Below are 72,089 nucleotides of genomic sequence, written 5' to 3'. Positions count from 1 at the left end.
CATGTACCGTAAGTCCAAAACATTTGTACTAAGTATGGTATGCCTCCAATCATCAAACAGAAAATTAAACAGTAAATACATTTTACCACTCGCGCACACGTTTCCTGCCGACTTTAAACAAACTTGCGGCAATGTGTTTACCCTTTTCTTCGGCAGTTTTAAGAACTTTTAATTTAAAAGCAGGCACAGCAGCGTGTCAAACAACTGACATTGTGTATTGCGCTATTAGCTACCCGCATGTACTAAGGAAAATGGTATTGGAGTAAACAGCTGTTTGGGTCATGACGTAATGTGTAATGTCGCGAGCGTGTCAAAAAGCCAGACATGGAATACACGAGGTACCGTATTTAAATTCATAACAGACACACTGCATTAAATTGGATGCCAAATAATTACGTTTTGGGGGGATTAAACAACACAGAAACACTTTACAGCTAGTTTGAACGATGTTTTTAAGTTTTGTAAAAATTTTCATTTTTTATTCTTTGGAAAATGTAACGCCCCTGGGGGCGTTAATACGGGAAAATACGGTAAGTACTACCAAACTGCTGCTGATATATGTGTATAATTTTAAGGATTGCAGCAAAACGTTGTTTTAATCACTAGCCATTATTAAATGACACTGTTTTAATTGATAAGAAATTGATGTTCATCTTAAAGGAGTTCATCACAATATTTTGTGCGCAGCTCAATCGCGCAGCAAGCGATAACCACTGTAAAGTTCAGGATTCGACCCGAAAGTGCATAATTGTCGGATATGCAGTGCACTCGCGCAAAAAAATATCGTATGTACTGACAATATAGGTCGTGCATCCATATTTTACCTTTAAAAGTAATGGTGTTTTATTGGAGGAGTAGTCGTAGAAAGTGCTCGAATCAAATATATTGTGGACAGCTAATTTGAAAGTAAGCTATTTAATCCAGTAATGATACAGCGGACTCGAAGTCAAATAAAATTCCAGAAAATCTTAACGTAGATCTATCTCCTTCAAGTTCAAATATGACTTCCTAAAAATGTTGTTATTCTTTTTGTGCCCCATCCCGCATTTTACGTAGTAAGACCAGAGTTATGGCCCTTGACAGTCAAATTGTACATAAAGGGTCTAAACATTTGTGTCTCATGTACCTCAAAAGTATATGCGCCAAGAGTCATGAAACCACACAAGAATTAAATTCAGCATGCGAAGTTGTGCACCAGTGTTTTTATTTGAGGTTTCACTCAGTAAAAAACAGATTTATGTCCCTTGACGTGGTCAAATATGTACGTAAATGGCATGTGAAAGCTTGTGTAGCACGTATCTCAAAAAGTATTTGACCTAGAGGCATGCAATCTTAAAGGAGCATTATTTCGCATGTGAGTAATAAAATTGGTTAAGGAACTGATAATAACATTGTGCAATTTGTTTTGTAAGAAAACAAATTGTTCATAATTTTTAGGTGGGTGGGGTAATGAAAAAATACTTTTGTGGGTGGAGTATATTTTTAAAACAAGCACGGGTTGATATTATTTTTTTTTGGTTTAAATTTTTTTGCTTTAGTTCTAGCTTACATAATATAAAATTTGGAAAAATTCTGTCCGCTAGATTTTTCATATCATTAAGAAATACTTCGTGTTTTTCTCAGTTTCAGATACTTTCGACATCTGTCAAGAGTAATGTTTCTGAGTTAATAAATCTATATGTTGACATTTTATGCATAGTTATAGTGGTTTCATTAAATGTGATGCATAAACAGTAACATCAGAGTGAAACTTTGAATAAATAGTTGTTTGCAGTAGTTTTATTATGACATGTATTGTATTGTTTCTTCAGACAAAAATACCGATTTGGTGTTCATAATAAACTTTGAATATTGAAAAAAGAAGCATGCCGGTACCTATCATTTTTATTTTTTATTTTTTCTTGACATACATCAATCTATGAATATGCAAAGTTACAAAAAATTCTGTCCGCTAGAAATGATTGTGAAAAACACCTTTAAGAAAAAAAAAATGTTTTGCAAAAACTCTTTCAAATGATCTTTCAAGGATTTATTTACACAATCTGTCATTTCGGCTGTCAGTTTTGCAAAATGGGGCAACACAGAGCCTTGAACATGTTCTTCTGGTGTTTTAACGTACAATTATGATAAAAAGTATTAAATTTTAGGAATTACTGTCGCTTCACATTGATAATAATGCCCCTTAACAGTGAAAAACGCCTGCTCTGAAATTTTGAAATCGGTCTGCAAAAACTGAAGCGAGCGGAAGCTGATTTTCAAAAAAAAAATTCTTTTTGATTTGGGAAAAAAATGGAGTGGGAAATCCGTTGACCAAGTAATCAATTTGGTGTGGCTTTACATTGTTGTATATATGTACATGTATATATATAGATTTATCATTACATTATAACAAGATTGTCTGGATCATGTGGCGCATAAATCGCTCAATCTTTTGCATGTTCTAGCAAAATATTAAATCTGATAATTACATATCCCAGTCGGGGTACATTACCTCGATCTGAGTATATCGGGGTAATATAAGAAAAAAGGTTTGGATAAATTTTTTACTAACTTTGACAAATTAAATTTGTAAGATATTACAAATCAACATTCATATAGAGTAAGATTATTTTGAAATTGGTTATTAAAAATTCAGATTTTTTTTTTGACAAAAAGCAAAGTAGATAAAATTGTTCACTGGTGATAAATAAATATATCAAAATATCAACTATATTCAAATGCTGATATAAGCACTTTTCTAGAGATACTAAAGCCTTTGAAAACTCACAAAATACTGAAGGTTTATTGTTGTAGTCCAGAATATGACTGAGTAAGTATTCAAGGGATTCAGTTAACATTTCTTTCAATTATAGAGGACATTTAGATGAAATGCAATGTTTCATTCTGTCCTTTTTTAAATTTTGGTCTGACATGGCTATTAATGACTATGAACTTTGAACAAGCTATATTTTTTTTGCCTCCAGCATTAAAAATGGTGATGGAGAGGAGAACAGGGCATATAGTGTTACTTACTGGCTTTAGTCTGTGTGTAGGCAAACACCTTGTCTGGTCGGATTCTGAAATAACATGGCAAAATAATTGTCATGCAAAATAAGAGGACAAGTCAGAGGTAAAATCCAGACCCCTAGATCAGAGATCAAAATCACACTTGGAAGGACAAGTCAGAGGTAAAATCCAGACCCCTAGATCAGAGATCAAAATCACACTTGGAAGGACAAGTCAGAGGTAAAATCCAGACCCCTAGATCAGAGATCAAAATCACACTTGGAAGTCATTAGATGTTTCTGTGTGTGCACAAAATCTTTTCTGGCGGACAAGTTCCTTTTGCCCCTTGTAAGATCTTGGAATTATATGGCATAACCACCATTATAACATGAAAAGCAAATAAATACCACATAGTACTTTCAAGTCCATTACCCACAGGACTCACACTTCTGTGGCCAAACATCACATAGTAGGGACAATACTAGCTAATAATTCAACTGCCGTTATAGGCTGGTATGAGACGTTACACGGGTTTATATTTTTTGGGAGCGGTTTCCTGCATTACATGGAATATTACGTGATGTAAGTAATTATGTGTACAAATTTACTAGTCACGTGTATCTAACATGTTACGCAAGTACCGTAGATACCCGTGTATAATGCGCACCCGTGTATAATGCGCACCCCCGATCTTAGTCCAAAATCCTGGGAAAAAAAAAAAAAAAAAAAAAAAATTTTGGTCAATTTTGACGTGGATGGAAAACAAAAGTAGAGTTTACATCGACACCGGTAATAAATTTTATCTCCACGGCGGAGAGCAGCATCGGTCTCACGGTACTATCGATTTTTGTTTTCTCGAAAATAAAACCAGTAAATTATTGTTATATTTGTTCTTTTACCTTTTTTAATTCACTATTTTGAATAAATAAATAGCAGCTGATTCAATATTTCGGAATGGTATCTTTCAAAATGACATGAGCTTCTCAATTTAAACTGATAACAAGAGGTGTGATAGTCTTTTTGTCACGATCATAAAGCCAGTAATTACCGGCAATCAACGTGTCACCTCGTGTCAATTATGTTGTTCACAGTTTGATCTCGGTTAAAGATAATTCACGATCTTTATTTAGTAACATAATTTTTGTGATTTATAAACATTTCTTACGTCAAAATACTTTTAAATTTATATGAAATTAATTTTGTTTGAAAGAAAAATAAACAATTCGATCTTTTACGGAACATAACGGCAATCTTACATTTTAGCGGAGACAGTAAGCGCGGAGAGTAGTTTCCCTTTACCAAAATGGCGAACATCGGTAACAAACTTGTTTTGAAGTTGGAAAATTGTCTATACCTGTGTATTATGCGCACCCACGATTCGGGGGTGGTCCCGGGGGTCAAAAAACTGCGCATTATATATGGGTATCTACGGTAATTATATTACACAAAGGTATATTTATCAAGTTACATAAGCAATTATTTATTCAATAATTACAACAAAAAGAGAGAAAATTGAGTTTAATGATTCGGGGAAAGTTCCATCTTAACTTGGACATAATACGTGTACTTTCTTATTTGAAAAGAAAAACGATCCCAGTGTTACAGTGTAATAACAAGCTTTTGTCATGCAATACATTTTGTAATTGGCTGATATTTTTGTACAAGTATTCGAAGTATTTGAGAGGGATGAGCTGAATTTGCACAATATTTTTGGAATATAATAGTGTAACCATGTCCACCTGTCTAATTTATTTGTACTGTTGTTTTCTCCTAATTTGTATTCAAAACATGTTCAGCAAATTAATCACACTAATGTTACACATTAAGGTGTTAGTTAAAAGTAAGGATAAACTAGAAATTGCTTTTGTAAAAAAGCACATGTCTCCCCCAGGGTTGGCGACAGGGTGGGTAAACCCGCCCAGGAAAACCCAGGTTTTCCCGGGTTGGGCAATACTCCAAAAAATGAATGAAGTGGGCAATAAGAAGTTTTTCTAATTTTTTTTACAAAAACAATTGAGTTTCTATGTTATAAAATGTGAGCTAATTCTTACATTAAGTTTTACTACATTTTGTACTTTGAAAAATTGGTGAAGTGATTACTAAGGTAGCTGACAGAACAGCTTCATTAACAAAATTATGGCTTATTTACACAACAAAATATTTTTTATGGGAACGTAAACACCTTTCAACATTTATAGTTAGATCTCTCTAGGTCCCAACTAGATTTTGCTTAACACAGGAATAGTCTACCAGTCTAGTTCTTCTTTATAAAGAAGCATTCTGTAACTGAACGCAAGTTTTGCGTTTTTTTCGACCGCAAGCCTGTTTCTGAGTTTCTTCTGAATAATATCAAAATTTGAAACACCCTTTCAATAAACTAACACAGTGCAAAGAGCTATAAAAATAAATTTATAGTTCTTTGTACAGTGTAACATTTCAGGCTATGATCTTTCAGACTCCCAATTTTGGCACTAACCAAAGTGCCACAGTCTTTACATTCTGCAATCTTTTTAATCATCCACAGTAACATTAAAACAATTCCACATGGGGTCCTTAGGTTTTATGGTTATATGATAGAAATGACAATGTGATCTAAACTGATTTTCATGAGCAAAATGGCCAGATTTAAGTTGTTCACACTTCTAACTTTAATCCCCTAATCTTGCTCAATAATTGCTCAATCATCATCATAATAATGTCTATTCAATAGATTTTTATAGATATTATAGCACAAGGCATGCAGGTGTCACTGCTATCACTAGATTGGTTGTTAGTCAACTAAAGTGTTAAACTATGTACTGAAGTTTGAATTGAAATATTATATTGCCCAGAATTGACCACTATTGCCCAGTAAAACCCGGGTTTTCCCAGTATTACCTGCCGGGCTGGGCAATATGCTTAAAACCCGGGTTTTTGCCAACCTGGTCTCCCCTAATGCAAAGTCCTATAGGCAAGAAATCAATAGTGGTCAGGAGCAAAAGTCAAAGAGACACTGATGGTTGGCTGCAATAGGGATCATCTACTTGGCATGTCCAGTCATCCCGCTAAATTTCAACTTTTGGCCTAGTGGTTCTCAAGTCACTGTTCAGGCTCCTGTGACCTTGACCTTTGATCAAGTGACCTCAAAATAAATAGGGGTCATCTACTCTGCATGTCCAATCATCCTATTAAGTTTCAACATTCTAGGTCAAGTGGTTCTCAAGTTATTTTCCAGAAATGATTTTACATGACCAGGCCCCTGTGACCTTGACCTTTAATAGACTGACCCCAAAATCAATAGGGGTCATCTACTCTGCATATTCAATCATCCTTTAAAGTTTCAACATTCTGGATCAAGAGGTTCTGAAGTTATTGATCGGAAATGGTTATCAATGTTCAGGCCCCTGTGACCTTGACCTTTAACGGAGTGACTCCAAAATCAATAGGGGTCATCTACTTTGCATTTACAATCATCCTTTGAAGTTTCAACATTCTGGGTCAAGTGGTACTCAAGTTATTGATCGGAAATGGTTTTCAATGTTCAGGCCCCTGTGACCTTGATCTTTGACGGAGTGACCCCAAAAACTATAAGGGTCATCTACTCCAAATGACCAATCATCCTATGAAGTTTCAACATTCTGGGTCAAATGGTTCTCTAGTTATTGATCGGAAATGGTTTTCAATGTTCAGGCCCCTGTGACCTTGACCTTTGACGGAGTGACCCCAAAATCAATAGGGGTCATCTATTCTTCATGACCAATCATCCTATTAAATTTCAACATTCTGGGTCAAGTGGTTCTCTAGATATTGATCGGAAATGGTTTTCAATGTTCAGGCCCCTGTGACCTTGACCTTTGATAGAGTGAACCCAAAATGAATAGGGGTCATCTACTCTTCATGACCAATCATCCTATTCAGTTTCAACATTCTGGGTCAAGTGGTTCTCTAGTTATTGATCGGAAATGGTTTTCAATGTTCAGACTCCTGTGACCTTGGACTTTGACAGAGTGACCCCAAAAACAATAGGGGTCGTCTACTCCAGCAGCCCTACAACCCTATGAAGTTTGAAGGTTCTAGGTCAAATGGTTCTCCAGTTATTGCTCGGAAATGAAGTGTGACGTACGGATGGGTGGGCGGACGGACGGACGGACGGACTGGGCAAAAACAATATGTCTCCCCCAGAGTGGGGAGACATAATGAATTCCGTCACAAGTTTGGGCATGTTCATAGGCGTAAAGTAGAAGCAGAGGTTGGGGGGGGGGGGGGGGGCAACCTGCCCCCAATTTTGAGGGTGGGGGACCAGCATACGGTTTGAGCTATTGGACTCACCAGTGCGTCGGCATCCCTATTACGTTAAGTTTTTGGTATGTATGTCAGTAACCATTTCTGGGAATAGATTGAAACTTGACACACTTTTTCACTGTGATAAACTGACTTACACTGCACAGGTTTCATAACTCTATTTTGCTTTTTTTACAAAACTAGATGTGTGTCCAGAGGACACAGGTGCCCCCCTCCTGCCACTGTAACATAGTTTTATGACTCAGGTTAAATAATCTTTAAGATGTTTGCAACACAATCTTAAGAACCTTATGTGTATTTTTCACTTAGTTAGCCCTAACTCTGGCCTAGCTGAGTAAAATTCTAAAGAGAACACTTCACAGGCTTTAAAACAATCCTCTAATGTTTTATAATTCTAGGTAAAGTACATTTTAACATACATGTTTCACAAACTTTTTTTGATTTGAGTAAGTCTGGACAAGAAGTCTGGTCTTGTGTAATGAAAAAACTTAAAAAACAAAATAAGTCAGATGCGAAACCCCAGGTGCACAACTGCACATGCTGACCAACATTCCTGTTAACTTTGGTGACTCTAGGTCAAATACTTTTGGAGCTATGCGCAACTTTAAAATGACCATTTTTTTACTAAGTCAGAGGCCATAACTCCTACACAACTGTATAAATCTGGACACGAAACCCCAGGTGCACAACTACACATGCTGACCAACATTCCTGTAACTTGTTTCGTGTCATACTTTGCTAGGACTTAAATGACCATTTTTACTATCAGGCATACTCTACACACGTAACTGGACACGAACCCCAGGGGCACACACACATGACCACATTCTGTAATTAATTAGGTAACACTTTGACTAGCGGACAAACATAAATACAATTTTACAAAGTCAGGGGCCATAACTCCTACAATACTGAATGAATCTGGACGTAAAACCCCAGGCACAACTACACATGCTGACCAACATTCCTGTAAAGTTTTGTGACTCTACATCAAATACTTTTGGAGCTAGGCATGACACAACACTAACATGACCAATTTTTACAAAGTCAGGGGCCATAACTCCTACAATACTGAATGAATCCGGATGCGAAAACCCAGGTGCACAACTGCACATGCTGACCAACATTCCTGTAAACTTTGGTGACTCTAGGTTAAATACTTTTGGAGCTACGTGCAACTTTAAAATGACCATTTTTTTACTAAGTCAGATACCATAACTCCTACATAACTGAATAAATCTGGACACGAAACCCCAGGTGCACAACTACACATGCTGACCAACATTCCTGTTAAGTTTTGTGACTTTAGGTCAAATACTTTTGGAGCTAGACGCGACACAACACTAAAATGACCAATTTTTACAAAGTCAGGGGCCATAACTCATACATGACTGAATGAATCCGGACGCGAAACCCCATGTGCACAACTGCACATGCTGACCAATATTCCTGTAAACTTTGGTGACTCTAGGTCAAATACTTTTGGATCTAGACGCAACACTACATTCTCAGAAGGATGAATGGAAGAACGGACAGACGCCCATATGATTTGTGTATTAGGTGGTCATTCCTTTGTTTGAAAACAATAGAATGACCACTTAAGGAACAATAGAATTAAGTGGTTACGTAATAAATACAAAGGATTTCTACTGTCCTAAGCCACACCTACCACCTAAGGTACCAATTGTGTGCTCGGAAGGACGGACGGACAAGAGCAAATCTATATGCCCCCACTACTTATGGGCGGGCACAGAAACATTTCCTTGAAAAAGTAACACTCGTATGCACTATTTTGGCATTTCTTTGATTTGAAAATAAATATTTTATAGCAATTTAGGCTGCATACGAAACAAAAATTTTGCACCAAAAATGTTCACTCATTTTCTTCCAAAGCACTGTGGAGATAGGGTTCAGCGTATCATTTATGCTCGCAAGTTTACCTACAGATATATCTTTTCAACTTTTATCATACATTTTTTGTGTCCTTGCATTTCGAAAGCTGTTTCGAGAATTATGATTTTTCACATGAATTTCTATTAATTTCAAATTGCGGAAGTACCTTAAATGGTTTCAAAATATAATGCGTTGAATGCAAATTTACTGGGCAGGATTTTGAGTTTTAGACTACACAGCATTGAAATTAGTCCAAATAATAGGATGTTTGGGGACAGTGTGATAACTTATGACTGTCCCATAATACGTCCAAATTTATACTGCATATTTCTGTTAATGTCTCAGTAAAATGCAGATACGGGTAAGGCTTAGAGGAATGACAACTAAAAAATATCAGATCATAAAATAAGTCTTCCCGATAAGCCGAATGAGTAAGGCTACGTTGAAATGCACTGCCCTGACCAACTTGTTAACGGATGGATTGTATATTTGCTAATTTGGCAGTAACCGCCGCCCATATTTGACTGGGGGGTGGAGGCACCAGTCTAGAACAAAGATGTCACCGCCGAGGCGCATAGCACCAAGAGCGGGTAGGTATGGGAGTGGGGAGGATGGACTTCTGCCCATGCTGGGGGGGGGGGGTAGGAAGGTCTTACGCTAGAAAGTTTTGAAAAACAGTATGAAATGGTGGCCTCTGGGGCATTTACTGGGTACTCCCCCACCCCTCATTTTAGGGGGGTCAGGGGGCTCTCTAGTCGAACTAATCCGATGTATACAGTTTGTTATATATTGTGATGGTCAAAGTGTAACTAAAAAACAGCCACTCAGCAGCAGTAAGCTTGTATAGGGGCTCTCCCCCTGGAAATTTTTTAATTTCAGGTATGAAATGGTAACCTCTGGTGCGTTTCTGGGTCTAAATATTTACAGAATACTGTGAAATCATTTAAATTCGCTGGCATGAAATTTCGCGCAAACTTGAGGAAGGACTGTTTCTCGCGGGCTTTAAATTAATTCACGCATTTTCAGTTTTAAACAATGAAAAATATAATAAAAAATAATAATAGCGCGGTCTTAAATTGGCGCATTGGTCCTAGCGCGAAATACGTGAAAATTCGTCCTACGCGAATAAAAATGATTTCACACTATTATTTTTTGCCGAAACTGTTGGGTGCATCTTGGATAAAGTATACTATATCCGGGCCTGAAATAAAGACCCGGCATAACATATCTTTACATTTTGATGTCAGTAGACATATGTATCTTTTGTAGGGGGCTCATATTTCATTACATATTTTTCATTTTGAACTCATTTAGGATGAAAAACAAGGCCATATTCTTTGTCCCAGGTCCGATACTGGTGCCTGCATGTGGACAGAACTGGGAAGGTAATTTGAAAATTGTAAATTCAAATTTGATGATATAAGATGCGCAAATGCTTCAGATGATTCATAGATATATAATTTCAGTAGAATACATTACAACTATTTCAGAAATAATTTTCTGTCATTGGGCAGTGTTGCCTGATAAATTTTTGGCTATTTATCAGTTTTTATGGATATAAATGCCAAGCTTGGGAAGAAAGGAAACACCGGCAAAGTAAGTCTTGAGAAAATTTACAAACCTGGCGTCAGAAGTATTCAGCATATCTACAGCTCAATCTTCTATATTGCTCTCTTTTGCAGCACAACTTTGTCTTGACTCCTAATTTAAAATGGCGCCTACACACAAACGTCAATGTCACGTGATTGCACGGCGATTTAGTTTCTTTTCATACTTGTCAGGTTTGCATTGAACTACGTTAATCCGTTTCTCACTCATAGGCCCACCTAACGGTTTCCTTATGATATAGCATTATATAGTAAGAAAAGAACTATAAATGCTATACCATAAGGATATCGTTAGATGGGGCCTGTGTTCACACTTACTGATTGTCCCATACAAAGTTATACAGGAAACCACTAGTTTTGTCTCCAGCCCGGTTAATTATTTTACCGCGTTTTCTTCTAGCAATTCACGATTTTCCCATGTTTTCAGTGTACTATTTAATAGTGGTTGAATATTTGACAGCATATATTTGTTTATTCCCTCCCAGCCACTCTTACAGGCATATATGTAATAGTTATAGTATGTGTGAGAGTGTGTTACCAGGATATATCAGAGCTAGGGGTACATCGAGGGTATTTTTCTCTGCACATATCGTCGAGGCCGGTAGGCCGAGACAGATATGTGAAGAGAAAAATAACGAGATGTACCCCTAGCTCTGATATATCCTGGTAACACACGAGCACTACATATTATAACTGTTTTATCGCATAGTTTATCATTAAAATTTATATATCATTTTCATTTAAATTTGTTTATTATTATTTTTACTATTTTGATTCCCTTTCTGCGCCTCGCTGACTGAAACACTAAAACTTCTGTTTTAGAAAATGTGTTCCCCAGATAAAAGTACCCAACAAATTTCTGCATTGGTTTTTAATCTTTGCATTTCATTGGCCAGACATATTGTAAAACTTGTTGTTTTGTTTGTAAAAAAATCAAAGAAAAAGAAACATTTGAGAAATCTCAGAATTTCATATATTTCATGTATTTCTGAATTTGGCAATAACTATCAAGTTTTTGAAATATTCTAGTTTATTAATTCTTTTACTTTATAAATGTAGGTGCTTTATAAATGTAGGTGTTTGTGACAATTCTTTCTCTGTGAACTGTAAATTGGAGCTAAAATCATCTTTTCTTTGAAAGGAAAAAATTATACTCCCTTGATAGGACCTCAATAGAGAAAAAGTGTTCCGATATATATCGGAACAGTTTTACTGTGCTGATATATATCGGAACACTTTTTTTCTTATGAAACTCCATAGAGATTTCCGTGTTGATATATATCGCAACAGTTTTGTAAGATATCAGCACAGTTTTGTAGTAATAATGTGTGTTACTATGTATAACATGCTGCAAAGATCAAAGGAAAATTGCCGCACTATGCGATAAATGGGGTTTCTTGCACCCATTATAAGCATGTCGAGTTGCTGATGGCTTGTACATAGCAGTATTCGAATAATAAAAAGAGTTCATTTAGTTCGAGAGAGATTTATTATTCAGGCCAGACACTACATCCTTATAGAAAAATAAGGTTCACACTTACCTATCTAAATGTATATCCATATATGATTTTTTAGACATGGGCAGTTTCTTGATAATTATTACTGCTGGGTGTATAAGTAGTCGTACATTATTAGAACATTAAAGACAGATATACTTTTAACATTTGGCTTTGCTGTATTTAATATAAGAATATTTGGATTCTTCATGTCAGACCCGGTATCTTTAAAAAAGTAACGTTCACAATTAATTTTATACCCATATATTTTGTGCTGTTGTTATTCTTTCGTTATCAAATGGAAATTGTCGTTATCTTTTTTACAGCTGGTAGATCTACTCATTTTATTTTGATTCTAACTGAAAAGAATGTTATGTTTTATACGCTTAATAATCTTTTATTTTTTATGTTGTTGTTCAAAGAAGCTGAGAGAGACCTGAGTGGCCATCTTATATGTTGTTTAACTATTCTCAGATTCTAGATTAGCTGAATTCAAGTTATTATATATTTTTGTTTCATTCGGGACATAATAGAAACCCCATTTTTACTGTTTAGATTTTCATGAACATCTGATTGTATGTTTGCCTTAAATTTTGATAGTATGGTTTCAGACTGAGGTGTACAAAGATAAAATGACCGCATTTACCCCATTTCTACAGGTCGAGCATTACCACATTGCACAACATCGTACCAAATAGCATTTACAAGACAAATATATTCGTATTTTTGTGCATTGAAATGCTGTCAAATACTAAGACCTGTATCTTATATTTCTTGTTTCACGGTTGTTTTTGTAGTTATGAACAAGCAATTAGTGAATAATTGATTTAATCACGACAAGAGTGGGAAAACATATTTAGTAGAACAATGATTCTACATAAAGTTGAAGTCGATTGGAGCACATCGTAACGTTTTCACCAATTTTTCAATTCAATTCAATATTTTTATTTGGCATAAACAAATAAATGTTCATCGCCAATACAGCGGCGTACAACACGATAAAACATAATGTTTACAAAATTAAATATAATGTATAAACATATACCAATACACAATACCGTCAAGCACATTTATGTGATGTAGCATCTTGTTCATTTTTCCTCAAAATCTAGAGTATTTACTGGTGACCGTGAAAGCACTCGCACAGATGGACATCGCGCATTGATACATCGTTGGTAGTTATATATATAGTGGCTGTACAGTTTCAACATCCTGCTATTGTCAGATTCTTTTTGCATGTCTCCTTTCGGAGTGTATGCCGTCAAAATTGTATTTTCATCATATCACCAGTTCGATTTCTAAATTTCATAGAAAATCTGCGATGCTATTTATAAACTAGGGACTACGAAGAATTCTGTTGCCTTTGCTTTTAAAGGCAGTACGACAAAAAAAGAAAATTCTTAAGTATCAAGAAATTAATGCTATATTTCTTAAGAAAGCTTTGAAACTTCATTACCGACAAACTAAATGTTACGAAAACACATGAGACATAGTTTTTTTACTAATTTTTTCTTTGAAAATGTTTGTAACGCTTTATTCGAGGTAAACTGCCTTTATTTGTAAAATAGTTTTTTATTGCCGCGGCGGCCTGTGTTCGATTCCCGACTCGGGTTCTTGATTTGGCATTTTAAGATAGCTTATATTCTAATGTTTATAATATGACCAGACTTCAATTTTAAATAAAGATCATTTTAAGCCAGTGTCTTTAGAAAATGTTGCAACCTCTTCAGGGTGCATGTACTGCAGAGAACTGGATGACTTTCCGGTTTGCGGCGGCATCTTTTGACGTCGCCATATTTACAGAATCATTTTGATAACTCGTAGCATGTTTTGTTAACTAACTGCTACTTTTTGCTTGAAATGGCTGTATGATGTTAGAATGAACGCAGACTCTAGTTTTTCACTCTATTGTATTTCATTAGTGTTTCGGCCTCAAGGACTTTATCTTTTTTAAAAAGATAAAATTTAAAGTATATCTACATCGTGGCGTTCTTTAAATTCAACATGAAAGTTTAGCTATGCATTGTTATAACATATAGTGGCTGATTTCTATCATCGTCGTCTTCTTGTTCTGTCGTCTTCTCGCCCGCGAAATGACGACGTTTTCCTCATTTCGTTCTGGCGTAATGTTTTTCGCCCGCGAAAACATGAAAAAAAAACAACAACAAAAACATGGATTCAGAGCCACAGAATGAAATAACGGCATATATGCTAGTAAAGAAATTTTGCATACACTTATTCCATTCATGATCAACAATTAGGTAAAATTTGTCGTCTTATCGGTAAAATTATCCCCCTTGAAATCACCTGGCAGTGCGATATCGATTTTTATCTGGTTGATATTTTCCAATAGAAACAAAGAAGGAAAAAAAGTTTGAACAAATATTGTTTTAATTAGAATGAACACACAATATTTATTATCCTATTGAAGTGTTCGTCATTCTTTTCTCTTTACAAAGATATAAAAATTATTTATCTAAAATGAAGAATTAATGCTTCCCTTGGCGATTAAAAAACATCACTATCAGTCTCTGTTTACGGCATATAGTTACTGAATAAAATAAGCAAAAACCTGTGATACGTATCTTATTCTTTTCCCTGTAGCCACTTTATTCATATATTGAGAATATTTATTATCCTATTGAAGTATTTTTACAGACAAAAAAACTTTTTACATATGTTTTTATTTTGAAATTATTTAAATGTCTTCTTGCTTCCCTAGACGTTTAAAAGTTGGTGATTTTTGTATTATTTCTTTATTTGCCGTGTCCGTGGTATTTCCGGACGCGTGCGGAAACGCACGAACCTGCCCGAAGTTTAGCTGCCGATGATACAGAAAATATTATTGTTACAACATAGTATTAAGTGATAATAATAGTGCGGGAATAATTTCAGTTATATTAAGGCGAACCATAGTTTTTGGGAATTACAAGCTTACCGCAAAAGAAATGTTACAGGGAAACATGCTGACGTATCATGTTAATAAATAAAAAAATATAAGACATGATGCACGTTGCAACTATATATATTTCTTTCTAAACCACCGTCTCGTATTTTAAAGATTCGCTTAATTATACTTATACCCCTTAGTTTAAGTTTTAACCATAAATATGTTATAAAGAATTTATATAATGCAAAAATTTGAGTAAATTGTTTTCGGAGCCTCTGAAACAGCCATATTAAAGCGCTTTTCGATAGTTCTTTATTACCTATTAACAGCTTTTTGCAAGTTTATTGCTTATCAACACCTTTTTATTAGGGGATTAGGGACGATCAGGTCTTTTTATTACACAGATAATAATCTTCTCGGTGACTACGTAAGAGCATTTTGAAAATTGTAACATGTTTAATGAACGAGACTTAAATACACAATAAATATTTTGTTTCATTTTCAAGTACAAATGTTGTTAGATACATAAGATAATGGGACAGTTATTGAGTATTTACTTGTATTTGATTAACAGTATTTTTTATGAATACGGGTTTTAATTGTTCGATATTAAAGTATAGATATATAAACAGTGTTAAAAGTTCGCCTAAGATTTGAAAATATTATAGTATAGAAGTTTTGTGACAACATTGTGAAAAATAGTGTTTATTAATTTATTAGTTTATTAAAAAGAAGTATAAAATACATTTTTAATTTTTTATAGCTCTTTGGTTTATTGTCTCTCCTGAAAATTATTATGTACTTTCTCTGCTCCATATTATATAATGCTTTCACTTGCTATAGGCATTGTATTTATGCAATAAATCGAAACCGAATTGAACTGAATGTACGCACAGCTAATCTCAAGATTAGCACGCGCTAAAAGATATGAAAAATCTGTAATCCCCTGTTCATATAGTAAAAATATTCGTGATAGTTATTATAAATAACCTTTACACTACATTAGTGTCACTTTATCCTAAATCTTTTCTAAAAGACTTTTTTCTATGGCGTGCTTGTTTAATTCTTAGGTTTTCCACTTTTTATTTTAAAAATCTGACATTTATTAAATCAGTCAGTCAGTCCCTTTTGAGAAACCTTGAGAAGTCATAATTCGCACATACTTTATTACACAATGACTGGCTCGGGGGCAAATAGGTCACACTTCCAATTAACAGGCTCTGGTGTCATAAAAAGATACCTTTTACATTGTCAAGTATGTTTGCTAGTTTGTTTTTCTGTTCATTTTTCATCAGTGTGTGACAATATGTTTTTCAAATGTTCATTACATACCAAAATTAATTTTAACAAGTTAAATATGATTAATAATAATAATAAAAAAAACGCATTTCACATCCATTTATAATAACTGAAAATGAAATTGTCAAGTTTGTAAGCACTTTTAAGTATTTTTTTTTCCTGCTTTCTATTTTTTAAGATAATAGTTTTGTTTGTTTGTTTTGGGTTTAACGCCGTTTTTCAACAGTATTTCAGTCATGTAACGGCGGGCAGTTAACCTAACCAGTGTTCCTGGATTCTGTACCAGTACAAACCTGTTCTCCGCAAGTAACTGCCAACTTCCCCACATGAATCAGAGGTGGAGGACTAATGATTTCAGACACAATGTCGTTTATCAAATAGTCACGGAGAACATACGCCCCGCCCGAGGATCGAACTCACGACCCCGCCTCGCGATCCGTATGACGACGCTCTTCCTATGAGCTAACGGGCGGGCTTTAAGATAATAGTAGTTTCATGTACATGTATGTTATGCTCGCCTAATATACATGATTTTGTGTATTTACATTTTTTTTTTATGTCTCAGTTTCTTTAATGTAAAATATAAAGAAGATAATAGTGTTGATCATATTTTCATATACTATGCCAAAGAAGTATAAAACACCTTTTTATAGCTCTTTGACTATGCAAAATAAAAGAATAAATAACGTAGTGTCTTCTTTTTTCCGTTCCGTATTTTACATTATTGGAAAACAGAATTAAACCAAGTTGATGACTATATTTGCTGTTGTTGTTTTACCGGTACTTAAAATTGGTGTAAAATAAATCACCCTTCCCACTACGTTTTTATAGGAGATCTCTAATCTATAATCCTTGTTTTTTATGATCGGCACCTCCCGTGATACGATAAGCGGAGACAGCCGAACCATAACGATCTAAAAAATATTCGACAGTGATCGATATTTAGCTAGACGGTCGAAGGGAGACAACAAGGTATAGCGTTGGTCTCAATAAACAAGGAAAGATAATTGAATCGATTTTTTTCCAAATTCTTCAGTATGATTGTCAACTCAGTTGTGATACATATGTGATAAAACCTGAAGCAAAGATCCCGCGGAAACCACTGATCTTACAACTGTAGATTCTTCTTTCGGGAATGTAGACATCTTTTTATTTTCTGAACAAGAAACTAGACCTAACTGTCCTCAGGGTTCAGAGATACACGAAGGCTGAGATAACGTTTATTTTCTTTGATTGTTACTTATTCGTTTGTATTCCACGTTAAGTTAAAATGGTACCGGAAACGTCAAAATTTTTCCATACACCGACGCCTGAATTTCATATCGGATGCGTGACGTAATTTAATGTGCGTTGTTGCATCATTCAGTGTTGTAAATCTTTTCAGGCTATCGAACAAATTTATAATATCTACATTACATTTATACGTATAGATATGTATTTTATACAAGAGGGCTATGAAGGCTCTGTTCACCTGACATTGACCAAGTTTCATAAAGATATGGTCATAAATGTGATCTCTAAGGTGTTAACTAGCTTTTCCTTTGATTTGACCTGGTGCCCTAGTTTTTGACCCCACATGACCCAGATTCAAACTTGACCTAAAGATCATCAAAATTAACATTCTGACCAAGTTGCATGAAGATATAAGCATAAATGTGGCCTCTAAAGTGTTAACAAGCTTTTCCTTTGATTTGATTTTGTGACCTAGTTTTTGACCCCACCTGGCCCAGTTTGAACTTGACCTATAGATCATCAAGATCAATATTCTGACCAAATTTCATTAAGATATAGTCATAAATGTGGCCTCTACAGTGTTAACTAACTTTTCCTTTGATTTGACCTGGTGACCTAGTTTTTGATCCTACATGGCCCAGATTCAAACTGGACCTTGAGACCATCAAGATTAACATTCTGACTAATATTCATGAAGATACAGTCATAAATGTGGCCTCTACAGTGTTTTTGACCCCAGATGACCCAATATCGAACTCGTCCAAGATTTAACTGAGGATAACATTCTGACCAAGTTTCAATAAGATTGGGCCAAAATTGTGACCTCTAGAGTGTTAACAAGCTTTTCCTTTGATTTGACCTGGTGACCTAGTTTTTGACCCGCAGACGACCCAATATCGAACTCGTCCAAGATTTTATTGATGGTAATATTCTGACCAAGTTTCATTAAGATTGGGCCGAAATTATGATCTCTAGAGTGTTAACAAGCTTTTCCTTTGATTTGACCTGGTGACCTAGTTTTTGACCCTAGATGACCCGATATTAAACTCGTCCAAGATTTTATTGAGAGTAATATTCTGACCAAGTTTCATTAAGATTGGGCCGAAATTATGATCTCTAGAGTGTTAACAAGCTTTTCCTTTGATATGACCTGGTGACCTAGTTTTTGACCCTAGATGACCCGATATTAAACTCGTCCAAGATTTTATTGATGGTAATATTCTGGCCAAGTTTCATTAAGATTGGGCCAAAATTGTGACCTTTAGTGTTAATAAGCTTTTCCATTGATTTGATCTGGTGACCTAGTTTTTGACCCCAGATGAACCAATATCGAACCTGTCCAATATTTTATTGAGAGTAATACTCTGACCAAGTTTCATTAAGATTGGACCAAAATTGTGACCTCTAGAGTGTTTACAAGCTTTTCCTTTGATTTGACCTGGTGACCTAGTTTTTGACCCCAGATGACCCAATATCGAACTCGTCCAAGATTTTATTGAGAGCCAAAATTGTGACCTCTAGAGTGTTAACAGTCAAATTGTTGATGAAGGACGGACGGATGGACAACGAACACAGGGTGATCACAAAAGCTCACCTTTGAGCAATTCATGCTCAGGTGAGCTAAAAAAGGTTATTTGCATCGGGAAATATGCCCTCGTTCTTTAGCGAACGTATATTGCACTCCTAACGTTGCGTAGTATTTTCACTGCAGAACTCGTGCATATTTCCTGATACAAAGGTAACTAGAGCTATCACTAAAGGTGATGAATGTACCCCCCGCATGCACTGACACAGTACATTGCAATTTGACGCACACAAGATTGCATAATTATGTGGACTGTATGTATATAGACTGTATGTATACAGTATAGTAACAAAAAACAAAGTCCCATAACTATGCAGAATATTTATCTAAAAGAATATAACATGCACCATGCACAACTAGGGTTGGTACTGATCACTTGTGTGAAGTTTCATTAAATTGTGTGTAAGGGTTTGGTAGATAAGGCATGCACAAGATTGTATATGCAGACTGTATGTACATAGTATGTTAACAAGAAACAAAGTCCCATAACTCTGCAATTTTTGTCGCTGAAAGAACCTAACATGCCCCATGCACAACTACTGTTGTTACTGATCACTTGTGTGAAGTTTCATTGAATAGTGTCAAGGGGATGAGGAGAGATGGTGCGCACAAGATTGTGTCTATGTATATAGTATAGTAACAAAAAAACAAAGTCCCATAACTCTGCAAAAAAATTTTCTGAAAGAACCTAACATGCCCCATGCACAACTACTGTTGTTACTGATCACTTGTGTTAAGTTTCATTAAAATGTGTCAAGGGGATGAGGAGAGATGGTGCGCACAAGATTGTGTCTATGTATATAGTATAGTAACAAAAAAAACAAAGTCCCATAACTCTGCAAAATTTTTTTCTGAAAGAACCTAACATGCCCCATGCACAACTACTGTTGGTACTGATCACTTGTGTGAAGTTTCATTAAATTGTGTCAAGGGGATGAGGAGAGATGGTGCGCACAAGATTGTGTCTATGTATATAGTATAGTAACAAAAAAAACAAAGTCCCATAACTCTGCAAATTTTTTTTCTAAAAGAACCTAACATGCCCCATGCACAACTACTGTTGGTACTGATCACTTGTGTGAAGTTTCATTAAATTCTGTCAAGGGGATAAGGAGAGATGGTGCGCACAAGATTGCGTCTACGGACAGACGGACAGACAGACAGACAGACAACCTGAAACCAGTATACCCCCTCTTACAACTTTGTTGTCAGGGGTACAATAATCTATAATTATTACAAACTTAATTATAAACTCCGTTAACTGAAATATCAATATTTTTCCATATTGATGTTCAAAGTTCATAGCTGGTGCGTGGCGTCTTTTGCAATGTCAGTTTCACATGTATCGTTGCGTTTAAAGTTCTTTACATGGGTGTTGGGGGGCCGGGGGGTTAAGGTTAGGTATCCCCGGTGCATTATTCATGACAAAGCCTCAAAGCCTTGTACAGGGACCAAATGGGCCAGAGGCCCCCTCAAGCCTCTATGTTTTAGCAATCACTGATAGCAACCTTTTCTGATAATACACATACGACTAGGCACTGAACTGTCTTAATCAGTCATATTGTGTATTATTCTAATTAAGTGTGCCATTTTTTTACATTCTTCTGTTGAAGCCCTGGACATACAATCAATTAGCACTACATTTCCCTTTAATGGACAATGAAAAACAAAAAAATACATAACGTTTACATGCGTAAACAGGTTTAATAGTTACATAGATTTTGCAGACGCTCAAACCGGAACTATAGTGATTGCGCTCAATGATATATTATTTTTATAAAATGTAATCGAACAATGCTTGGCGTGGCGCATACAGATTTCAGTACTAACACTACGAAAAGAGACAAGTCAGAATACAAGGGAAGGCCAAATGCAAATCAGAAATCAGGTTGAAAAGAACTATATGATGCTAAGTAAATGTTATATTAGACTGCAAGTTATATCTATTCTCCAAAATATTGGGGGGGGGGGGGGGGGGGCAATCTATAGTTTGCCCCCCCCCCCTCCCCCCATCCTAGCTTTGGTGGGGCCTGGCCCCCACTGGTCCCCCTGCTCCTACGCCTATGCTTTAACAACGATATTGTCAATTTTACTCGGGCTAAAGAACAAATTTGTATCATTTGTATAATACTGCCGTGTATGTAGTAAAAAAAGATTTGCATCGAGAAACATGCACTCGTTCTTTCGCGGAAAAATATTGCAGATATAAAGTAGCGCAATATTTCAGCTGCAGTATTTGTGCAAAGTTTTGGTCAATAATCATTTGCACTTGCTGCTTAATACAACTTTTAATTTCACATGTACTGTTCTGTAAAATCTGAATTTACTATCCTGGTTTCTGAACCAAGAAAATGTTAAATTAGCGCAAGTATAAATTTGATAAAAAAAGAAAATGGAAACTCCACCTTTTGCCCAACACGATGTTGCAGGCTTGATCTGATTGAGCTGTTAACAAACGTATTTTGCCTACGGAATTTTACAAATATCAGACCTTTTGTATTACATTAATTTTGTTAAGAGATTTGCATTTAAGGTACTTCTGCACTTTCGATCAAAATTTTATCTACAATGTATAATTTGATTAAACCCACGATTGTTCAAAACTTCAGAATGAACTTAGATAATTCAACAAATTAAAAAGATAGGGTCTTGTGTTTTTAGCTCGACTATACGAAGTATAAGGTGAGCTATCCTACTCGCCCCGGAGTCTGCGTCGGCGTCTTTCCGCGTCCCCACCTTAGTTAAAGTTTTTTTTTACACTTTCTCTTTTTTTCAACTTATCTCTGAATTTGACATAACCCCTGACCCTAGTCATGGATGTAAACAGGAAGCTGGTGCTACATAGAGTTTATACCAGCAAGTAGGCTTACCTGTAGAATACATCACTCCATTTCAATATAGATTTAAATAATCCAAATGTACTAAATGTTTCATAGAGAATTGATTTTTAGCTCGACTATACGAAGTATAAAGAGAGCTATCCTACTCGCATCGGCATTGGCGTCTTTCCGCGTCCCCACCTTGGTTAAAGTTTTGGTGCACTTTCTCTTTTTTCAACTTATCTCTGTAATTACTTGATGGATTTGATTCAGACTTGAAATACTTATTCCTCATCATCATTCACATCATCTGACATAAGGGCCATAACTCTGGCACCAATATTTCATGGATTACCCCCCCCCTTTTCACTTAGATTTTCAGGTTAAAGTTTTGATGCACTTTCACTCTATCTCTGTTATTACTGAATGGATTTGATTCAAACTTAAAATATTTGTTCAACATCATCACCCACATCATATGACACAAGGTGCATAACTCTGGCACCATTTTTGCATGAATTATTCCCCTTTTTACTTAGAATTTCAGGTTAAAGTTTTATGCACTTTCACTCTATCTCTGTTATTACTGAATGGATCTGATTCAAACTTAAACAATTGTTCAACAACATTACCCTTATCATATGACACAAGGTGCATAACTCTAGGACCAATTTTTCATGAATTATTTCCCCTTTTCACTTAGAATTTTAGGTTAAAGTTTTGATGCACTTTCACTCTGTTTCTGTTATTACTGAATGGATTTGATTCAAACTTAAAATAGTTGTTCAATATCATCACCCACACCATATGACACAAGGTGCATAACTCTGGCACCAATATTTAATGAATTATGCCCCTTTTTGCTTAGGATATACTTATATCGTGTTTTGATACATTTTATCTTTACCTCTCTTATTACTTTAAGTTGAAATTTTTGACATAGGCTCAGGCTATTGTGCAATATCTTCATCCACAATTGTAGTCATTAAACACTCCAGTGACAGCTCTAGTTTCCTCAGATGTGCCCAGTTCCACTATCCAGCATCTAAATAGTCAAGCGCGCTGTCTCCTGTGACAGCTCTTGTTTGCTAAGCTGACTTGAAAAATGTGGATATCACCGTTTTCATAATGAGAGTCTATGGGAAAATCACAATACTTGTAACATTTTTTCAAATAGAAATTTTATACAGTGTAGTTTTTCATGAAACTTAGTAAACATACGGCCTATAATATGGTGAAATAAAATATATAGGTCTGAGATACTTATGATTAAAGAGATCTGCACATTTCAAGCTAGTTTTAAGACATTATTTTGAATTATTTAACATGTCAGATGTTTTAATATCATATTTTAACTTGAGAAAGATAGTAACATATTTACACACCGGTTGCCATTAATTCATAAAATGATTTTCATTTCTTTACACCAAATCCAGGTTTTGTTCTACGATATCCGGATAAATGACGTTCCGCTATCCCTTCCGGTATATGAATGAGACCATAGATTTCAGAATATTTTTGTCTTAGGCATAATCCTAGGACAATCATATGACTGGTAAAAAGAAGCCTTAAATTTTGGACTGTTTTTCAGCCGTAAATGTAGGACTCATATAGGACTATTCTTGAGATTTTTTGGAATGCAAAATTCTCACAATATGGACTTGACTGTTTTATGACTTAGGACTCTCAAGACCTGCATAGATAGACTCAGACTTTCTTATTCATACAGACTGGGACTTTCTTACTGGGACTTCCTTATTTATATTGATAGACTGGGGCTTTCTTATTAGTAAAGACAGACTGGGACTTTCTTATTCATCTCTATCTGCAATCCTTGTTACTACATGTTACAGTAAGACAGAAACACAACCAATTAAGAATGTTTAAGTTTAATAGTTACCTCAGGGGTGTCTTTAAAATGAAAATCATATTTCAACTTTAACAAAATATTATATACAATAAACAATATATTTACATCAAATATGGAATAAATACATTCAATGATTCACTAAAGATTCACAGACATCTTTTTTTTTGGTAAATATATTCTCATAAACACAGCATATTTTTGTGTCAGCATAATTACATGTTGAATTTACACATATGATGATACAGAGTAATTAACAATTGTAGATTAATTCATACCTAATTTGAAGTATTGTAAACTGGATAACCTATACCATGGTTTTCTTTTCTGCTATTTTTTTGGCATGTGTGACTCTCATATTAAAAATTATCATAAATAATGAACACAGATCTGCCTCCAAACATATAACAAGCTCTGAAAGCACACTTTTTTTAAGAGTCACAATAAACAAGAGGGCCATGATGGCCCTATATCGCTCACCTGTTATCATTGCACTTGAGGACAAGAAGGTCCTCAGAAAAAATATCTAGGTCCAAAGGACCGTAACAACAAAGGGCAGAAATTTAACCAAAAAGAAAAAAAAATTCTTACAAGGTACAGATATGTCAAAATCAGGGCTTCGGAAATTTGCCGGTTTGTCGGTTTTGGACCGATTTTTGACTTTTCAGACCGATTCGTGATGTGAAAAAACGAAAAAAATCGGTCCCGTAAAAATGAAGAAAAGTATAAATTTCGGTCTTATATCTCAATACACGATCACCTGCCAAGTAGGAAATTGTTGGTCGCACCTTCAGATAATCAATAAACGTGTCAATCGGTCTGATTGTCACTTTGATAATCGGTCCGTAATTAGCGCGTGACGCAATCAGTGCTCGCGCGGCACATCCTTTAATGTTTGCAGACAGCCGACTGCGGTGTATTAAACATTTTCACTGGTTTCCTAACGTTTCTGACTGGATCCAAATCATTTCGACGGGGATCCACTTCTTTTATTTAGAATCCGACGGATGGTTTATTTCAAAAGGCTATGTTTGATCACGGTAACAAACAAATGGTCGCTGCATTTAATCAAAGAGCTATAATTGTACATTATAGGTCTTTGATTTAATGAGACATCACACGGAAAACCGATAAAAATAATTTTTATAATTACTTGATTTGAAAAAATCACATGATTCATTTGTTGGGGCTCCAGTTGAAACAAATGCAGAAAATCGTCTTTGCAACCCGACTGTACAAAAAAGAAAAAAATGGACGGGCAACCACGAATGATAAAGAAAACCGGAGTGGCACTGTTTTAATATCAAATCGGTCTTTTAAAAAACGTTTCAAAATGAAATTTTGTTTACATCAGAAGAGAACATATAACTTTATAAAATGTAGTTGCTTACTGAAGTACAACGTAAGTGAAATGAAATATCCGTGGCCAACCCGCGTGATGTTTTTTTACTATACATGCGGGAATTTCGATCTCAGCGTTCAAATAACGTACACATTCGGTCCGCGGCAGAGTATTCTTTAAATACTGAGGCTGTTTAGCAGAGAATATGTGTCGTGTAACTCACTTTGACGCATTGTATTTTATAGAATTCCGTCAAAGAATGAGGAAACATCACAAAGTATCTGCCGTGTATACGGTATTGAAGTCACGTGCGTTGGCTTTTAGACTAGTTACGCACACGGTGTCAATGCCTATATTATCTCGGAAAAACATCGAAATTCAAACAAAGTAACGATCACACATAACACTGAATAACTGTCTTCATTGTATGGTAACGCGCGGTGACTGGTAACACAGTTTTAATGCATGACATGCTTATTTCTTTACCCTATCACGTTTTACAAAATATGTAATATTGGGAATGCGGTGGGTGGGGTAGCGCCGATGTCAGGATTTTCGTTTCGGACCGATTGAGTTATCAAAATTTCCGGAGCCCTGGTCAAAATACACCTAAAAATTGGAGGTACAATCCATGTTGTACCACAGAAAAGTGGTCTTGGTTTTTCCCTACGGCCAATAATAAAAAAGTTACTAAATATAAGCTATTACTATCAGGGGAGGTAATCAGATATAAAATAACTCTGGAACCTACGAATGGATCTGATTTGTCATGGAATCCAAGATTTATTCTTGTTGAAGATATTTTGGAAGTTTGTATCAAATAAAACCATAAATGAAGTCTCTATATGGCTGCAAAAGCCAAAATAGCCAATTTTTGACCTTTAAGGGGCTATAACTCTGGAACCCATGAAGGAATCTAGCCAGTTCAAGAAAGGAACCAAGATCTTGTGGTGATACAAGTTTTGTGCAAGTTTGGTTAAAATCAAATCATAAATGAAGCTGCTATTGTGCAGACAAGGTCAAAATAGCTAATTCTGGCCCTTTCAGGGGCCATAACTCTGGAACCCATAAGAATCTGGCCAGTTCAAGACAGGAACCAAGATCATATGGTGATACAAGTTGTGTGCAAGTTTGGTTAAAATAAAATCATAAATGAAGCTGCTATTATGCAGACAAGGTCAAAATAGCTAATTCTGGCCCTTTCAGGGGCCATAACTCTGGAACCCATAATGGAATCTGACCCGTTCAAGAAAGGAACCAAGATCTTATGGTGATACAAGTTGTGTGCCAGTTTGGTAAAAATCAAATTATTAATAAAGCTGCTATTGTGCAGACAAGGTCAAAATAGCTAATTTTGGCCCTTTCAGGGGCCATAACTCTGGAACCTGTAATGGGATCTGGCCAGTTCAAGAAAGGAACTGAGATCTTATGGTGATACAAGTTGTGTGCAAGTTTGGTTAAAATAAAATCATAAATGAAACCACTATCGTACAGACAAGAAATTGTTGACGCACGCACGGACGCACAAGACGCATGGACTGACGACGGACGACGGACGAAGGGTGATCACAAAAGCTCACCTTGTCACTATGTGACAGGTGAGCTAAAAAGTGGTAACACCATTTTGTTTCAGACAGGCAAACTCCAATATTCTCATAAAACCATTCTGCACCTTCTATGTACAATAAAAGAAAAAGAATCCACATGATCTGACAAACCTGAGATAAGTTCGAACATATTGCAACAATACTAGCATTCATCTGCTCTTATTTCTGGCTTCAATGTCATTTGAAATAATGAGTTTGAGGACCAGTCTCAAAATGCTGCTTTGTCATTGGTCAATTTCAAGACTTAGCTCCAAACCAACCAATCAGAAACTGGAATTTCAAGACTGGTATCCAAACTCCAGACAACCAAAAAACAGGAATTGTAAGCTGTTTAGTAACTAAGGCATCTGCAACACTATCAAAACTTAAAACCATCTAATAAATCACTAATACTCAAAAAGATTCAAAGCTTTGTTTTATTATTATAACAAATTAACGAAACTAGTACGATAAAAAGTTTGCAATTTTACAGACTGGTTAAAAAATTATCTCCTATACATACAAAAACTACTATGACTCTTTGCAGCCCTTGGAATCCTAAATGTGTGATGCAGACTCACAGACCTTAAGGTGAGTCTTCTATTTATGTACACACAGAAAAGGGACAAAGATGGTCAATTAAACCAACTAGGCAAGGGATTTTCTGGATGATTTATCATGTGTGATGGCCTGTGACTGTCTATTACTCTGAAAACTGCTGTAAGAAAATCCATCTTCTTACTTGACTGTCTACTTGAAATATCACCAAATCTCATTCTCCTAGTGGCTAAACATAACCAGAAAAAGAAATAATGAAACACTAAATAAATTGTCAGCAATGAAGGCAGTAACAGTTATAAGGATGGACTAGAAAAGGACAGTCACTGCAGTTTCTTGTGTATTTATATGTGTATACAATTACTGTCACTGGCTTACAGACACAATATAAAGCTTATACGTCCGGAATGTTCTCAAGTCATTAATGCTCAGACAATTGACAAACATTTTAACAACTGAATGGAAATCAACAGAAAGTCTCTAGAACATATAAAGACATCTCATTCTATGTTACACAGAAGGCATCTCATTCTATGTTACACTAGAGATATCATGTTCTATGTTTACACAGAAGACTTCTCATTCTATGTTACATTGAAGACATCTCATTCTATGTTACACAGAAGACTTCTCATTGTATGTTACACAGAAGACTTCTCATTCTATGTTACACAGAAGACATCTCATTCTATGTTACAAAGAAGACATCTCATTCTATGTTGACATCTCATTCTATGTTACACAGAAGACATCTCATTCTATGTTACACTAGAGATATCATATTCTATGTTTACTCAGAAGACTTCTCATTCTATGTTACATTGAAGACATCTCATTCCATGTTACACAGAAGACATCTCATTCTATGTTACACAGAAGACATCTCATTCTATGTTGACATCTCATTCTATGTTACACAGAAGGCATCTTATTCTATGTTACACTAGAGACATCATGTTCTATGTTTACACAGAAGACTTCTCATTCTATGTTACACAGAAGACATCTCATTCTATGTTGACATCTCATTCTATGTTACACAGAAGGCATCTCATTCTATGTTACACTAGAGATATCATGTTCTATGTTTACACAGAAGACTTCTCATTCTATGTTACACAGAAGACATCTCATTCTATGTTACACAGAAGACTTTTCATTCTATGTTACACTAGAGAAATCATGTTCTATGTTACACAGAAGTCTTCTCATTCTACGTTACACTAGAGAAATCATGTTCTATGTTACACAGATGACTTCTCATTCTATGATACACTAAAGAAATCATGTTCTATGTTGCACTGAAGATATCTTGTACTATGTTAAACAGAGAATATCTGGTTATATTATATGTTATACTAAAGACATATGGTTCTATGTTATACAAAAGACATCTGGTACTATGTTTCAACTACCTTGACACCAAAGTATCGGTGTGCTTAACACATAAATTTGCCAAACCAAAAAAATTGTACAGCACAGTTATGACAAGTGTTTCAACAATAAAAATTTTGATATTTAAAGTCTTATATAATTTTGCACAGAAAAAAATATATACATAACCACTGCTTCAATACATAGCATATTTAAAGGCACTGACCTTTCTTTAAAATTAAACTTTTTTATTAAAGTTTTTGTTTCTAAACTATCTTAAAAATGCCAGATCAAGAAAATAATACATGACAAAGTTAAGAATCAAATCCAGGCAGCCCCAGCAATAAAGACATTCCTGCATTATTGACTAATACAACACGGAGGAATACCTCCTTACCGATCATTAAACATAAACATTTATAGTTAAGGCAGTTAACTTCCACTACCCTGTTACAAACGCTTTTTCTTTATTTTGAATGGAAAAATCAGTAAAAACAATTAATTAATTCTCATGTGTTTCCATAACATATTATCTGTCAGTAACAAAATTTCAAAGCCTTCTTAAGAAATATTGCAATAATATCCCGTTATGTTAAAATTTCTTTCCTTTATGGTGTTGTACGACCTGGAGGTCAGTGCCTGTAACTTGAAGTCTAAGTTTATCTAAACATAAACACTGCTTCTTTCAAAATATTTACCTTCAGTATTATAATCATATATTTCCTAAATTCTGTTATCAACAACATATATTACTCACAATGAACTATTTACCAAACAAAGGAATACAGATCTATAGACTAGATGAACAACGTTTCGATATTCTGTACTGTGCTGAACTGTACTGGACGCAGAATACATTTTCATGTACTGGCCCCTAATAAGTATAATTTACTACTAAAAACTGTCCAATAATTATTAACCCAACCAGGATAAACCTTGCTAACTTTGCTTTTAGTCACCAGGTATATTTATGAGCACTGTGGTCTATGGCCACTAAAATTCAGTTAAATCTGTAGCTTTTTTTCTAGTTCCTGAAATCAAATGAAATGCAGAAATGGAGGGGTACCAGTTTTATGTATCAGCGGATTTAATTTGCTATCTCTTTTGCTTTTATTACACAATTTCGCCTCACCTGTCCATCAACTGAACTGTAGCTCAAAGACAACATCCTACAAATATGATCTCAAAAATTATTTACAATGTTTGAGCATTCTAGTTCTGTGTTCTTAGAAGGACTGAATTCATCACAGTAAAATATTATTTTCATCAAAAAGTAAAAAACCTAATCTGTAAATACTAATGGCACTTATACATTAAATAATACATACTTCCTTTCTACTCAGTTTATTAACCTAGATATACAGTAAAATTCCTACTTACGACCACGCCGAAATTACGACCGCACCGCTAATACGACCGATTTTGCAAAGAACAGAATATTTCCTTCTTAAAAGCAATGGTCGTTCGTCCGAAAATGCGACCAGACGGCTAATCCACTAATGCGACCACCAATTTCAGAACTGTTTGATATTTCACACTTAATTAATCACCGCAATTACGACCACTCAAATGTTACTGTATGTTACCGCAAATCGCCGCGGGAATTAACACGTGCGACATCGTGTTAACACGTTAAGCGTGTACATCGTTTATTTATCCGTTAATTGCTAACAAGTCTTTTAAACGTTATTAAAACATAGTATCAAACTGTTTGATTGTCTGAAATTGTTATTTAAAGATGTTTGGCATTTTACATCGCTATTTTAACATAAGAAATTGTTGAAATAATTAATTTGTCTGTAATTAGACGAATGCCCGCTGATCGAATTGACTGGATTAAAATGGATTTAATTAGGTCTAAACGGTGTTTGTTTGTTATTTTTTAATGTAAATACGTTTGGGATTTCAGTGGAGAATGAAGTTTGAAAAGGTTTGATATTGTTGTAATTGTCTTTAATTGAACAAAATTCAAATCATTATCATTTAAGTGCGTCCTTAATTAATACACAGTTTGATCCGTTATAGTAGTATATATAGAAATTAAATAAAATAAAGCTACATATAAATTGAACACTGTGTTTGCCATTATTGCGTCTTGATTGTATTCCAATGTGTTATTATCTGCAAGACCTTCCCAGTATAGCCTTGTCCACTAATCAGACCAGACCACTAATAAGACCAGTTTTACAAAGAACCATGGGTGGTCTTAATAGCGGAATTCTACTGTATTCAAAAAAGCATTTAGATCATCACCACACTTAAAACACGACTAACTTTATCTCTGTGCTGCACTTACTGGAAAGAAATAATTCTTTTGGTTCTGTTTTCCAGTATTCCAGTATTTGGCGATGGTAAAACCCTTTAAAAATGCATTTCTCAAAATTAAGCAATAAAACTTAAAAGGTATATAAGGTATAATAATATGAACAACTACATCTGGTGCTTAACTTTGTCTGGCTTATATGTGTTATAAAAGTTTGAGTTTCAAGGGCTACAACTCTGCAAAAACAGATGAAAAGTATTCTGACCAACAGATGTTTTTGTACTCTGCTAAAAATATTTCCATTTGAACATGATAAGTCTATGCTATTTAGACTTGCTATAAAACACTTACATCTTTGTAATCCAATAACAGTTAAAGGAGAACTAGTATCATAGTAGTACGGTAAACTAGTATTTTTAACTTTTACCCTGCTAAATTTCATAAATGGACTCGTCCATCATTTAATTCGGGCCATACCATTTATTATTAAAAGTGGTGTTCACTGAAAATATACTGACTGAATTGCAAACAGTGCAGACCATGATCAGCCTGCACGTCTTGGTCTGCACTGGTCGCAAAGACGGAATCACTTGCTGCCAACAGGCTACAGGGTAAGTTCTAATTTTGAACTATATGATTATATGATAATAAGAAAATAATGATACACTTAACCTTGCTTGTTTTTGATTGGTTTACCTAGAAATTAACAAAATGCAACAAAGACTGGGACAGATCGACCAACAAAATAACAAGAGGACCATGACGGTCCTGAATCGCTCACCTCTTCCCACATGATCCAGTTTTGAGTATGACGTCGTTTTTTCTATTATTTGACATAGTGACCTAGTTTTTGAGCTCATGTGACCCAGTTTTGAACTTGACCTAGATATTATAAAGATAAAAATTCTGACCAATTTTCATGAAGATCCATTGAAAAATATGGTCTCTAGAGAGGTCACAAGGTTTTTCTATTATTTGACCTACTGACCTAGTTTTTTAAGGCACGTGACCCAGTTTCAAACTTGACCTAGATATCATCAAGGTGAACATTCTGACCAATTTTCATGAAGATCCATTCAAGGGTATGGCCTCTAGAGAGGTCACAAGGTTTTTCTATTTCAAGACCTACTGACCTAGTTTTTGATCGCAGTTGACCCAGTTTCAAACTTGACCTAGATATCATCAAGATAAACATTCAGACCAACTTTCATACAGATCCCATGAAAAATATGGCCTTTAGAGAGGTCACGTTTTTTCATTATTTGACCTACTGACCTACTTTTTGAAGGCACGTGACCCACTTTTGAACTTGACTTAGATATCATCAAGGTGAACATTCTGACCAATTTTTATGAATATCCATTCACAAGTATCGCCTCTAGAGAGGTCACAAGGTTTTTCTATTTTTAGACTTACTGACCTAGTTTTTGACCGCACATGACCCTGTTTCGAATTTGACCTAGATATCATCAAGATGAACATTCAGACCAACTTTCATGAAGATCCATTGAAAAATATGGCCTTTAGAGAGGTCACAAGGTTTTTCTATTATTTGACCTACTGACCTAGTTTTTGACGGCACGTGACCCACTTTCAAATTTGACCTAGATATCATCAAGATGAACATTCAGACCAACTTTCATACAGATCCCATGGAAAATATGGCCTCTAGTTAGGTCACAAGGTTTCTCTATTATTTGACCTACTGACCTAGTTTTTGATGGCACGTGACCCACTTTCGAACTTGACTTAGATATCATCAAGGTGAACATAATGACAAATTTTCATGAAGATTTCATGAAATATATGGCCTCTAGAGAGGTCACAAGGTTTTTCTATTTTTAGACCTACTGACCTAGTTTTTGACCGCACGTGACCCAGTTTCGAACTTGACCTAGATATCATCAGGATGACCATTCAGACCAACTTTCACACAGATCCCATGAAAAATATGGCCTTTAGAGAGGTCACAAGGTTTTTCTATTATTTGACCTACTGACCTAGTTTTTGATGGCACGTGACCCAGTTTCGAACTTGACCTAGATATCATCAAGGTGAACATTCTGACCAATTTTCATGAAGATCTTTTGAAATATATGGCCTCTAGAAAGGTCACAAGGTTTTTCTATTTTTAGACCTACTGACCTAGTTTTTGATGGCACGTGACCCAGTTTCGAACTTGACCTAGATATCATCAAGGTGAACATTCTGACCAATTTTCATGAAGATCTTGTAATATATGGCCTCTAGAAAGGTCACAAGGTTTTTCTATTTTTAGACCTACTGACCTAGTTTTTGATGGCACCTGACCCAGTTTCGAACTTGACCTAGAAATCATCAAGATGAACATTCAGACCAACTTTCATACAGATCCCATGAAAAATATGGCCTTTAGAGAGGTCACAAGGTTTTTCTATTATTTGACCTACTGACCTAGTTTTTGAAGGCACGTGACCCAGTTTCGAACTTGACCTAGATATCATCAAGGTGAACGTTCTGACCAACTTTCATGAAGATCTTGTGAAATATATGGCCTCTAGAGAGGTCACAAGGTTTTTCTATTTTTAGACCTACTGACCTAGTTTTTGACCGCACGTGACCCAGTTTCGAACTTGACCTAGATATCATCAAGATGAACATTCTGACCAATTTTCATGAAGATCCATTGAAAATTATGGCCTCTAGAGAGGTCACAAGGTTTTTCTATTTTTAGACCTACTGACCTAGTTTTTGACGGCACGTGACCCAGTTTCGAACTTGACCTAGATATCATCAAGATGAACATTCTGACCAACTTTCATAAAGATCCCATGAAAAATGTGACCTCTAGAGTGGTCACAAGCAAAAGTTTACGGACGGACGGATGGACGGACGGACGGACTACGGACACCGCGCGATCACAAAAGCTCACCTTGTCACTTTGTGACAGGTGAGCTAAAAATGTTAAATAAAATCTTCTATCTTAATACATACATTAACATAACAAACAAAGCCATTTTGTACTGCTAATTACAAATCAAAAGTTTAATGTTATCCTAACTTCCTAATGGTAAGAAACAACAAAAGGTGCTGTATACACTGCCACTGTTATTAGCAAACACAACTGGTGCCTATCTTATATTTCTTCAATATAATTTCTGTTACTGTTGGTCTTTTTTGTTCCTATGAAAAATCACAGAGATGCTGAAATTTTCCCAAAATTGTTTATATGTTGGATTTTTAAGACAGAACAGTAAAATAAAGTTTCAGTCACACAGCAACTTTTCATCTTTAATGTAGGGGACAACCCCAGATGCCTCTACAGGTATTATCTCATGTATTTGCAGGCACCTGGTTTAATTACTGACCTTTTGCAAGACAGCTCGATAAAAATTTGCGTGACTACACGTACTTTATTCAAAATTATTGACCTTAAACACTCCATCGAGGCCCTTTCCCAATATTGTTTCTTTGTGTTGGGTTAAAGGTCGTAATTATACGGTATATACGATCACAGTATCAGCTGTAATATCAAACAGAATTTATCAACCTAATTCATTAAGAATTAGAAACTTTGATATATCATTAATTCTTCAAAACATGATATGTTTACAGACAAATAACACAATGGCACTATTATAACATATGAGCCAAACAGTTCTGACTGCAGCATCTGAGAAAATGGAAGTTTTTACTTCAAAAACCACATTTGTATTAAGTATTGTGTGCAGACAATTTGAACATAGGCAATGCATACAGCACTAATAATTGCACATGATAACAAGCTATAAAGACTCTTAATTTTCAACAAATAAAACAATCTTCATGAAAATCTTCATATCAATGCAATATTTAAAACAAGAGCTGTAGAAGGACAGCAACGCTCGACTATTCAACAGCCTTGTCAACTGAATGAATATAAGTCAAAAAAGTGGAATAATTTTGTAAAAACTGCAAAACAGAATTATGGAACCTGTACAATACATATAAGGTCATCACAGTGAACAAGTGTTTCAATCGAAAACCCATCAGTGGGTACTGATATACCAGCTTACATACAAAAACATAACCAGTAACTGCGAAATCAAATAAGGTGCATAATTATAGCTGTAGCATGTATCATGAAAATCTAGTATGAATATTCCTAACCTCTGTGATTGTCAAATCGCAATCTTTGCAAAGAGTTAACCTAATAACAATTAATTTTCATTCCAGATGCTTTATAAATCTTGAAACGAATGTATTATGTGTACCATAATAAGTACCGTCCAAAATATTGTTTACTGGAAGTAAACAGAACAGAAATTATGTAAAGCTGTTAGTGTTGTGTTTTCGAACAAAAATATCAAAATGTGTGAAAATTATTTGAATTGTTACTCAGATTTCTTGAAAATATTCCAATTACAAATGGATATGGCCATCCAATCTTCAACTAAACAAAGTTTTGTAAATTGTAAAAGTGAAAATACTGCAAAATAATGTAACATCATACTGAACGTATGCAAGCATAAAGCAAAATTTTTGTCTATTTCTAGTAACAAGCATGATCACAGAATTCCTGCTTTTTTAATGCCTGTATTTGTAATCAGATTAGTGTATATGACAACACAATACACATTAATATTGGCATGATAGTTCATTGTTTATAAAGTTGATTGTGACTGCATGTCCTTGTAGTGAGATTCTTGGTCTGATCTATGAATCGTTGGCCCTGAATCGTGCACTGGCTTAGATCGCTACATGACTGAAGGACTATAGTCCTAGGCATAATTTTGTGAAAAAGCAAAACAGAGTTATTGTACTTGTGCAGAGTAAGTCGGTTTATCACAGTGAATAAGCATTTTAAGTTTTCATCCATTCCCAGTAGTGGTTACTGAGACACCAGCTTACATACAAGAACTTAACCAAATGAGGATGCCGAGGCTGATGCAGACGCAGACGCAAGGGTGAGTCCAATAGCTCTTCCTATTCTTCAAATAGTCAAACTAAAAAGACAGAAACTAGAACAATTCATGCAAAGTTTTGTGCTGTTTTTTTGTTGTTGTTTTTTTTAGATTTTTGTCTGCTCATTTCAATTAAAAAATTTGCTTCGGTATTTAAGATACTCTGGCACTGATTTTAAATTAAACATATGTTTTTTTTCTTCCTTGAAGAACAGAAGCTGGAGAAAACTTTTCTAACCTTTCAAGTTGCCATGATACAATTTATTACGATACATATTACCATACAGGGACTTTTTTCCAGTTTTATATTTTGCCATCCCCTATTACGGCAAACATTACTTTGACTCAAAGATGAATTCAATATAAGGTTTGGTCAGTTTAAAATAGCTGCTTTTTTTATAAGTTGTCAATTTTCTGCCTTTTGCTCAAGCTGTAGATTTTCATGAAGACTGTTTCTGATCCATCAACAAAGTCTATTCTCTTGATTGGTAAAACAGGATATAGCCTGTCTCTGAGTTTTTCTGGATATCTGATGACAATCCGAAGAAATCTTCCATTGCATTGGCATCTATTTTCTGTAAGAAAAACACCACAGGAATATTAAGTAGTACATCACAAAAATAACACACTTTATGTATGTGCACAAGCATCAAACTAAAATCTGATATTGAATGATGTATGTAAAGATTAATGAAAATCAATCTAGGTGTTGCATCAAAACTTTTAGTTTTAACTTTAACAACTTTCAGACTACAATTACAAAAAGGAAAAATATATATCTCCTACAGCCATTTAACAATGGTACATTTGAAAACAAATATACCAAGATACTGATGAATTTGCCTTTCAGCAACCCCATTTTCTTTTAAAATACTTGTATTTACAATCCTACATGTATTTCAGACATATCAATTAATATTAATCTTGTCTTAAGGTGATTCTGCACGTTTGTATCAAAACTTTTTCTACAATGTAGAATTTGATTAAACCTTGTTTTTGTGAAACTTCAGAATGTACTAAAAAAATCCAACAAATAAACAAGAGGGCCACTATAGCCCTATATCGCTCACCAGAGCTGATCTGGCCTACTGGCCAAGTTTTTGAACCAACATGACCCAGTTTCAAATCTGACCTAGAGATCATCAAGACAAACATTCTGACCAAGTTTCATAAAGATTGGGTCACAACTGTGGCCTCTAGAGTGTTAAGTTGTTCCTTTGATTTGACCGGGTTACCTAGTTTTTTAACCCACATGACCCAGATTCAAACTTGACCTAGAGGTCATCAAGACAAACATTCTGATCATCTCTCATCAGTTTCAAACTTAAATTGTGAACTCTGCAGTGTTAACAAGATTTTCCTTTGATCTGGCCCGCTGACCTAGTTTTTGACCCCACATGACCCAGTTTCAAACCTGGCCTAAAGATCATCAACTTAAACATTCTGTGCAAGTTTCATAAAGATTGGGTCACAAATGTGGCCTCTAAAGTGTTAACAAGGCAAATGTTGACGCATGACACATGACGCCAGACAATGACCGGTCACAATAGCTGACCTTGAGCATGTCGTGCTCTGGTGAGCTAAAAACAGGTCATGTGCTTGGCTTTTTGCTAGACTGATTTGAACATTTTGAACCTCACTCAAGTTTTCATACTGGTAGTCTATGGGAAAATCACTGTTTTGATAACATTTTTGTAAATAGAATTTTTCTACAATGTATATTTTAATGAAACTTCTCACAGTCATAAATAAAGGTATGGTCTATAATATGGTGATATATGCATAGGTCTGTGTGCTCGTTTTTGAGATATATGCCCATGAATAAAGAGATCCGTACATTTCCAGTCGATTTTAAGACAATACTTAGAATTATTTATCATGTCAAAAGAATTCACATCATATTTTATCTTTATAAAGCCAGTAAAGTTGCCATTGCAATACATTTAGTCTAGGGTTGCCATTAATTTATAAATGGAATTTCGTTTCCATATACAGCTTCCAGATTTTATTGTATGTTATTCAGACAAATGAAGTTACGCCATCACCTCCGGTACATCAAATGGGCAGAACTCCCTTAATTACTGTGTCAGTTCTTGCATCAACAAAACTGTTATCAGATCATATTGGTATGAATTGTGTAGGTACTTACATCAACTAAATCATCATCGAACAGTATCCAGATATCTTCACTTTTGACTATACTGATATAGTGTCCCCGATTTAAACTGCTACCAATATGTACAACAACTGCTACTAAATCATACATTCTCTCTGGGTTATAGGCATCATCAGACTGAAACACACAGGAAAAGCTCTACTGGTAAGTTAAAACAATGTTGTTTCCATGTCCTTATTTAAAAGAGAAAAACACTTGGTAAAATCTAGGAAAGTCTTACAAATCCAGATATATATTGGCTAGGAAACACTAACTTTTTATGTAAATAACAGTGGATACAATGAAAACTTTATATGTTAAGAAATTGATACAGTTCCACTGAAGTTAAATTTGTATAATGTCACTTGCACTTTTGACACATGTGATAGAACAAGATGGACTGGTGCATAATCTAAGAACAAATAGTAGATTCAATTTACTCCTATTATTCAAGTAAGTATAAATACTTTACTTACAGTATTAAAAAGGCGTAACTCTAAGGGAAAGACAACTCTGTATGATAACTTGGTAAAACGTTTCAGCTGTTCTGTGTATTTGAAACGTTTCAAATGTAAAGCTAATATCTGTGGCAGTTTTTTCACTCGCATTCTGAAATAGGAATTATTTACACAGTTTTTAATTCTATTTCTTAAAGTAATAATTTAAGATTATTTACTGTTTCTACAAATTAAGAACATAATGATAGGTTCAAAAGAAAAACATTTCCTAACTACTCCCTTTTTTGAATAATTTTTTTGAGCCAATTCTTTCAATTTCAATTTGAAAAAGAGGTTATGTATTTTTGACATCAACATCATTATGTACAATTCTTTTGCTTCATGGTTTTTCTGTCCTGATTTTTATAAATTTTATAATACTACATGCATAAGGAAATCACCCCAGCTCATTACATACCACTGAAAAATTAGTATTTACCTAACAAAAGTACTTAAACCATAAGCTATAAGATGACCTGTTTAAAGCAATATAACTTATCTAGGGTCCCTAGATTAATTACTGTTAATGATTTATCAAATTTGTGATCCTGTTTTTCTTGAGACTTAAGAATTATAAATACTTCTGTTTCCCATTAATGCAACTTGTATTTAAAAGGAAGTGTCTTTTCGTAATCTGAAAAGCTGATTTTAAACCCAATTACAAAACTGACCAATGACAAGGCTGCATTTTGAGAACAATTACAAAACTGACCAATGACAAGGCTGCATTTTGAGCACAATTACAAAACTGACCAATGACAAGGCTGCATTTTGAGACTGGTCTCCAAACTCAGCTTTATAACTTTGAACACTGGGACATACCTCACTGTATACAGTATAGATTATAACTACCTTTTTTGAGCTTCCTGTTTACTACAACACACCTCACAGTAGTATTTGTGTTCAGCACATAGTGTTTCTGTACAACTGAAACCCCGCAGACAATGTGTTATAGATGTGTTCTGTTCTACATCTACTGATAAATCCAGAAAGTCTTCATCTTTACTGCTCACCTGTAAGTGCAAGAAAATACTCACTTCAGGACTGGATAAAAATAGTATAAAACATGTTTTGTGAGAAATATTTTGCTAAAGAATTTCCAACAGGTGCTTTTATATACTGTATTAGTTGCTAACATCAACCACTTTACAATGAAAATCAACCATGTTTTACTGTCTTCAGCTAAATGTCAGTAAGTCTTTTTTATGTCTCTAAACTTGCAATTGACAGAACGATCCCTGTTTTTATGACTCAGAACTATAGTCTGGCCTTACCTGTACATTGCTAGCCAAAAATGGTTCAAAACACCCAATTTTGCATTAGGTTTGTAAATTTCATAGCATCAAAACAAATTTCTTTATTTTGGTTAGGGCTTTAATTTCATAACTTTTAGTATTGATTTGAGACAAAATAAAAACAAGAGGGCCAAGATGGCCCTAGGTCGCTCACCTGAGAAACACATCATAACAGTGTAAACATGTTTCCCAGATGACGCAACTTTGAACTTGGCCTAGGTTTCATCAAGGTAATCATTCTTACTAAATTTATGAATATCCAGTGTAAAATGCAGCCCCTATTTCTTACACAAGGTTTTTCTTTAATTTGACCGGGTGACCTAGTTTTTAACCCTAGATGACCCATATTCAAATTCAACCTTGATTTCATCCAAACAAATATTCTGATCAAATTTCATGAAGATTCAGTGTAAAATGCAGCCCCTACTGCATACACAAGGTTTTTCTTTGATTTGACCTAGTGACCTAGTTTTTGACCCAAGATGACCCATATTCGAACTTGACCTAGATTTTATCAAGGCAATCATTCTGACCAAAATTCAGGAAGATCAGTTGAAAAATACAGCCTCTATGGCATACACAAAGTTTTTCTTTGATTTGTGACCTAGCTTTTGACCACAGATGACCCATATTTGAAATCCTCATGGATTTCACCAAGGCAATCATTCTGACTACATTTTATGAATATCCAGTGTAATATGCAGCCCCTATTGCCTACACAAGGTTTTTCTTTAATTTGAATGGGTGAACTAGTTTTTGGGCCCAGATGACCCATATTCAAACTTGACCTAGATTTCATCCAGACAGACATTCTGATCAAATTTCATGAAGATTCGGTGTAAAATGCAGTCCCTATTGCATACACAAGCTTTTTGTTTGATACTACATAGTGACCTAGTTTTTGACCCAAGATGACCCATATTCGAACTTGACCTAGATTTCATCAAGGCAATCATTCTGACCAAAATTCATGAAGATCAATTGAAAAATACAGCCTCTATCACATACACAAGGTTTTTCTTTGCTTTGACCTGCATGTAGTGACCTAGTTTTTGACCCCAGATGACCCATTTTCGAAATTGGCCTAGATTTTATCAAGGTTATCATTCTGACTAAAGTTCATGAAGATCAATTGAAAAATACAGCCTCTATTGCATACACAAGGTTTTTCTTTGATTTGACCTAGTGACCTAGTTTTTGACCCCAGATGACCCATTTTCGAACTTGGCCTAGATTTCATCCAGGTTATCATTCTTACAAAATTTTATGAAGATCAGTTGAAAAATACAGCCTGTATCGCATACACAAGCTAATTGTTGACAGACGACAGACAGACGCCAGGTGAGCTAATAACAAGTATATCCCCAATTTCAGAAAGAATTTCTTATTACCCTGTAACTGCCTCAATATAATGTTGGATAAAATTATAAACTGTCTTTTTAGCCTAATGGTAGAGCATCTCCTTCTAGCGCCAGATGCTGTGTTTGCTCCCTAGCAACATTATAACAAAGATGTAAAAACTGTTAACAGTAGATCCCTTGCCTGACTCTAAACATTAAAACAAAAAGTAGCTTCTCTTCTCTCAACCTCCCATAGCAATGGATACCATCAGGAATGAGGTGTCAAGAAAAATTCATAAAAGTTGAATAATTATCAACCTAAAATAAATTAGTGTGAACCAGTTTTTGACAACATATACTTACAGTTTCACAATTGAGGCACCTGGTTTCATTGGTAAATGTTCCCTGGAATAATTCCTCTACCCATGTCGGCTCTGGCTTGGTCTGTGAATTGTTTTCACCTGTCTTATTCTTACCACCTTGTTTTTCAGCTGGAAAATTGTTTGTAAAAATTGATACTGGTATGTATAGTTGAAATGTACACATATAAATGTTTGAAATTCAATATACCAAATGTTTGAGAGAAGATATAGCAACAGACTGTGAGTCTTGACGCTCTCTAGTTCTGGGCCAGACATTAGGCAATATTCATGACATTTATGGTCCAATTGAATGGTGATGTGGAAGTGTACTAAGTTACAACATCTTTCACTCAATTAGTATTCTAAACACAAAGATTTTTTGAATTCATATGTTTATATACATATAAATGACCATACCCTAAGGTGACAAGATTTTTAAATTTTCCACCACATGTTTAGATATGGAAAAGTGATTACCACCAAAAGGTGGTCATCTTTTTTTGACAAAATCACAATAACTAGAATAAATTGTACAAAGTCACAAAAGGATCGGTAGTGTGATATATTTTAAAATCAGGCAAGCAGTTTCTGACATATAGGGAAAAGTGACCACATTTCCTGGTGACCATGATTTTTGAAGAATCAGATTAATCTGAATCTTAATAAAGGATCACCCACAGTAAAATTTCTGTGATATTATATCAAAATCAAACCGCGGAGTTTAGGAGATGATGTTATCTAAAGATTTTTCTATTCTTAGCTCCTAGCAACAAACAACAAAGTGGAACTGTTTTAACAACTTTGGAAGAGTACTATCCAAGAAACATTCCTGTAAAGTTTCATTAACTTCCAATAAATGGTTTGATAGGAGAAATAATTTGAAAACAAAATGTTTGAACAAATAACGGAAAACAAGTGATCAAAACTGTGTGACAACAGCTAACCCCAAGCACTTTAAGCTCAGGGGATACACAAACTTTTACAAACTAGAAATGTGTCCATGGGATACAGATGCCCCCACTACATGACAAAGGACACCTGCACATGCTGACCAACATTCCTGTTAACTTTGGTGACTCTAGGTCAAATACTTTTGGAGCTATGCATGACACAACATTAAAATGACCCATTTTTAACTAAGTCAGGGGCCATAACTCCTACAAGACTGAATGAATCGGGACGCAAAACCCCAGGTGCACAACTGCACATGCTGACCAACATTCCTGTAAACTTTGGTGACTCTAGGTCAAATACTTTTGGAGCTATGCATGACACAACATTAAAATGACCCATTTTTAACTAAGTCAGGGGCCATAACTCCTACAAGACTGAATGAATCGGGACGCAAAACCCCAGGTGCACAACTGCATATGCTGACCAACATTCCTGTAAACTTTGGTGACTTTTGGTCAAATACTTTTGGAGCTACACGTGACACAACATTAAAATCACCAATTTTTAACTAAGTCAGGGGCCATAACTCCTACACGACTGAATTAATCCGGACGCGAAACCCCAGATGCACAACTGCACATGCTGACCAACATTCCTGTAAATACTGGTGACTCTAGGTCAAATACTTTTGGAGCTATACGCGACACATTAAAATGACCATTTTTTTACTAAGTCAGGGGCCATAACTCCTAAATGACTGAATGAATCCAGATGCGAAACCCCAGGTGCACAACTACACATGCTGACCAACATTCCTGTAAAGTTTTGTGCCTCTACGTCAAATACTTTTGGAGCTAGGCGCGACACAACATTCTCGGAAGGACGGACAGAAGGACAGATGGACAGACAAGGGCAAATCTTTATGCCCCCCCCCCTCCAAAGTGGGGGCATAAAAATCTTGAAACAATCAAGTGACAATACCTTACTAAAATCATTTAATATGATATGATTTTAACAGACAAGCAGAAAACTGGAACACAAATACCTTACAAGTTACATGTAAAACAGGAAATATCAAATGACTATGATTATTGAGAATTTCAGAAGCATTCTACAAGGATACACTACTCAAGGAAAGGAGAATCAGACATTTAATGCCAAATCTTGATATAATCATTTAATACGGTAAATGTCAAAGCTATGTTATAACACAATAATAAAACTGTAACAGGAAACGACAGGTCAATATAGAACTATTATTCAGGCCAGACAACCCATGTTATTGTTTTGTATTGCCAGTTCTATTTCTAATCAATTATTCATTGATGACCTATCACCACTTACATAAGCAAATACAATTTTTACTCTGATAAAACAACAGATCAATTACTATCAACATGGAAATGCTCCCAGAATTTTAACCTTTGCACTAAATTAGTGCCACTAATTGAAACTGCATGCTTCTAGATTAACATCATTACAGTAAATTTGGTAACGGTTCTCTTTAGCTCTTAACTGTATTTGAATTTAGAAAGAATTTCAAAGTGACCCAGTCAAATTTAGGAATTCTTACTATGATATCTTTTAGCCACTTAAATATGCAGCAAAATCTCAAAAGCTATAAAAATTTGATATACCATTTGGCTGTACTTTAACAACAAAGGTTGTCTATTGACAGCATGATGAACAATTCGAGACCCTTCCAAATAATACTCCCTTAAAAACAAATGCTAAAAGGTGCAATAGTTTGTAAACTTAAGTCAAAGATATAGAGCTTGGCTGTACAATAGTTCCTGAGAAACCTACTTCTATGCAAAACTGTCACAAAAATTTGTAAGTGGAAAAGGGGCATAACTTTGCCAAAATGTAAGCCATAGTTATGAAACCTGTCAAGTGAGGTTACTTCATGGTGCTAAAGATGTGTGTAGAGTTTGAAAACATCTGGTCAAAATTTCTATGTTAGAAGGGGCATAATTTTTACAAACTGAAAGAGTTATGCAACTTGTCTTGTGGGGTAATCTTAAGATATGATATGTGACAGTGTGAAGAGCTGGTCTTGTAGTTTCTTAGAAACCTGCTTACATGCAAAACTTAAACCAAAACCTTTAAGTTAAAAACAGGCATAATTTTGAGAAAATAATGGTTACAGTTAAGTAAAACTTATCTGGTGATGTCATAAAATGATGCTGAAGATGTGTGACCTAATAGAATTTTTTTTGAGAGACTTGCAAAGACTTAAACCCAAAAGCAGTTAGGGGCAAGTTATTCAAAGTTAGCGACTTTAACCACTCAACCATAGATGTCCCAAGCCTAGTATCAGGGTAGGTCAATCCAAAACAGTTGTGACAAGAGAACTTTTCATCAAGGTTTGAAGAAAACACTACTGTGAAAACCTTGCCATATTTACAGTTATTTACAGTAGATCAATTATTCAACGAAGATCAGTCCATACATTATATAATTACATCTATTATTTATTACCTTGCAGCAGCTCCGCTACTCTGTTTAACAGATAATTCAAGAATTCATGTGCATCTTGTTGCATATAATTGTCGAATAACTCTGAAATGAAAAGAAATAATTGTTGCATAATTGCTATACTGTTCACGGTATGGCAACGTGATTACAGTTTATCTACCTATGGAATGAATTCTTCAGTCTGGAGTTTCTCAGTAAACACAGGGACTGAAAATTATGGCTTGTCGGTAGAACTGAGATAAATGTACATTTAATCAATTTTTTTAAGTATATAGCTGTCAGTCTTAACCAACCATAGTTTTTCACATGAAAAACATGTACAGAGAAATCATACATTGAAAATAACAGTTTGAGCCGTGCCATGAGAAAACCAACATAGTGGGTATGCGACCAGCATGGATCCAGACCAGCCTGCGCATCCGCCCAGTCTGGTCAGGCTCCATGCTGTTCACTTTTAAAGCCTATTGGAATTGGAGAAACTATTAGCGAACAGCATGGATCCTGACCAGACTGCGCGGATGCGCAGGCTGGTCTGGATCCATGCTGGTCGCATACCCACTATGTTGGTTTTCCCATGGCACGGCTCAACTTATTTTGTTGTATCAGGGTTCTCCATATCCCCGGCTCCTCCTCATTTTGAGACAGGTTTGAGATAGAAGGACTTCTTAATTTTCTCAAGATATATCTCTATCAATTATCAAAATATTTGCTGCTGAGTACAGCACTTTATTTTAACTTCTAAAGCTGATATGTTTCCTGTGTTCAGTAAAAGTTTAAAAAAGTTTCATTATGCACAAAAAAGAAACATAAAAATATGCTTACTTGAAATCAAAGAAATGATAAATTGTAATTCATGTAAATGTTGTTAAAAAGTTTGTAAATAATACATCAAAATCAAGATGATTTTACTATTCACTTACCACATTCTTTTCGTAAGCGTGTAATGAACCTTTTCGGTGCTAATGTACCAACTTTCTTCTTTTGAGTAGCTATGTTATAAAAAAGATCTGCAAGGCAGGAGAGGAGAGTCTCTTTCTTTTGATTCTTTTGCTGGTGTTTATACTGCAGCACTTTGTCTCGAAATGGACGGCAGAAATACAGAGCTTGCAGAACAGAATTACAATAGCAGGTATTGCCAAACTGAAAATAAAAGGAATATATTCCTAGTGAAAACATATGTCAGCAACCACTACAATAGCTGTAGTTATTGTTATCAAAAATCCCAAACATACAGTAACTTTTAATACATATCTTATTTGCATAGAAAAGCCCAAATTACGATAAATGAAACTGAAAATTAGGTCCAAAGGATTGACATTTTTCAGAAAACAGCTCCTCAGTATCTCAATAAATAATAAGGGCTTAGAGCGAAACTAGTCTATCTGCTTCTATTTCTATATACAGATAGACCAGTTTTGCTTTAAGCCCTGGAATTTTAATGCAGTATAAAATAATGATCTGACATCTGTCCATGATGTACAAGTGTACAATATTATGCTAATTTTATATCTTTTTTTGTACAATGTTACTTTGCAAAATGACTGGGTTTGAATTTGCATGTCAGAAAATCTACAACTGCTAACTGCTTTTAAACAACCATGGTCCTGGCACTGAAAATTTCTGAGATGATCTTGAGTGTCTCCAACCTAAGTGGCATTTAATGGTTCTCACCAGGAGAGGGCTTTGTGTATATGGGTGCTTTACACTTTAAAGTGGTCACAGTCCTTACATTTCAATTTTGCCAATCATTCAGTCCTTAGATTCCAATTTTTGAATGAGACATTTTGGGTGAGAAATGTGCACGTTTCACCAAAGAGCATTTTCACTGAAACACTGCTGGTCAACAGTTTCAAGATGGGTTTCGATCCAGTTCTTTCATCCTGAGTAGGTGGCATCAAGAGTAAATTTTAGGAAAGGCTTATAACTGTAGGCCAATGGAAATTCAGTTTAACTTAACTATGATTAGCCAGAAAAGAAATGAGAATTAAACATACTGTGAGGTTATTATCAATCAATAGCAGCTGCATTTGTCATAATTTGAAGCAAGAAATGGGGAATTAGGGTTGAAAATTATTTCATTTTATGTATTTTAGACTTTGACTGGTGTAAAATTATTTACTATGCATAATACAAAACATTTTCTATTTATTCCAGTCCTTCCAAAGGGTAGATTCACCGAAGTTTCAAGTTCAAATTTAAGCTCACATACTCGCAAAATATAAGTATATTTTGAAAAGTGAACATACATAGTGGAAAATGCGAGTCACTTTTGCCCAGTGCAAAAACTCAAAAGGAAATGACAAGTTTTCACTGCTGGGTAAAACCGCTGATTAAAACCAGGGGTGGTTTTAACCGTCCAACATTGCCATTATACTACGCCATCCTCTAAATAGCATAGTTTTTAGTACAGACCATCTTCACATGAAGGATGTTCGACTAAAAGTTTGAAGCAAATTGTATGGTGTGCGAGGAACTCTACATGGAAGGTGTCTTCTAAAAAACAAGTGAATGAAGTATTGCCATGCAAAACAAAGTCCCCTACTGGAAGGCAATTAATTTTCTCTACTGCAATATAACATAACCATGCAATATCTGCAAACGATGTTTAAACAATATTGTACTATATATACAATATATTATATTATATACAATACACAAAAATTGGATTAAAATTTGAATGAACAAAAATCAACAGTAACTGTTGTTGATTGCTTAAAACAATTTATCAATATAAAAAGAATTTAATTTCAACTTTGATAACATTTCATTTTGAAACTGAAGAGAAAATATGAGAAATCATATCAAAAGTAAGAAATTCTGAAGAAATTAACATTTTTTTTAAATTGGGTCTATAATTTTATGACACATGAGCTTATATTAAAATATTTTATAGACTGGACATGAAAAGATCAATGCTGACTTTTGACCTTCAAGTGTGACCTTGACCTTAGCGCTAATGGTCTGGGTACTGCACATGACACATTGTCTCACTAAGTACCAGTAATATTAAAATCCCAAAATGGATGACAGTAATGGACCAGAAAGGAAAAACACACTATTGACCTTTGACCTCCAAGTGTGACCTTGACCTTGCAGGGTTCAACAAATTCTTTGCAAGCAACCAAAAATATTCACTTGCCTTGCTATAATTTGTACTCGTCCTGCAATTCACACAAGAAAACAACATTTTACAAACATCGTCTTCTTTAAAGTCCATTAAAAAAAGGCACTCATCGGAATTTTGTTCTTGACTATCGAGCATCCAGCTGATGTGATCTTACTGGGGTACCATAATGGAATAAAGCTGATTTTAGAGTAACTTTCGTATTAGATATTTTTGCTACCCGGCATCTTCACAGCTCCATTTTACATGAATTTATTATATTTTTTTCCAATTATTCATATTTTTGTTGCTTTAACACTGACTTAAACAAGAGCTGCCTGTAACACAGCGTGCTAGACTTTTCTCAGTGCTTGACTCTGAATTAGGGCTTTGCCAGTTTAAAAAAATCCAAGTAAAAAAGGGACATAACTCTGTCAAAATTCAAACCAGAGTAATGGGGATTGTTTCTCCTGGTATAGACTTTGATAATAACTGTTTCAAGTTTCACGTCAAAAGCTTTGAAAGTAACAGAGATATTTGACTTTATCAAAAACTTTAACTAATAAATATTCTAAGTTAAAAAGGAGCATTACTCTGTCAAAATTCAAACAGAGTTATGAGAATTGTGTCTCCTGGTGTAGACTTTAATAGTAAATAACTATTTTGAGTTTCAAGTCAAAAGCTTTAATAGTACCAGAGATATTTGACTTTATCAAAAACTTTAACCAGAAAATTACAAGTTAAAAAGGGACATAACTCAGTCAAAATTCAAACCAGAGTTATGGGAATTGTTCCTTCTGGTGTAGACTTTGATGGTAAACAAGTATTTTAAGTTTCAAGTCAAAACCTTTAATAGTAACAGAGATATTTGACTTTATCAAATATTTAACAAAAAATTCTAAGTTAACAAGAGGGTCATGATGACCCTGGATCGCTCACCTGAGTAATATGAGCTACATGTTTCAAATGTCAAACTGATGATTAAATATCAAGAAAGTCAGTAGGTCACATTCATGGTCAATGAAATTCAGTTTTACGATTTGTGTGCAAAACTGTGTATGTCATCAAAATTTCAAGGACGTAACTTAAAAAACAAGAAAGTAGGTCAGTAGGTCAAGGTCACAGTCAAGTGACATCATATCACTTGCGGTCATCAGGTAATTATAATTAAACAGTTTTGGAAATTGGATCAGATGATTTTTTAAGTATTTTTCCTATATAACTCACATAATAACTAAGTGACCCCAGGGCGGGGCCTCTTTTAATCCCAGGGATATAATTTGAACAATTTTGGTAGAGGACTACTAGACAATGCATCATACCAAATATCAAAAGCCTAGGTCTTATGGTTTCAGGCAAGATGATTTTTAAAGCTTTTTCCTATATAAGTCTATATAAAACTTGGGACCCCCAGAGCAGGGCCTCTTTTCACCCAAGGGGTACAATTTGAAAAATTTTGGTTGAGGACCATAAGACAATGCTACAAACCAAATATCAAAGGTCTAAGTGTTGTGGTTTTAGACAAGAAGATTTTTAAACTTTTTTTTCCTATATAAGTCTATGTAAAACTTGGGACCCCGGGGCGGGGCCATATTTGACCCTAGGGGGATAATTTGAACAATCTTGGTAGAGGACCACTAGATGATGGTACATACCAAATATTAAAGCCCTTGTACAAGATTTTCAAAGTTTTCCCTATATAAGTCTATATAAACCATGTGACCCCCGGGGCGGGGCCAAATTTGACCCTAGGGGGATAATTTGAACAATCTTGGTAGAGGACCACTAGATGATGCTACACACCAGCTATCAAAGCCATAGGCCCTGTGGTTTTGGACAAGAAGATTTCTGAACTTTTTCCTTTCGGTTGCCATGGCAACCAGAGTTCTGCATGAAATTCAATTCTTTGAACAATTTTGAAAGGGGGCCACCCAAGGATCATTCCTGTGAAGTTTGGTGTAATTCTGTCCAGTGGTTTTCAAGAAGAAGATTTTTTTAGAAATTGTTGATGAACGATGCACTACGCATGACGCACATCAAGCGGTCACAATAGCTCAACTTGTCACTTCGTGACAGGTGAGCTAAAAAGGGGCATTATTCTGTCAAAATTCAAATCAGAGTTATGGGGATTGTTTCTCCTGGTGTAGACTTTGATAGTAAATAAGTATTTTTAAAATTCAAATCTATAGCTTTGATAGTAACAGATATTTAATTTTATCAAAAACTTTAACCAATGGCGGCGCCGACGCAAGTGCAATAGCTCTACTTTTTCTTCGAAAAGTCAAGCTAAAAATGTCTCAATTAATATTGTATATGAAAACATTTTAAGGCAAATTGCTGAAAGGACAAGCCATGATTCCCTCAGAATCAGATAATCAAAAATACTTAAACTTTCAATTAACTTGAACAGAAAAACAAAATTATCATCATTACACACAGATGTTGATCAAGAACATCACTCTCACTGGTGAATTCCATAAGGTCATCTCTGAAGACTTTCCACATGTAATTATTGCTTTGAGGCGAAAATACACAATTAGCAGTTGACCCTTTGTATTAAGTTGTTTATTACATGTGACAAAGCTTGAAATATAGGGTGAAGTGGTCATAGCTCTGACACACAAACAGGGCAAATTTAGGAAGGTCTGAGTGACTTCTTAGCTCAAATTGCCCATGTGCACTACTGCAGCACTTAACCTGCTAGATAATAATCAAGAATAAATGATATTGTTTGCGACTATGACTGGTGCTGTTTATTGCTATCCTATCACTTATTTACAAAAAAAGAACACTGTTCCATCTCAGTGTTTGCATACACAAATTTGGCTAGCATGTAGAAATGCTAACTGCATTTTTAATTGTCCTCTATCACTTAGCTAGCTAAATAATTTCAGTCTCAGAGATGTTAAACTTTATATGCTGTTATGGATCTCTGAGCTGAAACAAATCCTGAATTGAAACCTAACCAGGAATCATACCAGAAGACTTGAGAAGTCTTTCACACTATAATTTCATCAAATGAAATGCAATGGACTCACCTTTTACTTTGAAATATTTCTAATCCATTTTCATTTTGATCCAACATAAAATAATCCACGCAACATAATCTGAGCACAAGTTATACACACAAGTTTCAAATGAGTACTGTACTTTTGTCTGCCATTGCAGATGTGACCTGATCAGGACTTGCATTTAGCACTTGATTTTACCCAGAATGTAAATACATCAATTGGAAAGAAAGCCAATCCATATATTCACAGATTGTCAAGCAGCACTTACATCAGTTTTTGGTTCAGTTATTCCAACATGCAAGATTGCTCTTACACTAAGTATAAGGGAAATAGCTTCAAAAATTAGAGAGAGAGGTTATGAGCTCATTGCACACTGGATTCCTGGACATATGGGTATCAAGGGGAATGAACTGGCTGACAAAATGGCAAAAGAAGCTGCTATAGATACACAGGTGTTGGAGGAAGAAATTGGTGGGCTTACTGACAAGAATGAGGCAATTAACAACATGAAGGAAAGAGCTAAAGAGAAATGGCAGAGACAGCATGATATGGATTTAGATACTATCAGAATAAGTGACCTCTTTGAAAGAGTAGGAATGAGGAATTGTACATCAGATGTGGACAGACAGACATTCACTGCTTTTAATAGGTTGATCAGTGGTCACTGCAGGCTGAATGCTCACTTGGCTAAATTTGATGAGAAGATATCAGAAGAGTGTGATAACTGTAAATGCAGAGAAGACATTGATCACTACCTGTTCCATTGTAAGCAATATGACTCGCAAAGAAAGATTATGGAGAAAGTTATTGAAGACACTCTCAGATCTGAAAGCAACATAGGCGTCATAGATCAAAGTTTATTGCTAGGGGACCGAGAAGTGAGCAAAAGTGTGCAATCAGTAATAACTACAGCAGTTTTAGACTACATAAGAGACACGGGGAGATTTCAGTAGTTTATTATAGGGTAAATCCGTAGAAAGTCGGACATCGTAAAACCTCGGACAGTTAACAGAAAAACATGTTTATCTAACTAAATCCGCCGTTACAGGTCCAAAAGGCTTATTTTTAGTGTCATATAGCCCCTTGCTTTATCTAATAATACAGCTGCCTCAACTTTACATTGGCACCGTTTACGTATACACATTAGTCAGTGACGTAACACACACATCCTATACCAAATTTCGCGCTATATCACAAGGCGGGTCATTTGAATCCTTGGGTGCAATCAGTGATTGTCATTTTATTCATGCAAAAGCTTCCATATAAATGATCTTATCGAAACCATAATTATTTAAAATGTAATAAAAATGATATTTTGTAAAAAGAAATGGGAAAATAAATGTAAATTTTGAGAAAAACTGAGTGTCCGAAGTTTAACTATCTTTTTTGCATTGTAGTTAAAAGTCGGACGAATAAAAATGCAGCTTTCTAAATAGCAAGATGAATCGCATCGACGTCCGATTTCAATTAGGCTAATTGACAGAACTTGAAACCCTTTCTGACGTTGACGATAGTTATACGTCAGATGTTTCTGACCCCAAATATGGAAAGACAGTTTAATCAGGGCGTTCGGTTGACCCAAGATCCCGGGTTTTGACGCGCGAAAATCGGGAAACACTCGTATTTGATGAGCCCCGTTCGTCGGCTTGTCTCTATGTATCTCTTGTTCGAGTGTTCAGTCCCTTAATTAAAATCCCAATGAATATCAATTCAATATTGTTCGTTTGTTTGTATTTGCGTTTATTTATAGTCGCCACCGGAAACCCATATGGGCGACTCCTCCAGAAGAGTATTAGTCATTTTAGGTTTTTGGAGGATAGTGCAAGATACAGAAAGATGCCCCAGTTCCAGAAGCTTCTCCTGGTTCTTTAACGTGCCAAGTGTAAAGTACTTATACACGGGACCTCGGTTTAAAGTCTCATCCGAAAGACTGTTAGTAATTTTAGTTGGCCAGCCCCGGGAATCGAACCCGCTACCTCGAGATTACAAGTCTCGTGCTCTACCGATTGAGGTAACAGGGCTGGCTAAATATTGTTCGCCGACACAAGCGCAAGTATAGCAGTAGGCGGAGCGTCGTATATTAATTAGCTACTGACAGATGTCAATCACACCACGCACTGAACGACACGTGGTCATTTCGTGGTTTGTATTCAGTACAATAATGCCCAGTCATTATCAAAGGTGTTTATTAATCAATATGTAAAAGTTAATTGCCTTAGATTATCGTGTTTGTACCACTCATTAATTAGCGCTTATTAGCTAAGTTAGTTTATTAGTTATTTTATTAGCGTTAATTATATGTCTTGCCAAGCGTTGAATTCTCCATGTGAGGAAGCCATCCAGCTAGCTTACGAAAAGTCGGTGGTTCCAAAGAAGTATAAAATTATTTTTATAGCTCTTTGGTGGTTCTACCCAGGTGCCCGCTCGTGATGAAATAATGCACGGGGGGTTTCTTGGAGTCTTCCTCCACCAGCAAAGCTAGACAATCCCCATCTGACTTATAACTGTGTCGGCGCGACGTTAAACCAAACGAAATGAAATGAAATATCAATACAAATCTGCAACTTTAATAATCAAAATGATTTACAGACACCCAAATTCTCTTGATTATTTAATTTTTCTTCCAAACTGAAAAAAATATCAAGGAACAAACGAAAGAGGCGTTTCGTGCTTATTAATTTATTGTAAAATAACCTGTTAATAAAAAATCACCAGAGTAGATCGGTCAAGCTATTTGAAATTCAGCAGAATCAATAAATTGGTTAAGCATGTGTACCCGTTTATTTTGTAATCTGATAATAAATAATCCGCATGGAACGGTTTGTTTTAAGATTAATTAACAGACATGAGTTGAAGGAAGTGAAAACATGTGATAACATAGTCGTTATTATATAAATGGTATGTCGAAACATATCTCAAGATCATTTTGTGCCGGTTCGATACTTCGTTATTTATTTGGTGTTACTCGGTTATTAGGTTCGAACAAAGAGCTATAAAATAAATATTTCATACTTCTTTGGTTCGAATGAAAATGTTAACAATCGGGAGAATTCTGGTATCTATGAACAATTTAGATTCAAGTTTTGGTTTAATATTGGTTGAATCTTATTTGATTGTTTATTTGCAAAAAAATTTAAGACGTAAATGACACACAACATCTGGAAAAAGAAGGTATTTACCCCTAGAAAACACCTAACAGGATTGTCAAGGGGTACGGATCCGTACTTCTAGAATCAGAATCTAGAGGTACGGATCCGTACCCCTAGACAATTACATATAAAGTCAAATTATTTCATGATAACCGTGCGCTTACAGTTGTTCATTTAAAAAAAAAATCGTGTTATGTCCGAGTTTTGACAACTAAAAAATACATGTCCGAGTTTCTACTACAGCATGTCCGAGTTTCAGCTACACTGTCCGAGTCATGCCGTTTCACCCGAAGGTACATTTTCTTCGTATTTTTCGGAATGCTTCAGACATTAGCGTGCAATTGGATACGAAATGGGAAACTAATGCTGTTATAAGTAAAGGGAAGTAATCCAAAGGAAGCTATCGCCATTTAGTAAAGTATAGCAATCTGTCAAGTTTGTTCATTCGAATTTTGTCCGAGTTTCTACGGATTTACCCTACATGATCCACACCACGCAATTGTTTTCAATGAACTATGAGTACAAGTGATTTAAGTACAGAAGAGTACCGTACAATGACGGAAATTAGTCAATTCAGCACAGGAAGTTAATAGGCAGCAGTATAATGCCAATGATGAAACAACAACAACTTCATTTTGAAAACAAATAGGCGGTAAAGAATCGTTATTTAGTGACCTTTTCTGTGAACTTAAACCAAGGTGTTTTTCATGAACTTTGTTGAAAATGGTTATGTTGAGCGCAAATAACCAATCTGCGCTATTTACCAAACGCGCAGCGCATATAACAAATATTTGTACGTTGGTTATATGCGCAACGATTTACCAATCGTTGCGCAGGATAAATTTAACCTGCGCGATTTATCAAATGTGCAGCGCAAATAACAAATCAAGGGCTGAGCGCGAAACTATTGTATCTTGTTCTTTATTCATATACAGTTACAATAGTTTCGCGCTCAGCCCACGAAATGTAACTTTATATATCAGAAATTTGCATTTCGTGTTTGATAAATCATGCAGTTGGTCAATTTATTAATAAATATAGATGTCAAATGCTGAATATCTTGGTTCTTAAATTATGTGTCATAAATTTGTTTCTACATCAGTAAATTCACGGCAGTCGGTCACCAGGTTTCAATACCTCCGATCTTATACGAGATGCAATAAAACCCAAACATGCGTGAAGGTGTGATTTCCTCCGGCTTGCACAGGTCGTCCTCTGGTATGTTTTAGGCTATTTTTATAATTTTGTACTTCACCCGAGTACACACTTAGCAAAATGTCGTTTTTATTATAGATCTATTGAAATATCTTGAAATTTCACAATAATTTTCTTTTTACCAACGGGAGCATATCTCTCAACAGATCTAAGATAAAAGATGAAATAAAAAAGTCACAGAATTAAAAGAAAACTAGAAAATGCTTTTGTAAAAAAGCGCATGTCTCCCCCAATGCAAAGTCCTATAGGCAAGAAGTCAATAGGGGTCAGGAGCGAAAGTCAAAGAGACACTGATGGTTGGCTGCAATAGGGAACATCTACTTGGCATGTCCAGTCATCCCGCTAAATTTCAACACTCTTGGCCTAGTGGTTCTCAAGTCACTGTTCAGGCTCCTGTGACCTTGACCTTTGATCAAGTGATCTCAAAATAAATAGGGGTCATCTACTCTGCATGTCCAATCATCCTATTAAGTTTCAACATTGTAGGTAAAGTGGTTCTCAAGTTAATTCCAAAAAATGATTTTACATGTTCAGGCCCCTGTGGCCTTGACCTTTAACTGAGTGACCCTAAAATCGTTAGGGGTCATCTACTCTGCATGACCAATCATCCTATGAAGTTTCATCATTCTGGGTCAAGTGGTTCTCAAGTCACTGACCGGAAATGGTTTTCAATGTTCAGGCCCCTGTGACCTTGACCTTTCACAGAGTGACCCCAAAATCGTTAGGGGTCATCTGCTCTGCATGACCAATCATCCTATTAAGTTTCAACATTCTGGGTCAAGTGGTTCTCAAGTTACTGACCAGAAATGGTTTTCAATGTTCAGGCCCCTGTGACCTTGACCTTTAATGGTGTGACCCCAAAATCGATAAGGGTCATCTACTTTGCATGTACAATCATCCTATGAAGTTTCAACATTCTGGGTCAAGTGGTTCTCTAGTTATTGATCGGAAATGGTTTTCCATGTTCAGGCCCCTGTGACCTTGACCTTTGACGGAGTTACCCCAAAATCAATAGGGGTCATCTACTCTTCATGATCAATCATCCTATGAAGTTTCAACATTCTGGGTCAAGTGGTTCTCTAGTTATAGATCGGAAATGGTTTTCAATGTTCAGGCCCCTGTGACCTTGACCTTTGACAGAGTGACCCCAAAATCAATAGGGGTCATCTACTTTCATGGCCAATCATCCTATGAAGTTTCAACATTCTGGGTCAAGTGGTTCTCTAGTTATTGATCGGAAATGGTTTTCAATGTTCAGGCCCCTGTGACCTTGACCTTTGACGGAGGCACCCCAAAAACAATAGGGATCGTCTACTCCAGCAGCCCTACAACCCTATGAAGTTTGAAGGTTCTAGGTCAAATGGTTCTCCATTATTGCTCAGAAATGAAGTGTGACGGACGGACGGACAGGGCAAAAACAATATGTCTCCTGGGGGAGACATAATTCTTACAGATCTTATCTATATTATTATTATTACTTTATAGTACAAAATCGATTGAATAAAGAGTAGACCAAAATTTTCATCAAAACGTAAATGAAATTTTATATTTTGTAGCTGCACAAGATATGTGTTCGGTGCCCTGTGCTAAATGAAAATCTGGAAATTACTCTGATAACTTGAATATCTTTTAGAAATCATATTAACTTTTACTTAGATTTACGATTACAGACTAAAACTATAGCTTTTTTACAAATCTAAATGGATCTATAATGTTACACCTGTAACTTGCTTGGGAGGTCGGTCCTGCGCTAATAGCAAAGTTTGAAATTACACTGTATTTCAAATATATTTCATTCATAAAACATACTATTTATGTAACTTTCAAATGAATACTGTAAAAAAAATGATTAGAAAAAGAGTGATTTCTGTCATAACGAGAACGAAATATTACATTTTTTATCTGCGCAAGATGTGTGTCTGCGCTAATAATAAATCTGGAAATTACTCTGATAACTTGAATATCTTTTATAAATCATATCAACTTTTACTTTGATTTACAATTACAGACTAAAACTATAATTTTTCTAAATGGATCTATAATGTTACACCTGTAACTTGCTTGGGAGGTCGGTCCTGCGCTAATAGCAAAGTTTGAAATTACACTATATTTCAAATATATTTCATTCATAAAACATACTATTTATGTAACTTTCAAATAAATACTGTAAAAAATGAATAGAAAAAGAGTGATTTCTGTCATAACGAGAACGAAATATTACATTTTTTATCTGCGCAAGATGTGTGTCTGCGCTAATAATAAATTTGGAAATTACTCTGATAACTTGAATATCTTTTATAAATCATATTAACTTTTACTTTGATTTACGATTACAGACTAAAACTAGATTTTTTACAAATCTAAATGGATCTATAATGTTACACCTGTAACTTGCGTGGGAGGTCGGTCCTGCGCTAATAGCAAAGTTTGAAAATACACTATATTTCAAATATATTTCATTATAAAACATACTATTTATGTAACTTTCAAATGAATACTGTAAAAAATGAATAGAAAAAGAGTGATTTCTGTCATAACGAGAACGAAATATTACATTTTTTATCTGCTCAAGATGTGTGTCTGCACTAATAATAAATCTGGAAATTATTCTGATAACTTGAATATCTTTTATAAATCATATCAACTTTTACTTTGATTTACAATTACAGACTAAAACCATAATTTTTCTAAATGGATCTATAATGTTACACCTGTAACTTGCTTGGGAGGTCGGTCCTGCGCTAATAGCAAAGTTTGAAATTACACTATATTTCAAATATATTTCATTCATAAAACATACTATTTATGTAACTTTCAAATGAATACTGTAAAAAATGAATAGAAAAAGAGTGACTTCTGTCATAACGAGAACGAAATATTACATTTTTATCTGCGCAAGATGTGTGTCTGCGCTAATAATAAATCTGAAAATTACTCTGATAACTTAAATATCTTTTAGAAATCATATTAACTTTTACTTTGATTTACGATTACAGACTAAAACTAGATTTTTTACAAATCTAAATGGATCTATAATGTTACACCTGTAACTTGCGTGGGAGGTCGGTCCTGCGCTAATAGCAAAGTTTGAAATTACACTGTATTTCAAATATATTTCATTCATAAAACACACTATTTATGTAACTTTCAAATGAGTACTGTAAAAATGAATAGAAAAAAAGTGATTTCTGTTATAACGAGAACGAAATTTTACATTTGTTATCTGCGCAGATGTATGTCTATGTATGTTTATGTACGACGGGCGGTTATACGTCGGGCGTAATAATATCATGAAGGCGCATCCCGAGTGATCTTTTTTTGTACGACGTATGAACGCCCGAGTGTATAAAGAGTGTTAAAACATGGTTTTGCTATAAATTATTTTGATTCCAATACTAGTATGCCCTTAATCTAAAACAATAGATAAATATACAAGCGCTTTTTCTTTGTCGCAACAAAACCTTTGATGTCAACGCACGTTAACGTGACGTCATTCTATCGTGAGAGTGTTTTAACAGAGGCAGGCATATTAGAATGAAACATATAAAGTGACAAAAGTTTGCACAAGTAACACACCCTGATATAGTACAGTTGATTTCCATGTTTACTTTAGCAACCCCACACTGATTTTTGAAATATATTGAATAAAAAAGAGAATGGCACCATTGAAAAGGGCTTCAAAAGAGCTTTTCAGAACAGTTTAAATTATTAAGATAGCTTCAGTATAACAAAAGCTACAAAATTTTGAAGTTGTGAAAAATCACTCTGACTTTGGAACATTTTCTCTATATATAACATAGGTTATATCATGGAACTCTTCGCGGAACTTTTTTTAATAAAAATGGTGCCATTTCTTTGAAACTTAATATATTTCTTTGAAATTTACCACTCTTGTGTAATTTTTCCTGGAGAATCTGTTTTTTTGCTTATTTTTGCTGTATCTCAACTACCTACAAAGTTATCAGACAAACACAACATCCAATTTGAATTCATTTTTAATTTTCATTTTCTTCCGCATGCTCAGTATCACAGTAACAGTTATAAATACAAAGTTTTCATAGACAAAAAGACAAAAGCAAACATTTGATGTAATTCTGACAATTAATCAATATTCAGAATAATATATATTATATATGCATTTACAGCATTTCAGTTCATTATTCTAATTCAATGTACTATGTTTCTCAACTGAATATCTGGATTCATGTTAACTTAAATAATAAATAAATAAATATATCTAATTCAGTGTACTATGTTTCTCAATTAAGTACCTGGATTCATGTTAACTTAAAATTTAAATAATAAATAAATAAATAAATTTTTACAATATAGTACAATTTACAAAGTCCATCCAGATTTAAGAACCACCTGTTGAAAACATCTCTCAGTCTCAAGGACTGCTGGTAATGACGACTCAAAAGAACTCTTGTTTATATATTTCATACAGTTTAGAAATGTCATGATGTTGTGGGAAGAACCACTGTCTACCAGAGTTGCAACACTCTGGAGGCAAGTCAGTTTTCAGCACAAATTGTTTCTCAACTTCTTGGACATCTTCCCTGGATGGCCACATGAATGTGCCAGCTTTACGGCATGGAGACATAAATCTAATTGTGGCTTTGTTGCAGCAAATCGAAGACACTACACAGCCTGGATACCACATATCCTGATAAGCCACAGCGACATAGTCATTAACTTTGAACTGAACATTTTTTGGTAACAGATTAGATAAGGGGTTCTGCTCATTGCTGTAGTCTTCTTCTTCTTCTTCAATGTTTTCAATACGCCTTCGCTTTGAGGGGGGCTTACTCTGAAAAATATCATTAAGAATGGCTTGGGAAACTTCTTCTTCTTCAGAACGGTGTTTTTTGCGTAATTCTTTTCCACTTTTGCGTGCACTTTTCATTATCACATCTCTCCTCTCTTTTTCCATGTCACGCAACCACTTAATAACTCTTTGTCCATTTCGCTTGAGCAACTGCACCGAAGAGTGATGGTGCATAGACGCGTTTGGTCTGCGCTTCTGGCTACTATCAAGATCACCAAAATGGTGTTCACAGCCAAGGTTAGTAACTTGTGCGTAACACGTTTTTGCGAAGTCCTTTTGAGCTGGGGCAGTACTGTATATACCTCCTTCGAGAAAGTCGAGAAATAAATTACTTGTTTACTATTACTGCTTGAAAATATTAAACTTAATTACATCAGACTTAAGCATTCCAGTATTGCATTTAGAAGCAACTTTCATCTGGATTGTAATGAGATGCATTATCAGTTGTACAGGTTACTGAATAAATTCAACAAAACAGGAATATTTCTTTGCTATCTGGCCATTTGGACGTACGGGCTACAATAGAAAAATGTAAAAGTGATCTTTTCTAAACTTTATTCTATTTACTATCCGTCACAATTATCAAATGTATTGCTTAATACTTAGAAAGGTTAAGGAAATAAACACTATTTTCTAATACTGACGATTTATCATCAAAGCAAGATAATATATACATTTTCATAGATCGCCTGTCCATATAGTTTGCGCTTTATATGATCATCCTTTTTATAATCTGTAAATTTATTATAATTTTATCATATAGTCAGACCTGATGTAATACTATATGTTATGCAAATGTCAGTTCTATATTTTTGATGTATTATGTACAAAGCTAATAAAAGATATGTTCTGTTCTCTTCTGTTTATCAAGAGTTTATAGCCAACAAATGTTTATTGTAGTATTACGTCACCAATTAAAAAAAAAAAAAAAAAAAACATTGAAAATTAATTTATCCCTTGATGTGAAATATAACACTGACTGATTGAATCACAAGTTCACGATTAATCAACTATATGCGCAAAGGAAATGCCATATTTTTTCTTTCCATAATTTTAACTGTTTAACCACGTGTAGGCCGACCAACTCAATGAGTAGCAACGGCGGAATCAATCGTGTCCAGCATGATAAGGGTCAAACTAGCTATAAGCGCAGGACTGACATCCTGCGCAGGTTACAGATGTAACGTTATATTCGAGTGTAGGACAAAATCCCCTGCGGACAAAACCCCCTTTGCTCATATTTGCATAGGCTGACAAAACACCCTTCATGGTTTTTACAAGGAGGACAAAACCCCCTTCGCACTTTTTTCAAGGAGGACAAAACCCCCTTCGCGGTTTTTACAGGGAGGACAAAAACCACTTCAACCTAGAATGTAAAGGGCAAATTATATAATAATATAAAACTGTAATAATTGTATATAATAGATTAAGTACATCAATTATCCACATCATAATATATCTTCAAGACATCTTTTTCTATAAATAAAATGATAAATCTTAAAGTGTATTATGATGTTTTCCCTTTTGAATCCTTATAAAAAGCAAAGGAGGTTTTGTCCTCCTTGTAAAAAATGTGAAGGGGGTTTTGTCCTCCTTGTAAAATTCATCGAAGGGGGTTTTGTCCTCCTTCTAAAAAACATGAAGGGGGTTTTGTCCGGGTATGCAAAAATGAGCGAAGGGGGTTTTGTCCGCAGGGGATTTTGTCCGGATCCCGTTATATTCTGCTTTGCAGAAACTATAATTTTAGTTTGGACTCGTAAAGCAAAGTTAAAGCTATCGGAGTAATATCCGGATTTTCCATTAGCGCAGGACACATATATCTTGCGCAGAGAAAAAAAGTAATATTTCGTACTATTCATGACAGAAATCACTCCTTTTTCATTTTATTTTCTACCACTAAAACAGTTTGTTTCTTCTTTTTTTTCTTAGAAAAAAGTACATAAATAGAATGCTTTAGAAATAAAATTATATATTTGAAGTTTCGGCATCATTTCAGGATTTGCTATTAGCGCAGGACCGATATCTCGCGCCGGTTACAGATGTAACAAGATATTCATTTTGGCAAAAGCTAGACTTTCAGCCCGTAAAACATTGATAAAATTTACATGGTTTATGAAAGATATTCAAGTAAACAGAGTAATTTCCAGATTTTTTATTACAGCAGGACACACATTTTGCGCAGCTACAAAATGTAAACTTTGGTGCACGTTTTGATGGAATTTACTCGTTATTCTATTTATTTTGCATTATAAAAGCATGAAAAAAAAAATATCAATTATAATTGTAAGAAATGACATATATTTGGTATATTGTTGACATTTCAGGAACTGCGATTAGTGCAGGACCGTCATCCCGCGAATTATGTAGAAGTAACTTTATATTCTAGCTACAATTTTAGTCTGTAATTATAATAACAAAATTAAAGTTGACATAGCGTATGAAATTATCAGAGTAATGTTAAAACTTTCTATTAGCGCAGGACATACGTCTTGCACAGATAAAACATATAATTTTTCGTTCTCGTTATGACGGAATATCTATTTCTACTACATTTTTAAAAGGTACATAAATGATACGTTTTATAAATTAAATATATTTAAATTCAGCATTTGCTATTAGCGCAGAACTGACATCCCGCGCGGGTTACAGAATTAAAATTACATTTGTCTTTGCAAAAGCTACAACTTTAGTCTGTAACCATAAAACAAAGTTAAATTTAGCATGGTTTATGAAAGATATTCAAGTAATCAGGATCATTTCCAGATTTTTTATTAGTGCAGGGCCGACATCCCGCACAAGATACAGATGTAACAAAATATTAATTTGGCAAAAGCTACAATTACAGCCTGTAATCACAACAAGAGGATCATGATGACCCTGGATCGCTCACCAGAGTAATATGTTTCAAATGTCAAACTGATGATTTTTAGAAATTTTTTGGAAAATTTTCCGATGTACAATCAAGTAACCACTGGGGCGGGGCCAATTTTACCCCGGGGGTTATGATTTGAACAAAGTTTGTAGAAGTCGACTAGGCAATGTTACATATCGAATATCTAAGATCTAGGCCTTCTGGTTTATTTTTAGCAAATTTATGAAGATTTCCCTATGTACAATAAAGTAACCCCTGGGGCTGGGTCAATTTGGCCCTGAGGGGGTCAATATTTGAACAAATTTTGTAGAGGTCCACTAAGCAATGCTACATGTTGAATATCTAAGCTCTAGGCCTTCTGGTTTATTTTTAGAAAATATTGAAGATTTTTCTATGTACAATCGAGTAACCCCATGGGGCGGGGCCAATTTGACCCCGGGGTCATGATTTGAAGAAATTCTGTAGAGGTCTACTAGGCAATATTGCATGTCAAATATCTAAGACCTAGGCCTTCTGGTTTATTTTTAGAAATTTTTTGAAGATTTTCCTATGTACAATCAAGTGACCCCTGGGGCGGGGTCAATTTTGACCCTGGGGTCATGATTTGAACAAATGTTGTAGAGGTCCATAATGCAATGCTACATGTGAAATATCTAAGCTCTAGGCCTTCTGGTTTATTTTAAGAAAATTTTTGAAGATTTTCATATGTAAAATCAAGCGACCCCTGGGGCGGGGTCAATTTTGACCCCGGGGGTCATGATTTGAACAACTTTAGTAGAGGTCCACTAGGCAATGCTACATGTCAAATATCTAAGCTCTAGAGCTTCTGCTTTTTGAGAAGAAGATTTTTTAAGGTTTTCCTATGTAAAATCAAGTGACCCCTGGGACGGGGTCAATTTTGACCCCGGGGTCTGATTTGAATAAATTTTGTAGAGGTCCACTAGGCAATGCTACACGTGAAATATCTAAGACCTAGGCCTTCTGCTTTATTTTTAGAAATTTTTTGAAGATTTTCCTATGTAAAATCAAGTGACCCCTGGGGCGGGGTCAATTTTGACCCTGGGGTCATGATTTGAACAACTTTAGTAGAGGTCCATTAGGCAATGCTACATGTCAAATATCTAAGGTCTAGGGCTTCTGGTTTTCAAGAAGAAGATTTTTTAAGATTTTTCTATGTAAAATCAAGTGACCCCTGGGGCGGGGTCATTTTTGACCCCGGGGTCATGATTTTAACAAACTTGGTAGAGGTCCACTAGGCAATGCTTCACACCAAATATCTAAGCTCTAGGGCTTCTGGTTTTTGAGAAGAAGATTTTTAAAGTTTTTCCTTTCGGTTGCCATGGCAACCAGAGTTCTGCATGGAATTCAATTCTTTGAACAATTTTTAGAGAAGACCATCCAAGGAACATCCCTGTGAAGTTTCATCAAAATTGGCCTGTTGGTTTAGGAGGAGATGTTGTTTAAAGGAAAGTGTGGACGGACGGACGGACGACGGACGGACGCCGGACGGTGAGCGATCACAATAGCTCACCCTGAGCACTCTGTGCTCTGGTGAGCTAAAAACTGAAACTGAAACTGCTTTATTTGATTAAACGCCTAATTTTACACATAGTATATTCACTGGCATTGTACATTAAATTTTACCAGATTTATATAGCGCCTAAGGCGCTTTACATAGTTCAAATGCAGCCACACAGGGCGCATAATTCATCCTCTACTAGTACAGACACAGAGCGATCTGACCAGAGGGACAGAGTGAGACAAAGCCCCCACGACAGAGAGATCAGAAATCAGATACAGGCTTATCCGGCTAACTTAGCCTAGCTCGTTTCGAATAGACAGCCTGGTTCTTTAACGCGCCCAGTGTATAGCACTGATACACGCAAGGATTGCCTGGGTTCCTGACCAGTACACCTCTAGTTGGGTGGGAAACACTGAAAAGCGTTTCTGAAAATTCCCGAGTAGCTGCCAGGGATCGAACCCCGACCTCAGGATTGGAAGGCCAGTGTGCAAACCACTGAGCTATCCGTCCACCATAAAAACAATGATAAAGTTAGCATCGTTTATGAAAGATATCCAAGTTATCAGGATTATTTCCAGATTTTTTATTAGCGCAGGGCAAATACATCTTGCGCAGATAACAAATGTAATATTTCGTTCTCGTTATGATGGAAATCACGCTTCTTTCTATTTTTTTCTAGTCCGAAAACATTTTTTATGAAGTTACATAAATAGTATCTTTTAGAATTGAAATATGTTTGAAATATCGGCGTCAGTTCAGAATTTGCTATAAGCCCAGGAACAACATCCCGCGCAGGCTACGGATGAAACATTATATTCAGATTTTCAAAAGCTACATTTTTAGACTGTAATCGAAAAACGAATTAAAAGTTAAAATGGTTTATAAAAGATATTCAAGTTATTGGAGTAATTTTCAGAGTTCTATTAATGCAGGACACACATCTTGCGCACCTATAAAATGTAAAATTTCGTTCACATTTTGACGAAACTTATTAGTTATTCTATCTGTCTCACTATAAAACATTAAAAAATGATATAAGTATAAAAGATCTGTAAGAATCGTCTTTTAATTCTGTTTATTTTTGTTTTATTTTTAATCTTGGCCCTGTCAAGAGATATGCTCACGTTGGTAAAAAAGAATTGCGCTTTTTCAATATGATGAAAAAAAGCGATATGGTGAATTGTGGTAAGAGTGTGGCAATTCAGTCTTTTATGTAAGTCTCCTTTATGTTATATATCCGGTATAAAATGACTGCGTGTGATCGAATGAAGTAAAAATACTTTAGTTATAAAAAGAATAGAGAGGACGATGTGGCTATCCGAAGGAAATCACACCTTCACGCATGTTTGAGTTTTATTGCATATTGTATCATACTGCAGATATTGAAACCTGGTGACCGACTCCCATTAATTTACTAATGTTGAAATAAATTGATGACACATTTTTAAAACCGAGATTTGCAATATCAGTCTGTAATTGTTAAACAATGTAAAAGTTAGCATGGTTTATGGCAGTTATTCATATTATCAGAGTAATTTCCAGATATCAATACGATCTGTAAGAAATGACCAATATATATTTGAAATATCGGTGTTATTTCAGGATTTGATATTAGCGCTGGATCGACATCCCCCACAGGCTACGGCATTTAAAAGTTAAAAAAAAAAATTAAAAAAACTTGTGTTATTAAATATACTTTGGATATTTTGTATCATTTTAAAGTTTTTTAACACCTATGACAAATGACTCTTAATACCGTCGTTAACAGAAATTTTTAGTCCATAAACTACCAGGGACGTGAGCATCTCATTGAAATTACCGCATAAATACGCTCATTTACTTTAAAAAAAAAATGTTTTTCTTGTTCTTTACAAATTAAGCACAGTCAGTTCACACCTTTATGCGTGCCTGATCATCGTCAGTTTTAAAATTAAACAGTTTTATGTAGGCCTACAAGTCTAACCCTCTAATGATATTCAATTTTATCGGGAGATATCATCCATATGTTAAAAGCGCAGACTCATTTACCAAACACGCAAGACAGTTACCCTGCGCATATAAGAAATATATAAGGTTGCCCGATTTACAAATCGTTGCGCAGATAACAAATTGGTTATTTGCGCTGCGCGATTTACCAAATGCGCAGATTGGCTATATGCGCGTAACAGTTATATGTATTATTCAATTGCTTTCATAAATATGCACAATTTTGATCTTGATTTTCAAAAATAACCTAGTGCTCTGAACTTTGCATGACATCATCAGTTTTTCACGAGAGACTGTGCGAGATGTTGCGGTTCGACTCTGGTTAGTTGACCAAATAGATTTTCACCATAACTTAATGTACGCGACCGTCAGAAAATAAAAATAGCCTCAGTTAATTTATGGTAGCCAGAGCTATCACTTTGATTCGCAAGTTTGTCAGTGCTACATTCATGACTGCAACTATGGAATATAAATATATTTATCACTAACTTACATTAACAAGTCCAAAATAGTGTTCATTCGCTGGCAGTTGTACAGATCCTATTTCTTTCTCCAACTGGGTGGGGTTATTACCCTAAAAATAAATCAAAACAAAAGTACATGTCGATATTGATACTTTGCACTGGCATAAAGCTTCAACATTATCATTAAAATAGAAAACTAAAACTGAATGTCATTGCTTATTACAACTCAAATATTTTTAACCTTAACTTTAACAGAGATGTCATAAAGAAATTTCTTATAATTACCATTTTGTAACAAAATTTCCAACTGTTTGCAAAATTATTCATCCACTGGCGGCCATTACAGACTGGTTTGTAAACTGAGCCTTGTAGCAAAAATGGCGTAAAGGTCATACTAAAAAGCGAAAAGAGACAAAAACTAAAGGAACTGTCTAGGGTTACGGATCCGTACCTCTAGAATCTGATTCTAGAGATACGGATCCGTACCTCTAGACATGCCTGTTAAGGGTTTCTAGGGTACGGACCTCCGTTTTGCCAGATATTAAGGCTTTTTTACATTTCAAATTTTGTTGAAAATGAAATAACAAATCTACATCTATGGAGATGCTACCAACAATCAATTTCTGATCATAACTAGGAGGTCGGGGCAGTTGTTAAAAGCATGTTGCTATGTTACATGATACATGATATTCATGTTGTTAAAAGAGTAAGAGCAGTAATATATACAGCTTGTTAAAAATAAAAACAGGTCTGTTCCATTCCAAAGGTTTACCCCAACTTTGGAGTCATATGACAAAACTACGACACTTACCGGCAAAGTAAACATGGTTTGATAAACTAAAAAAAAGTCACCCTCGAGAAATTTAACGATTTTTTTCTGCTTTGCCAAATATCCAAATAAATGACAAATTTATATTTTCAACGGCAGTCTCCCATTGTAATTTCTTGTCGCCATTGGAGTTTGCTCTCTAAATTTGAAGTATTGCGGGAAAATTCTCGTGAATTTTATCGGGAGCGACTCAAAACTCATTTCGTTCACAATTCCCTACAAGTGAATGCATGATTGAAATGAATTTTTGTGTTTAAAAAACATGTTATTTAGATCTAGAAAAAATGTAAATTGACTCACTTTTAACCTATCAAAGTTGTAAACACTCCAAAATTCTTCCAAGTCTTCAATAGCTCTATCCAATCCTCAATGAATCAGTTGTAAACAACATTGTAAGCTCTTTCACACATCGATGAAATTCAGGCATCAATCGCACCATGCCCTTGAAACGATGACTTGTTCAATTTAACATCATTTCCAAACGCATGGTTCAAAGATAACCTGTATTTTAGCATCCTTAATGAAGTATTTACAGTCCGCCACATATCCAATTTCTTTCACAATGAACACAGTATTCACCCTATCGAGTCCCGGTTGTGTATGCTTCTTTTTCTTTGAAAGAAACTTATGACGTATGAGATAAATGACGTAGTATGCTGGCACTATGCAGATTTATATGAGGCGCACAAGGAAAATTTACATAGGTGTACAATCAGCCGATAGAAGATAGAAATCTTGACGTGTGTCATGCTATAATCATATTTTACTTTTTGAAATTTATAGATCTATTTAAACAATGATTAATTCTTTATCATTTCGTCAACCTATCTGTTTTATTTTTTTTTTATAATGTTGCTGTTTATATGGAAGCATCTCCTTTTTTAAAAGCGAAATCGGATCGTGAACCCATTCTCTGTTTTTATTAAACTATTATTATTATCTTTATTATGCCAGATTTACATTTGACTTAAATAACTGGTAAAAAGTCCAGAGAGCAGTCATAGAAAGTAAAATATTGTTATACATAACCGCCGATTCAATTTTAAAAAAATATCCCCGAACTATCATTTATCAACTTTTATTGTCCATCAGAGCTACGATGTCCAGAAACAGATTTAAACATTTACAAACTATTTTCAAATCATTCATGAATAATTAACGCTAATGCGAGCTGAAACTTGTTTTCTTTCCGTTAAAGTTTTGCTTTAGTCTTACATTACTCCAGTCAGGGTTTTTTAACAAAGGTTTGATATTTTCTTTTTGTTTCTAATCATTATTTTTATATATCCTATATTCCTGTTGAATTTGCAGTCTGGAGTATGCTTTTAAATTCCACAAAGGTATGAGCGCAATCGTCGCAAGTGTTACGTAACTTCAGATTTTTTTTCTGGATTTAACGAGCACAGAATAATTATTGTCTCTGGCACAAAGTCTTGTTAATAAGGTCCACGGAGACAGATTGATAATTCTTTTCTTTTCGGTCGGTGCTCACACGTGTAACATTTGGCACGTGACGAGGCGCGCGATCGAAGAAAATATGATAGAATGATCAAAATGATAAGCAAAAAGTGTAACATAGGCGTAGGAGCAGCGGGACCTGAAGGACACCCGGTGTACAGCATGTATTTTGCCCCCCCCCCGGTCGTTTCCCGCACTTTTAATTAAAACAAGAGTTTTTTTCCTAGAATTAACAGAAAAAGCCCATTTGAGAGAGCATTTATATAAGAATTTAGACTAAATTCAGGGGTGTAAAAAAAATTTCACACCAATCGCCCTGCAGGACTTATAGCCAGTAATATCTACTCGCCCTTAGTGAACAGCCACTCGCCCTAATAATTGACACTTTTAATACTGTCACTTTTATGAAAGGAGTATTATGTACAATAGTATTATTTCCCGAAAAATATTTATTTTGAAAGTGTCTAAAAAATTTGGACACATTAACCATCGTCCATCCACCCGTGTTGAAAGAGATGAAAAAAAAAACGTTAAAGATTATCGGTAATTATTCAGTTGATAAACTAAGTAATTGACCTTGTTTTCATGATCAATTTACACCCCCTCAAAGAGCTAAAAGAAGTGTGTCAGTATCTTGACATCTGAAGTGGAGATCAAAGCGGTATTTTTGCTCGAGATTGTCATGGCATTACGTCATGTTTTTTCGCGCCATGTGACACATCACTGTCTGATCGTACCGCATCGGTTCTTAAAGGTAGTCAATCACATTAATTTTGAGGAACATTTTCTGACATTTTTCAGTATTTATATATTCTGTTAGAGATTTATTTAAGGAACGAAAAGACCCATTACATAAAGTTAGATACCTATTGGAAATTTATGATTTATTACTTCTTAAGAAATTTTGTAATTATCTCCCTTTAATACAAAAGTGTTTAAAACGTGGAATATTTCTTTTAATTTCAATATAATTTCTAGTTTTACATTTGCATTTGATATATATTGGAATATACAACTATCTGAAACAAAAGGCAAGTTTTGAAACAAAGTGTAGCTTTGGAATTGATTTATTTTAAATCTATCTGGTTGCGCAACCAAGATAGACAAAGGGAGGTAATAATAATTTTATAAACTTGCATTTCTAATGAATTTGGCAAGATATGTTCTTGTCAATGCAAATCTTTTACAACTCTAATACAGTAGTGCTTATATTCATAACATTCCTTAGGCAATGTATGTTGGTTGGGCAACCAGGATAGAAAAATCATAGTTTAAAAATTCTTCCAGTGAAAATCTGATGTGTATTAAGAACTTGATAAACACAAATAAGTGTAAATTATCAGTTGGTAAAGTTTTTAAAAAATCTGAAAGTTGACCAAAATCTGATTAACCACCTTTAAAATTGCTGAGAAATAGAAATCAATAAAAAGTTTCTTCTTTAATTTGTTATCAAAAGCGAATGTGATATCCCGTATAAAAGGTAAATGTCTCAAACGATAGTTACTATAGCGGATATCCTACCTTGGGGCCTATTGCCCTCAAGGAATTTACATTATTGTTTGACAAAAAAAAACTTTTAAATTGTTGGTAAAAAATACATGTACAAAGATTCATTTAAAACTTAATAAAAACCGCAATGACATCACATTGCTTTATTTTAAAATCGCATTTCTATTTACGTTCACGAGGTCACGTAACCTATTCTGCCGCACTAACAGAAATCTGTTTGCCAAAAATCGTTTTGCTCTATGTATTGTAATTGCTGCCGCTTTTTCATTATTTAAGGTTTTTTTATTCTGTTTTTTTGTTCTTTCTGGTCAAAAGTCTGAATTTTATGCCCAGAGTATTCATCATTTATTTACTTTTCGAAAGAAATAAGTAACTAAGATCGCGCTGTTTGAATTTTTACAAATGATTATATGAAAATTCGACCGTTTTTATAGAATTTTGCCTACATTTCTGTCGATATCTTATTAAAATCATTATAGAATTCAAATAGTATTATTTCTCAAGAGGTGTTGAAAACTTGAAGTGAAAATGTTAAAAAATGAATGCACTACGCACGGTTTTTGTGTACGTGTCGATGTAAATTAGATATTTAATACGACAGGTCGTACGTGCTTGTGGAATGGAAAATTACCGGCATGACGTTTTGATATCTTTACGATTCGCGGGTAAATTCCAGTCAATCCAGGTAGCGACTGAACCATCTCAAAGTTTGTTGAGGTTTTGGAGTTGTAATTTCTGAATTTTGGCCCGATCGGTCGAGTATACAGCGAGGTCCACTCGTCCTACTCAGACTTTAACTCGCCAATGCGAGCGGGCGAGTGGAATTTTACACCCTGTCAGTAAAACGTTAAATTGTTACCTTTGAAAAAGAGGCCATTGTCCGTTCTACATTTTTATCCACAGTGGTGACTAAAGGAGTTTACATGCAACATAAATATGGAGTCTTAAAGAAAAAATTTGTTTACGTTATTACTTTTCTGTATGTTTTCCGTCACTGGTCCAATATAAAAATTTGGCCTTTCAGTGGAACATTACATAAACTGATATTTCTTTATAAATTAGATCTGGGTCCTAAATATAACTAAAAAATACAGAAATGTTAACAAAATTATTTAGGAAAAC

General features: G+C 35.0%; 1 protein-coding gene across 1 annotated transcript; it reads right to left on the bottom strand.

Annotated features, from left to right (window-relative positions):
* Positions 1-23,961: 23,961 nt before the first annotated feature.
* On the bottom strand, positions 23,962-67,513 carry LOC123556596 (ubiquitin carboxyl-terminal hydrolase 46-like). Its single transcript, XM_045347430.2, has 9 exons — positions 67,457-67,513; positions 67,201-67,281; positions 45,942-46,161; positions 45,025-45,105; positions 41,651-41,778; positions 39,505-39,665; positions 38,632-38,764; positions 38,150-38,293; positions 23,962-36,575 (listed from the first exon to the last, which is right to left on the bottom strand). Exons 1-9 carry the CDS (start codon positions 67,496-67,498, stop codon positions 36,474-36,476), a joined length of 1,092 nt encoding a protein of 363 aa, XP_045203365.1. The 5' UTR covers positions 67,499-67,513; the 3' UTR covers positions 23,962-36,473.
* Between the last annotated feature and the right edge of the window lie 4,576 nt (positions 67,514-72,089).

The sequence above is a fragment of the Mercenaria mercenaria genome, chromosome 5 (genome assembly GCF_021730395.1).
Source record: "Mercenaria mercenaria strain notata chromosome 5, MADL_Memer_1, whole genome shotgun sequence".
Lineage (NCBI taxonomy): Eukaryota > Metazoa > Mollusca > Bivalvia > Venerida > Veneridae > Mercenaria > Mercenaria mercenaria.
The sequence above is the reverse complement of the archived record's forward strand: the minus strand, read 5'-3'. Positions and strand labels throughout refer to the sequence as shown.

Coding starts and splice junctions, on each gene's coding strand:
- LOC123556596 (XM_045347430.2), bottom strand. CDS start 67,498: ATGAATAATTTTGCAAACAGTTGGAAATTTTGTTACAAAATG. Junction 45,106..45,941: donor ACGCTTACGAAAAGAATGTG/GTAAGTGAATAG, acceptor TTTTCATTTCAG/AGTTATTCGACAATTATATG. Junction 36,576..38,149: donor TCGATGATGATTTAGTTGAT/GTAAGTACCTAC, acceptor TTTTTCTTACAG/AAAATAGATGCCAATGCAAT.